The sequence below is a fragment of the Lissotriton helveticus genome, chromosome 5_1, assembly GCF_964261635.1.
Source record: "Lissotriton helveticus chromosome 5_1, aLisHel1.1, whole genome shotgun sequence".
Classification (NCBI taxonomy): domain Eukaryota; kingdom Metazoa; phylum Chordata; class Amphibia; order Caudata; family Salamandridae; genus Lissotriton; species Lissotriton helveticus.
This window is the reverse complement of record NC_136065.1, coordinates 453,303,537-453,364,484: the sequence shown is the minus strand read 5'-3', so window position 1 is coordinate 453,364,484 and position 60,948 is coordinate 453,303,537. Positions and strand designations below refer to the sequence as shown.

Below are 60,948 nucleotides of genomic sequence, written 5' to 3'. Positions count from 1 at the left end.
GCGCAAAACATGTTTTGTGCTGGAAAGTACCCCAAAAGTAGGTAACAGCACCGCAAAGCACTGTTTTGGGATACTTAGCGCAAAGGGGGCATTACATGGGTGGTACATGGGTGTTCCCATGCAACCACTTATGCCTTTTGACACAAAATCCTATTTACAAAGAACTGTAGACAAGGTTTAGCGCCAAAGGTTAACGGCACTTCATAGGAGGCGCTAACAGGAGAAATGTTTTTATTTCTCCTTTCTTTTCTGATGTCGCATGTGTGGTGAACTATGCAACACACATACAAAGTGGCAAAAGCCTCTAAACTTGTCTAGGCATGGTATTTTGTACAGGAAGGGTACCATTCCTGTACAAAACCTATAATCAGGCAGGCACCCTAGAGCTATGGCTCTTAGGTGAGTGCGTGGTGCTCGGCAGCTGAAATCAGCGCAGGCGCTAGGGAGAGGGGAGGAGAGTGTCATATCTCTGTAGCTATGGCGCCCTCCTGCTCCCTCCCTGTCATGCAATACAGTGCAGCCTCGCGGGTACTGTGCTGCGAGAATTTTTTTTAAGTCTGGCCATATGTTGTTTAGCAGTCACACTGCACATTGTATCCTGTTTTGCTCTGCAGCAGTCATTCGGAACAAACCCGCCATGTGGCCTGTTCTGCCATCATCACCCTGCACATCTATAGCATGCACTCTTCTGAGGACATCACTAGGCCGTCACACTGCACGTGCTCATTCAGGAAGACATGCTCCACATCTGTTTCTTGCTAGTTCAGCAGGAACCTCACAATGCATCTGTGTCATGGTTCGAGTTCTGCAGCAAATATCTGCACATTTGTATCAAAAAACGGCTTCCAGTAGCCCGTCTGTTACTCAGAATGTTCAGGCATTCTGCGTGTTTGTATCAAGGACGTACAGTGGAAGTCAAACCCCAAGCCTGTAACATGCTGCCTGTTCTGCAAGTCGCTCTGGGCATTTGTATTAAGACACTGTTTGCTGAAGCTCTACGTCACACACAGCTGTAAGTGAGCCGGGTCCTGCCGGTGCTCAGCACCAGGGGCCTCGTTTATGAGAAATGACGCATCCCTGCGTGAAAGCAGCGATGCGTCGCTTCTCAGTGCGCACTCCTTGCGACATACCTGATGCGTCATATTTAATGTATGACGCATCATGTCGCAAGGAGTTACAGATACTGCGTCACTATTACGAGGCTTTTTGTGGGGGAACGCCCCCTCTGCATACATTATACCTGACGCAGGTATAATGTAGCGCAGGGGGTTTACAAAGTGACGCATCTGCTTAGATGCGTCACTTTGTAAATAGTGCGCAACAGGAGGCATGTTTAACGCCACTGATGCGTCACAAAAAGTGTCGCATCGGAAGCGCAAAACTGACGCAAGTCCTCATAAATGAGGCCCCAGCAGTTTTAAAAAGCAGGTGCAGAGACGGGTCTCTATCGGGCTGTCATTGTTGCCCTCACCCTCAGGGGGAAAAAATCTTAACTCTGCAGCAGTGCCCCCCTTCCCTGCCTTTGAGGTAACGTCACAGAGACTCGTTATAATTCTTGAACAGTCTCATCATTTCAGAACTGAAGCAATTTCAATATTATATACAACAAAGCCATAGCTGTTGCTCATTTATCTTATGCAACTAACAGCCATTGACAAAGCCAATAGTCCTGGCTCGTTGTAGACGTAATGGTGCGTGTTGTATTACATGTCTGGATGCAGTGACAGAAGCAGCAAAATACCAGTCGGGCGGCGCACCATGATAAGCACAGATTTTTAGCTATTGTGTTTTTAAGCCACGCCCTTAATTACATCAACCACGCCCCTTTGAGAGACCCCCCAGTTTTTTCATCCCACTTAAACCCCTGACGCCACATCTGTTTCGTAGTATGTGCCTTCACAGGTGTTCTGCACACCGGCATCAAGCATCGGTCTGTTGTAATGATAACACACGTCTGAACTATGCCGCGTGTTCTGCAGCAGTCACTCTGCACAACTGTATACAGCATGGTCTGCAGCAAACGCACTCCACATCTGTACAATGGTGCTTGCCCGGAAGGTGTCACACTTCATGCGTGCCTCATCCGCGCCCAGGTGCTCACACATTGTCTGCTTAGCAGAGTGGAATGTACATTGTAAAAGTGGTGTGAAAGAAACAATACATTTTATTTAACGTTTAAACCGCCACAGAAAATCTGCTTAGTGCATGGTCATGACTGTCTAAACACTAAAATAACTTTGATAAATATAATTCTTAGAAAGATGTGAAATGTTATTAATTTCTGTACAGATATCTCTGAATGCAAGGGTGCACGTGGAGAGTTACAGGCAGGAGTTCAAGCCACAGCTCTCAGCTATGAGCCTTTAGTGTTCTGGAGGGGTGGTAATGCTCTGCAGTGTCACAACCATGCTAGTTATGGGAAGTCATATGTCGCGATAGATGGTGTCGTTCTTTGAAGTATTCGTGGCATATAGGACATGACAACTTCTCCTCCCGCCTTCTCTTGAACTGCGCCTCCAATGCCGATTCTTTCTTGTGATGAGACCGCATGTGGAAAACCAGATCGGCAGTCATGCGAAAAGAGAGGTTGCATTTTGCGCACCAATTCTGTGCCGACACCCCCAAGGATGTGAAGGTCGGTGGAAGGAGAGTAAGAGAAGAAGAGGTCTGCAGTTGGATCCCGGTTGGCTTGGGCATTTCATCCGGTGTGAACGGAAAAGCTGGATTTCTGCTGAGGCTGCCCTGCAGCATCACCTGAGAATTGCATAGATCATTGCCAAAAAGTGTTGACTTGCAGGGATTACTTGCAAAGTACCTGACGTCCGGCGCGCTGATGAAGCCCAACACATCCCCGAGGCTTTGCCTGGGATCACTCGCAGGATACAAGTTATCCGGAGCTACTCCTTCCACCTCACCCTTAGAGGGTTTACTGAAAGCACTTTTTTCTTCTCCCCTAGCCCTCATGGGCCACACCAAAGAGAAGGCACTGCCCGACGAAGCCCCGGTCAGGCCCAACAAGCCTTGTTCTTGAACGGGCAGCATGGGCGCACTGTCTGATGCGGACTCCTTGCTGCTAGCGAGTTTCAGTCTTTCCTTGGTTTTCTGAACCTCTGTGAAAGCACTATCTTTCTCTTTCCAAGAGAAATGCTTCTTGTAGCTCAAGTTTTTTCTGGAACTGACCTTCAAGGTGGAGCCGCCAAGCATTGTCTCTGGCGCCATGTCCTCTCGGTTTGTAGAACATTGACCTTCGATTTGTTGGTTGGTCTTCTCGAGTAACACAGACTTCCTGCTTTTGTGGATCTCAGGATCCTGGAGTCTAGACCTCTCATCTGAACAATCCTCAGTTTCTTCTTTCTTGCTGGACATTTTCCTTTCAAGATCTCGTGCAAGGTTGTGGAAGTTGGTGGGCTCCTTCATTGTAGTGATTTTCCCAGTTCTTCGGTCCGGAAATCTTTTGTAGAGCAGGTCGTTCTTTTCTTGCACACACAGGAAGCGAACATGGGAAAGGTAGGGATATTCCCTCTCAAATTCCTGGGAGCAGTCTGAGCATCTGTATCCTGGAAAAGCACAATAATGGACATGTTAAGACAGTTTCCTGATTTATCAGACACATACACAACTACATTTCAGTGAAAATTGATTATGCCATTTAGCAAGGTAGCAGTTAATTTTAGTTCAGTTTCGGGGACTTTAGATTAAATCAAATAAATCACACAGGTTTCATTAGTTACTGCTCTAAATTGACATCCATCTACTGTCACTGAGTTTAGTAGGAATCGGTCACTTGAACTGTGACTTGCGTGTTTGGCTTGTGTCTCTTTGCATATCACTGTGAAGTCACCTACTAAACAGGCTGGAAAAATGGGTGCGAAAACACTGTATAATCATGCACTAAGGATCATGTGTAATTAAGTGCCGATGAGCATCACACATTTCTTGCTCCTCTCCATTGTCGGCATCAGTGCATGACTGACAACATGGCCCTAAAATGAGACTGGCTGTTGAGAAGGACTGTCAGAAGTGTTAGTTATCTACAAAATGAGGTAAAACGTATGTTTATAGTGGAGGAATCACCAACCTTGTGAGCATTCTGAATGCTTGCGCATGTGAACAAGTTTTGGCAAAGGCAATAGGTCTCGGCAATGCCCGAGCTATTGCCTTTGTCAATGTGAATGGCTTTTAGCCATGTTGTCTAGCAGCACATCTGCTGTTAAGCATGGCCGAAAGTTACTTAAAGCCCAGAATCACAGGATGTTGAGCCGACGCAGTCTTTTCGCCCCCCCCATGTTGAGTTATTGTCCCGCCTTTCCTAACACAAAAAAACGATATGACGTGGCCTGCGCTGGCCGAATCATAGCACTTCTTTCAGTGATATTCAGTCATGCTGAACAGCAGGTGTGCTGCCAGACAACATGTGTAAAAGGTATGCAGATTGACAAGGCCAATAGCTCGGGATTGCTGAGATCTATTAGCTTTGCCAATGCTTGTTCGGTATTGATGGGGTCTTGCTGAACAAATGAGGAAGTGATAGCGAGGTACAGTTGAGGAGCTCTGAAGTGCAGTGAGGAAGTGGTGTAATGGCCAGAGCTGCCGACAGGGCAACTGGAGAACCAGTTTAGAATCTCGGGGTCAGCTGAACAACTTGTGATTTTGGCCAAATCACTTAGGCTTTCCCCTGCCTGCGGTTCTCAATGTGTCATTGTGTAATGTAGCCAGTGAGCACTGAAAGCACTTTGATACCATCGGCTGATGTTAGAACTATGGTAAGATGGAGGACGGAACAGAGCTCCAATAAAAACAGATCGCGCCAAAAAGAAAGCAGCGACAAGGGAGGTATTGGGGGGACGGGTCCAGTGGCGTAGCAGCGGTCTGCCATGGGTGGCATGAGTTTTGGGGTTGCTCTAATCTGTGGCCGTCGTGCGTCGAGTGCATCAGCAGCGCCTCCCCCCTAACTGCGGCTGGTCTAGCTACACCAATGGACGTGTCAAGCAGGGAAGCTGAGGGAATGAGGAGATGTGCAGGCAACGAAGGGTGGGGGTAAAAAACCTTAATTGAAGCAGGATTAGCAACAAAAATGAATGTGTCATTGTGTAATGTAACTGATGAGCACGCAACGTGCTCCAATACGATTGGCTTGTGTTCCCGCTATGGCAAGACAGATGACGGAACGAGCACTCCAATACCATCAGATTGTACAAAAAAATAAACAAGTGCTGTTCGTGTTTAACAACTTTTTAAGAAATGCATTTGTTTGTGTACAGGCGCATGCGTTTTAGTGGTATGTGTGTATGTGTACAAGGGAGACGACCTGAAATCACCAATAATCCTATGGAGTACTTGAAAAAAAGAAAAATTTAGCTCCACAAACAGGAAGCAGTTTAAGGAGACATGTACTTTGTCCATGCGCTATGGGAGGGCCAAGCACAAGAAAAGGGCATGATGCCTACATGCCATGACTAATGGCATAACAAAAAATTTGAGTGACACTGAAGTTCACCAATGGTAGGAGGTGAACTGCCTGTAGGCCCACAGATAGAACACAAAACGTCTCTTCAAGGCAGTGCATGTGCTGTCTAGCCGAGACCTAAATATGATTATTATTGAGAAAAACCCATGGGCGGCAAGTTAAGGGGACTTACACCTACCATATTGATTGAAAAAACGAATTATTGATTGCATTTCTGTAGCACACACTGGAATAAGGTCTCTTGGCACTGTAGTGCCAAGATGCTGGAATGTGGACGCAGAAAGGCACGGAATCTAGAGACAGTGTGAAAGCCCTGTACATCACTACTTGAAAAGTAATGCATTTAATAACACAAACAAATGGTAATGATTATCCTCTAGCCAGATGTATCCATGATTTATACTAAACAACAAATGCCTACGTTGATTTCTCCAACCGGTCCACAACTTCCCATGTTCCATTACCTTAGTCATTCTGACATTTTCCTATTTTGCTACTCCCAATTAGATACCCAGTAAGTATTTCCTTACCCTTTGTGAATGTTAGGTCTTTCTTTTCCGGAAATCGCAGGAGACGGGAAATTGCGTCATCATACCAGACGAGAAGCTCAGCATTTTTGGGTATTTTTCGAGTAGATCGAAAGAACAACTGACTGTTCTTTAGATAAGCCTCCAAGTTTTGGTCTCTGGAGTCATTTGCGGCTTGTACTAGCCTCATCCACGCTGGACCAGTCGGACCATTTGCTGCACCCAAGGCATCAACCTGCATACAAGAAACACACAATCAAAGTTTAGTATCATTCCATTCCATTGTAAAGGCTTCGTAGGCTTACTGCAGTTATCAACAAGTTCCTCCCTTCCCCTTCTGATTGCTTTCATCCCCACTTATGTTTAATTAGCTCAGCCAGGAGCTATTATCGAGGTGCAGTGTTACAAAATAAGCCATAACCATTCATAACCCTTTAAGTTCTGAATACTCAGTAGTACATGTTAATCTACTGTGTTATGGTTGCAAAAACCTCATTGATCTTAACTGTAAAAATGGAAAATCTAATAAAAATGTTTAAAATCAGAAAAGTCCTTGAATGAGAGCAGATATAACCTGGTCTGATCCCCAAAGTTATGGCCATATATGTGAAGAAACTTATCATTACTGGGTTCAATGCATTTGAGGGGCAATGAAAGGAGATGCCTAGAGTGGCATAGAGTGTCATCGAGTGGAGTGGCTTACAGTGAAGTGGCATAGAGTGAGTGGCGTGGAATGGATTAGAGTGTCATACAGTGGGGTGAACTATGGTAGAGTAGAGTGGCATAGAATGGAGTAGGGTAGTGTGAAGTGGAAGGGAGTACAGTGGCATAGAGTGGAGTAGAATGTCGTGGAGTGGAGTAGAGTGGAATGGTATACATTGAAGTGGTGAAGAGTGGCATATAGTGGAGTGACATGCAGTGGAGTGTTGTAGAGTGCCATAGACGAGAGTGGAGTAAAGTGTCATAGAATTGAGTGGCGTAGAGTGTTGTGGAGTGTCATAGAGTGGGGTATCATATTGTGTCGTAAAGTGCTGTAGAATATTGTAGAGTGTTGTAGAATGAAATAGAATGGAGATGTGTAGAGTCGGGTGGCGTGGAGCGGAGTCCTGTTGTAGAGTGGAGTATTGTATAGCGTCTCAGAGTATCATAGAGTGGAGTTGTGTGGAATGGAGTGGCATAGAGTGGAGTGTCGTAGAGTGGAGTATTGCAGAGTGGAGTAGAGTGAAGTGGCATGGAGGAGAGTTGCAGAGTGGAGTATCATAGAGTGGAGTAGAGTTGAGAAGAGTAGAGTGGAGTAGAGTGACCTAGCGTGGGGAGGCATAAAGTGTAGTGTCATAGAGTGGATTGTCAAACTATGGAACTTCGTGCAGTAGAGGGGAAATGAGTAAAGTGGAGTAAAGGAGCACAAAGTAGAGCAGAGTGAAGTGGAGTGTCGTAGAGTGTAGTGCCGAAGAGTGGAGTGTTGTAGAGTGGAGTGTCGTGGAGTGTCATACAGTATTCTGAAGTAAAGTGGAGTAGAATGGATTAGAGTATCACAGAGTGAAGTGGCGTAGAGTGGAGTATCACAAAGTAGAATGGTGTAGAGTAGGGTGGAGTGTCAGCGAGTGAAATAGAGTATTGTTGAGTGGAATTGCATAGAGTGGAGTGGAATGGAGTAGAGTGGAGTGTCATATAGTGTCACAGAGAGGAGTAGAGTGTCCTAGAGTGAAGTAGAGTGTTGCAGAATGGAGTGGTGTGTAGTGGAGTGGCGTAGACTAAAGTAGCATGGAGTGGTGTAGTGGAATAAAGTTCAGCAGTGTCATAGATTGAAGTGTATTGGAGAGGAATGGGGTAGAGTGCAGTAGAGTGTCATAGAAGTCCAATAGAGTGGAATGGCGTAGGGTGGAGCGGCATAGAATTGAGTCATGTGCATGGAGTGGTGTGGAGTAGACTGTTGTAGACAGGTCTAGAGTAGAGTGGCGAAGAGAATCATGGAGTGGAATGGTGGAGAGTGGAGTAGAGTGGCATGAAGTAGCGTGGAGCAGAGTGTCATAAAGCAGAGTGTCATAGAGCAGAATGACGTGGAGTAGAGTGGAGTGGTGTAGAGTTGAATGGAATGGTATAGAGAGGAGTAGCATGGGGTATAGTAGCATGAGATAGAGTGGTGTGGAGTTCAGTGGTGTGGAGGGGCATAGACTGGAGTGGGGTAGAGTGGAGTGGCATAAAGTGGAGTGGCATAGAGTGGAGTGGCACTGAGTGAAGTGGTATAGAGTGAAGTATCATGGAGTAGAGTGTCATGGAGAAGAGTGATGTGGAGTAGAGTGGCGTAGAGTGGAGTGTCATAGAGTGGAGTGGCATGGAGTAGAGTGCCATGGAGTCGAGTGGCATACAGTGGAGTGGCATAGAGTCTAGTGGCATTATAATGGCGTGGTGTAGAATGGCATGGAGTACCATGTCATAGAGTGTAGAGGCATAGAGTGGCAATGAGTAGAGTACAGTGTAATAAAGCAGAGTGGTCGTAGTCGTGTAGAGTGGCATGGATTCATGTCAAACAGACTGGAGCGGCGCAGAGTGGAGTATGCATGGTGTGGTTGGGTACTGCCATTACAGACAACACATTTGCAATTGAAATTAACTTTACATTTGCACAGACAGACAGTTTTACTGATGAAACTCCACAGAGCACATAAATAATAGGTGGAAATTGCTTTCACCTAGTGTGGCATAGAGTGGAGTAGAGTTGAGTAGCATTAAGTGGCTTAGATTGAAGTAGCATAGATTGTACAGAGTGGATTGGTGTAGAGTGTCATTGAGGTGAGTGGTTTTGAGTGGAGTAGAGTGGAGCAGAGCAGAGGGACGTGGAGTGGTGTACAGTGGAGTGGCATAGAGTGGAGTGGTGTGGAGTAGGGTGTCGTGGAGTAAAGTGACTGGAGTAGAGAGGTGTGGAGAGGATTGGAATAGAGTGGAGGGGCGTAGAGAGGAGAGGCATGGAGTACAGTGGTGTGGAGTAGAGTGGAGTGGAGGGGAGTAGCATAAAGTGGAATGATGTAGAGTGGCATGGAGTCAAGTATCATAGAGTGGGAAGGTGTAGAGTGGCAGAGAATAGAGTAGAGTAGAGCAGAGTGGCATAGAGTGGCATGGATTTGAGTGATGTAGAGGAGAGTGGCATAGAGCGTAGTATGCATGGCTTGGTAGCAAACTGGCATTACAGACAACACATTTTAAAATTGAAATTACCTTTATACTTGCACAGATATACAGTTTTACTGACAAAACTCTACAGTGCACAAACGATAACGTGTGGAAATTGGCATCTCCTAGTATCCTGATTTGCTTTGTTCATATTAAAATATTGTTTTTTACCCCTCTTCAGAATTACAGTAAAGATTAGGAAATATGACAGAAGAATGAGAAGGGAGATATCAGGAAAACATGAAGAAATTGAATTATTTGCACAGAGAACGTAAGGGACGATTACCAATGTGAAGGAGAGGATAACGAAATTAAAGGAATTAAATTGTGTAATAATTTAGAAGGCATCAGCCAGCAAGAATTCAGGGGTTAAACAGGTGTAGAGTGCCCACTGAGCATTACCTCGGTTACAACTGTGGCAAAAAGCTAGAGTACAAAGAAAACATATTAGGAGAGAAGCAAGAAGGCAGCAATGCCTGTGCAGTGTTTATGCATACAGTTGTTGGGAATAGCCCAAGCCCCTGGGAAGTACCTAGCATTGATTTGTTTACCATTATATACAAAAATCTTGCTAAGGACACACCTTGGTTGCCCATGTTCAACAAGGCTATCCAGGTAAAAACAGAGACTCTGAGTTTTAAATAAATTTCTATGAGGTAATTGGAATGACAGTTTTCCCCATAATGGGGCACTGTAAATGGACCAGAAAAAAAACAGTAGCCAGTGTGTGTGTGGAGTGGAATGTTGGTGCATGGTGATGCATGGTTTGTTGGATGTCAGAGAGAGTCAGTTGGAGTATGTAAAGAAGGGAGATGTGGTATACCTGCCGAGCAGCCAGTGTGAGTGTGGAGTGGAATGGTGGTGCATAGCGGTGCATGGATTGTTGGATGTCAGAGAGAGTCAGTTGGAGTATGGGCTAAGCAGGGGGCAGGCTGCTCCTGGTGGGGCTCTTTACTATAGCTCTTGATTTCAACTACTTAATAAACCATCTTACTTAATCTACACCTTGACTACTGGACATCATTTATATTACAACAACCACCAAGGGGCAGGATTACATAGGAGCTGGTGTAGACATTAAGGTGCCGGTGCTGAGCACTGGAAACCACCAGCTCAAATTAAGCACTGCATAGGTAGAGTTAAGAATAATAAACCTTTCTGTACACATATATACCTTCCTTTGAGGTATTATGGTAAGTGATATTCTGGTCAAAACATTTCTGCATGTTGCTATTTTAAACTTGATGCTCTAGTAACATACCAAAGAGGACACAGGAACAAAGAAAGGAATGAAACAGGACAACCTTAAATTACTCAACACTGGAAGAGAAGCTGCAAATGCAACGAGACAGAAGCATAAGGTGTTTGCAAGCTAGATAAGCTAGCTATGTAGAACCACTGCCAAATCATCATACAAGGAGAAAGGCATCTGTTATACCCGGGGACTAAAAGCCTCATTTAAATCACGGTTCAAGCACCTCATTTAGAGGTGGGTGAAGAAGCCAGGTTTCCAGCAGCAGAGACACAGCTGACTGTGCTGTCAGAAACCTTTCACCAATCAACCGTACAACGCTGCTCACATGGTAAGAATACATCATACGGTCTGCTCTGCTTGATGGCCGCCTTCTGACGTACAATGTTCCTGTTGCAGACTGCTAGGAAAATCCTTGAGGTCCCAAACAGGATAAAGAGGAATTAGCCCCAGTCACAGGGAGAAAAGTCCCAGCATATTAGGTACATTGATTATCAATTTTTTTCAACTGAAAATACATGCTTTGGGAGTTTGTTCTTGAAAAACAAAACTGTTTGCAAGCGAATGACAAAAACATGCTATCTGCTCTGCAGAACCACCGCACCAGTGGCTGCACTCAAGGGTTTAGAGATTCAAGCCAGGGTCAGTGTTAAAGATAGGGTGCACTCTTCATGTTTGCGCCATGGCACACCTTAAAGCAGGTGCGCCGGGTTCAAACATGGAAGTGCACCCTATCAGGGAAACATCCTTTACAACGCGGTGTTTACACCGCGGGGCCTTTACGACGCAGCCATCACAACGCAAGTCGTTATTACGACTTGCGCTGGATGGCACTCTTGCTCAAGGAATAGTTTAATTTTCTATTCCAACACCTTCCCTACTGTTATGTGGGCTGGAGTTGGAATAGAAAATTAAAATAATCCACAATCCAGCGCCCTCCAACGCAAGTCGTTGTAACGACTTGCGTTGTGATAACTGCGTTGTAATGGTAGCGCGGTGTAAACACCGCGTTGTAATGACATACATCCCCCTATCATTTAGAATGTGCTGCGGTCAGGGTAGCCGCAAACTTGCACTGCCCCCAGGGCAGCGGATTTAAGATAAATACAGAGCAGCTATGTAAAAGCTGCTCTGTGTTTCTCTGTGCAGGCAGCAGCCTGCCTGTGCTTTTAAAAGGGATTAGAGATTCCCTTGCAGGCGGGTGCAGTGAGTGAGTCCACCTCCTGCAAAAGGATATCTGGGAGTCCATTCCATGGCACCCCCCTTTCATCCCTTTAGAGGGTTGCATTCAGAAGGCACACTGAAAGAGCACCTCCTTTTTGTGGTGCACTTTCATTGCGCCTTCTAAGGCATGTTTGTTTGCCTCTGTGCCCATGTCCGTAATACGGTGTGGGCGCAGAGGCAAAGTGATACCCTCATTTGCCTTGGGCCATGCCCCCATGCAAATGAGGGAATGCCCTCTAATGATAGCGAGAACTGTATTACAAAAGGGGCCGCACAAGCATCTGCACCCCCTCTTTAATACCAAAGTGCCCTGAGGGCGCATAAAATGGGCGCAAAAGCCCGCTGCGCTCCTGGGGCCTCATTTATGAGGCTGTACGTCACTTTTACGCTGCCGGTGCGTCACTTTTTGTGACGCACCAGTGGCATAAAAAATTAACCTTGTTGCACCATATTTATAAAGTGACGCATCTATGTAGATGCGTCACTTTGTAAACCCCTGCGCCACATTATACCTGCACCAGGTATAATGTATGCAAGGGGGGCGTATTGATGCAAGAAAGGATCATGAGATTTCACTGCGCCACTTCTAGGACTCAAATGCGTCAAAAGCTTATGCCTGCCTCACAGCAGACGTAAGACTGACGCAGGCCGTTTCACATGGGGCTTGCCCCATGTGAAAGGACACATTGCTGGAGTTGCGTCACTTTTGTGACACACTCCAGCAATGCGTCACTTTTGCGCCTACAGATGCGTCAGAAATACTGACGTATCTGTAACTTCTTGCGACATGATGCATCATACTATAAATATGACGCATCATTGGTGTCGCAAGGAGGGCGCAACTAAAAGTGACGCATCGCTGTCTTCACGCAGCGATGCGTCACTTTTCATAAATGAGGCCCCTGGGGCGCTCGTGTAATACAGCCCCAGGCAGTAAGGAATCTCTACTTATGGTTGGAGGTCCTTCACCACAGGGGTGCAGGCCAAAGATTCCACTGACTTGGTGAGCCAGCAGGCCGCAAGCCTGGGCCTAAATTTACCATGTAAGGTAGAATCTAACAAAGCAGCGAGGAGAGACATGAGGAAGAACACAGGCAAACCAGGATTTATTGATGGAAGCCAAAAAAGCAAGACTGGCCGACCTCTGGGGAGTCGACTCAACAAAACAGAGAACAAGCACAAGGCTGAGCTCCCGTTCAGTACCACAGACACCAGCTGGTGGTGAAAGGCAGCCTCACAGCTCACTCCCAAACAGGGATGGAGCAGGCTCCAGCACAGAGCAGCTGGTCTCAGCCCAGCACAGCTGAGATTGCTGTTAAGCCCTTCTGCGGTCCACAACTGCAAGGAAAGCATATCCTCTAAATGACAGGATGCAGCAGAGCAGCAAGGCCAAACCCTGGAAAGAAGGGCGGGATGCTGCGGTTCCATATATGACGAAATACAAGGGAAAAATTACAAATAATAAATCAAAGAAACAGGACAAAGCATCTTGAACACCCTCTGCTCTCCCACTCCAGCAGCTAAAGAAGGGTAGGGGGGACACTGGGCTTGATGGGGTGGCAGGCTGCAGCCCAAACACAATGATTGTTTCTTTATGAGGCTCGCCTGACGGCAGCTCTGCAGAGAAACACTCATTAATAGGAAGATAGGGGAAAACCATGGGAGAGCCGATGGGGGAAAGATGAGCAAACCATAGTAATGGAGAGCAAGGAAGAGGGAATATTAAAATGTTGGAAAATGTACAGACTGAGTGAGAAGCAACTAGGATGGGAAAGAGGACGGTAAGATAGAAAATGTAAAGAGGTGAGTTAAGAAAATGGGTAGATAAAGAAAAAGGAGAGAAGGAAGTTAGGAAGCAAGGATGAAAAGAACGGAAGGTATAAGGAAGGAATAAGGTGAAAGGAGGCAGGGAGTAGATGAAGGGTAAAATGAAGGAATGGATGGCGAAAAAAGGATTTGAGGAAGGACAAAAGGATATTCAGATGAAAGAGCGAAAGGAACAATGAATAGATGGAATGTTAAACTGAGGGGTAAAAAGCTGAATGGGTGAAAAAAATGTGTGGGTGAAAGAATTAATGGATGGAACAGTGAAATTGAGGATTAAGGGGTAGAGATAGGCAGATGGATGAGTGAAAGAATTGATGGATCGTGGCTGAACCTTGGATAGAAAGATTAATGGATGAAATTGTAAAAATATAGCTGTATAGGACGATGCAGGGTAGATGATAGAAAGATGAAAGGCAGAGTGAGTTGATGGATAGATGGAATGAAGGGTAAAAAGCTGGATGGAGTGAGTGAGTGAGTGAGTGAGTGAGTGAGTGAGTGAGTGAGTGAGTGAGTGAGTGAGTGAGTGAGTGAGTGAGTGAGTGAGTGAGTGAGTGAGTGAGTGGATGGCACAAGAGAATGGAAAGACGTGTAGATGGATGTATGGATGAGTGAAAGAAAGGGTGAATTAAAGGGTAAGGAGTGGACCGAAGGCTGAAAGGCTGGATGGATAAACAAAAGAGAGAAGAGGAAGGTTGAAAAATGGATGGGTGTACAGGTGGTAGAATGAAAGGAAAGGTATATGGATGGGTAGCTGGATGAATAAATGAATGGAATAGTGAAAGAAAGGGCAAATAGAATAATAAACTAATGGAAGGATGAAATGCTAATATAATAGAATGATGAATGGAAGGAAGGAAGGAAGAGTAAAAACAGATAAACAAATGAAAGGAGGGTTAAATGGTTAGAATATCAATGGATGGAAAAATGAAATGGGGAAAGGATTCATGGATACAAAGATGAAAGGAGGGGTGGATGACGTGGTAAAACAATGGCTGGGTAGAAGTGTAAAACGAGAAACCAATGAATGGATGGTAGGATGGAGGACTAAAAGGATGGACGTACAGATGGATGGGATAAAGGGAGGAATAGTGAAAGCAACTGCTCAAGTCAAGGGAGAGTTTGACTTTTTAATTTTCTGGTTATTCCATTTAAACAGGATCTTCGAGTGTCTACAAAATGCTTAAACTGGTAGCAGGAGGGTGAAATTCTAACAGCAGAACCGAACAACAGTAAAAATATCAGAATAGCAACAGGAGTGTGACAATCAGGATAACAATAACTAAGAAGTAAATATCAAATGAAGAATCAGATGAAGGGCGGGATTTTAAAAACGAAAACCTGGATAATAAGAGTGAGGGTAAGTGGGTAACGCAATTAAAGATGCAGATTTGAGGCTCGGAATAGCAGTGAGAAAAAAGAATGAACAGGTGAAAATCAGAACAACACAGTGGGGTTCTAGAGGTATCCAATATATTGCAACACAATTGAAGAATGGGATGTGCTGGTGAAGTATATACAGCGGAAGCTAATGATTGAAGATCACAATAATAACACAACTGGTACACAAGAGAGTGAAGATCCAGATAGCACAATAGATGAGTAAGATGATGGAAAAAAATATTCAGTCGTTGAAAGTATCAGTGTGAACTGCAGGGGTAGCTGTGTGTTTGGAATGTAAATGATGTAGAGGCCTGGGCCATATTACATGATCTTGGAGAGACGCATGGCAATTTTACACAAACACCCACAAAATCGCACAAACCTTGAGGTTCAAAGACAACATTTGACCTGGAAGCCCAATGTCACAAATGTTGTGTTGGAGCTGTATGCCAGGAGAAATGTTGAGCGAAAATGTTGCTGCACTAGTGCTATATTATATAGGTGGATATGTAAACAAGGTGATTTCATTGTAATTGGCTTTCAGTCAGTGTGCATCCACAACAAAAGCTGCTATTGGTAAGTAGGTATCTGTGTCTGCACCTACTCTCACACTCTATGCAACACTCCATGTGTAGGCACTGCACACCGCACTAAGCTTAGTGCATGTCAACTAACATTTCCCACATGGGACATACATTATACTGCACCATTCCAATCCCACACTTCTGAAATGTAACCCAGAAATTAATAAAGATCATAGAATGTCCCTGCCTCTTTATTGGTCGGAAGTGCTATACAAATGTTTCTCTACAATTTAATAGAATGTGTAATGAATCCATTTAGGCTCAGTCTCAGAAGCCATGGTGGGGAAGTTTACAATTTGGTATTCGCTGGGATTACTCTTACATTTGGAGAAAATTTCCAATTTTGTTGCAATTCATAAAGCGTTCCAGTACCCTTTTCTTTTTCAGGATTACTCGCATAGTTAATATTTAACATTTATGCATGTGGCATTCCACGGGTCAATATGTATGCATACATAAAGGGAACAAAAAACGGGCATTAGCACTTGTAACTTTTTATGTTTCTGTTCAAGTCAAATGTTGGCCCATCTGAAGCCCCTAGGCTACCAATAAATGTTGTGTGTTCTCTTCTCGCTCCCACCTAGGAAGGACACTTCTCCTGCCCTTGATCATATCTACCAGACGTCTGCTGCCAGTGTGAAAAATTATGCCTAGGAGTAATATAATAATGTGGGAGTAATCGGAGTAATATTGATTTTTTGAGTTACTCGAGAGACACAGAATTACCAATAATTAGTGGTGGATGTAGCATAATCATGCAGAATTACCTAAAAAATCCATACATGTATGAGATAAGAGTAATTCTGCATTTAATGCTATTTTCTTAGCTTATACATGCTCCCTCGCATTCAAAATGGACACAATGATGCGTTTTGCACTAAGAAATATCTCGAAATGTAACAGAACTCGCTCAATGTGCACTTGGGGTAGAATTCTCCCCAATTTAGTCCTGATATTTAGCTCTATTTTTGTGTGCAAAATGCACACTACTATCCAAAATGGATGCAAAGATTAACTTTGCACAAAGAAATAGAATTACCAGAATTACTCTGATTACTTTGGCATAATTAAAATTACTCCTAGGTATACAGATAATACCCGATTATGCCCACTTGCATAATTAAGAGTAATTTGGAGGGAAAAATTATATCACAAGAGCATTTTTAACAAGCGCAAGCTGCTCGCGCTGCAGTGTGCTATTTTCTTAGCACATAATGCATCCTTGTCCATTTTGGACGCGAATATGCATTTTGCACTATAAAGCTAGAGCTAAATGCCAGGAGTAAGTTGGGAGAAAACACTACCACAAGTGCACATTTTGCAAGTACAAGCAGCTGATTGCACTGTTATTTGTGTTCTGTTGCGTTTGCCACTATTTCTTAGTGCAAAATGCATCCATGCATGCATTTTGGATGTGAGCTGCATTTCTGCACTAAGAAAATAGCGCTAAATGCAGAATTATCAAGTAATTGTACATATTCTCACAGAATTACGTAATTCTGCATGATTATGCTACGAGGACCACATCAACAAGCACAGAGGTGGAATCACCATCATTCACATAGAGAATTTCCACTGCACCCCCTCCTTAAACGATGCCACTCTGATAACGGAACACCTTAGCTTCCAACTCTGAACCAACAACAAATCCACCATCAGAGGTACCTCACATACAGATCCCCAGGTCCTTGCCCCAGATTCTGTGTTGAAATCCCCAACTTCATCGCTATATCATCCTTGAATACCTCAACTTTAACTTCGACAACTCCAATGATGCCAACACAGCCATCCCATTCGAAAGCATTCGCCTCACCCAACTGGTCACTGATCCCACCCACATGACAGGACACACATTCACCCAATCTTCTCGGCCAGCGACAGAATCAATTACAGCCAGGTCATCGAGCCCACCTGGACGGACCACCCCATTGTCTATTTCCCCATTGCTGGACTCTCCAGCACCATCCCCAAACCACCCAACACCACACATTACAGCTCGAACAAGATCTCAGAGAGCCAATGGACTGATACCCTCAATACCTCCCGTCCACACACTGAAACCAACCTTGAACAGGCAGTCAGGAACTTCTAAACCTGGATCACAGACTGCGCTGACATAGTTGCCACGCACAAACCCACCAGTCCAAAATATCTTCCAAGCAAGCCATCTGGTACACCAATGAGCTAAGAACGTCAAAGTTTACCTGCAAACAATGTGAGAGGAGATGGCGTTTGAAAAGAACCCACGGACCAACCTACTTTCAAAACCACCTCAACATTTTCCACTGATTCCTGGAAAGGACAGAAAGAAGTGCTCCGGCTGACCGAATCAAAGTAAGCTCCAACAACAGAAAGGAACACTTCAACATCATCACAGAGTTCTCCAGCCCATCAACTTCCAAAAACAACATCACCCCCTCACAAGAACTCTACGACTCCTTGGCAGATTTCTTCCACAACAAGATCTACACCTTCTACTAGAAATTTGAACCCAACCCACGACTTCCCCAGCCAGTTCGACCCCATAATTGGAGAACAAATCCACCTACTCACCACCTGGGACCAGCTCATCATGCAAGACACCACCGCCATCATGAACTCCATCCACTCAGAAGCACCCAGGGACCCATGCCCCCACCACATCTTCTGGTTTATAAAAAGGGGGTAACCCTGTGTCCCTCAGAACCTGGGTATATATGATTAACAAACAAAATGGTTCTGTTGGGTAGCAAAGACAATTCCTTTGGTATAGGCTTAGATCAGCTCAAAAGACAAGCAAACAAGCACAAACTCTCTGATAGACAAAGTTTTTATATGTATTAAAAACAGAACATGAGACAATATCCTGGAATTACTTCATTCCGTTACATTGCTAGTAAATGCGTTAACTTCGTGAAAAAGTGACAATAGTGATTACGGTGACAAGTGCAATGTATACAGTGACATTTATATACACAACAAATATTTACAATAAGACCTAATGGGAAATGACAAGGGGCGGTGGGGTTGGGGAGGAAAACGAGGTATTTTTTGTCGTTTATGAGGCCAGTTTTTCACAAGTAGATAATCCAAGGAAAACAAAAATGGTTAATATCCAAGTTCCTGGAGTTTTAACTTGGCCGAGGTAATAGCGTCGACGTTTCGACCCTTGTTGCACCCCAGTTGGTGGTTGCGGCGGGTCTTTATCAAGACAGGGGGAGGGACGGGGATCGGTCAAATGGTGAAAGTTCCAGAAGGTAGCCCCTTGGTCAACCCTCGATGCAGTATTAATCCGCACTTAAACTCCGCGATCTGGATATGAAATGCCAAACCGAGCTGTCCGGGAGGCTCCCGGACAGCTCGGTTTGGCATTTCATATCCAGATCGCGGAGTTTAAGTGCGGATTAATACTGCATCGAGGGTTGACCAAGGGGCTACCTTCTGGAACTTTCACCATTTGACCGATCCCCGTCCCTCCCCCTGTCTTGATAAAGACCCGCCGCAACCACCAACTGGGGTGCAACAAGGGTCGAAACGTCGACGCTATTACCTCGGCCAAGTTAAAACTCCAGGAACTTGGATATTAACCATTTTTGTTTTCCTTGGATTATCTACTTGTGAAAAACTGGCCTCATAAACGACAAAAAATACCTCGTTTTCCTCCCCAACCCCACCGCCCCTTGTCATTTCCCATTAGGTCTTATTGTAAATATTTGTTGTGTATATAAATGTCACTGTATACATTGCACTTGTCACCGTAATCACTATTGTCACTTTTTCACGAAGTTAACGCATTTACTAGCAATGTAACGGAATGAAGTAATTCCAGGATATTGTCTCATGTTCTGTTTTTAATACATATAAAAACTTTGTCTATCAGAGAGTTTGTGCTTGTTTGCTTGTCTTTTGAGCTGATCTAAGCCTATACCAAAGGAATTGTCTTTGCTACCCAACAGAACCATTTTGTTTGTTAATCCCACCACAGCTTCAGCCTAGGGAGTAAGACAATCAGCATTGAGCTCACCACCATCCTCAACGAACTGATCAACATGGCCACTTTCCCCGATGAATAGAAGCATGCAGAAGTCAAGCCCCTACTCAAGAAACCATCTGCCGAACCCAATAAAGTCAAGAACTATCGTCCTACTCTCTGCCCTCCTTCCCCTCAAAGGCCCTTGAGAAATCCATCAACTACCAACTCACAGAACACCTGGAGAATCACCATCTCCTGGACACCTCCCAATCAGGATTTGGCACTAATCACACCACCAAAACTGCTTTACAGGCCACCATGGACGACATCAGAACACTCCTAGACCAAGGGAAAATGAGGCCCTGATTCTCCTCGACCTTTCCGCAGTTTTCGACACAGTATCACACAGAATCCTGATCAATATACAACACAACATCGGAATCAGAGGAAACGCCCTCAAGTGGATCTCCTCCCTCCTGACAGGGAGAACCCAGAGAATACACCATCCACCCTTCACCTTGGAATCTAATAACAATATCTGCGGCGTCCTTCAAGGCTCATCCCTCAGCCCCACCTTGCTCAACACCTACATGACTCCCGTGGCCATCGTCTAAGATCACACAAACTAAACATAATTTTCTTTGCCGACAACACCCAGCCCATTCTCTCACTATCCGAATTCCCCGACACCATGCTAACAACCTTCCGCAGTTGCATGATGAACATTGCTGACTGGATAAGAACCAACTACCTCCAACTCAACACTAATATTCAGAAACACCTCCCCATGGGACAATGCATGGAGACCTCCTGAACAAGGCCCCCACCAACACCGACCAGCTACACCCACAAGCTTGGCATCATCCTGGACAATAAGCTAACCATGACATAATAGATTAACGCAATCTCTTCTTCCTGCTTCCTCACCCTTCGCATTCTCAAAAAGATTTTCAAGTGGCTTCCCTTCGGCACTCGACGCACCATCACACAAGGCCTGATCACCAGCCGACTGGACTACAGCAACACACTATATGCAGATATCACAGTGCCACTCCTCAAGATACTACATGCAATACAGAATTTGGCAGCTAGGCTCACACGTGATCTCTTCAAGTGGACCCACATCACACGCCCACCTCTTGAAGGTCCTCCGGCTCCCCGTGTAGAAGAAATGCCAGTTCAAGATGCTGATTCACATCTTCAAAGCCCTCCACAACCTAGGACCAGAGTACATTAACCACCTACTGAATTTCCACCTCCCATCCAGACACCTGCGCTCTACATCCCTATTCATCGCCTCAACTCCACCATATGTTGCAGAAACAATGGAGGACACTCCTTCACCCACCTTGCTGCGAAAGCATGGAACAACCTCCCATTTCACCTACAGACGTCAGCCACCTTGCTGGAATTTAGAAGAAGACTCAAGACCTGGTTATTCAAATAAGCCTGGCAGTTATCTGGGCCTGCAAACTCTCACGGGTGATTAGCTGCACTCTACAAATCCATCTGGATTGAAATAATGCGATGTATGCCCACCTCTAGTTAATTATGTGCAAAAATATGATTGTTTGGTGTGTTCATCTAATTCTACACGTGGATCCACCCAAGAATGCCTCTAAAGTCATCCCTGTAGCTACATTTGTGAATACAGAAATTTCACTATAATGGTTAAATCCCCACACTTGCAGATGCTGACATGCACGGATGTGTGCAGATTTTGCCACCTGTATGTGACTATTGTAAAGTCATATTACCAGCAATACAGTGCTGCACACATCTCTGTTAACATAACAACATTATGCTTCACCCACAGAAGCTGGTTGTGCTGAAAGTCAGACTAGGTGACTAATACTTAATTTGTACAAGAATAAGTGCTTGGGCACAAAGATTTTGCTCAGAAACTGGCAGCCGGCGCTTTCGAAGGTCGCAATGTCAAATGCCAAATCTGAATTTGCTTTTGTGGATTTCACCTGGAAGCGTCGAACATTTATTTATTTGCTTAGCAATCACTACTTTATATTAAACATGCAACATGCAATTTTAACGTTTTAATTTTTTATAAAAATCTTTTTACATTTTTTAAAATATGTTAAAGGGTTTGAGTTTGTACCTTAAAGACGTAATGGATGTTTCTTGTATCCACACATTTGAGAGCAATAAATCCTATCGTATCGAGGAAGGTGTATGGGAACAAGCAAGGCCCAAAAATCGTTCCCTCAGGAATCTCTTGGGTGGTATAAACCGTTGCAAAGATATCTGGGAAGTGGTTTTGGAGGAATTTGCTGTCGCTTGTCCAGAGAAATTTTGGCAAAGATGTAAGATCCATGATGGCGCACACCTGTAATAGAAGATAGAGTAGTGAGAGCAAGAAGTAAATAAAGACAAAGAAGGACAAATAAAGGGGTAGTAAGGAAGACAGGGCAAGAGATAAAAAAGGGAGGATGAAAGTGAGTTGAATGCAGAAGAGTGGAGAAGTGGAAAGAGATAGTGAAGAATGTGATCATTAAATCAGAGCTATGAAAGAAAAGAAGTTACAAATGAATTCCTTCTTTTTTTGTACATATTGAAAGAAAATTCTGAATAGAGCTTGAAACAGTGAAATACCTTGCTTCTAAGGTATGCTTGAAATGTAAAAACGAGCAGCAACTGTAGAGAAGAACATAAAAAGGAGTCGAACTATTTAATTGTAAAACTCAGTCTCTGCTAAATCAGATCTCTCACACCTGCCCAATCTAGATACACATTTGGATGTCACAGAACAGCCCTTTCCTAAATAACTCCACAACAGAACCACTGATAGCCATAGAATAATGAGACATATCTCATAAAATGTACACCTAGGCGGTAAATGTTAACACAGGTGTAAATTCTGAGGCGGAGAGCGGTTACATGTTGAAATCACCCTGTACCCAGTTGAGTCATGAAAACTCATCCTTGCCCATTGCCATACAGTGCTTATCACGATCACTGGGCTAAAATGGTCTCTGCCAAACAGAGCTGGGTAGTGTGCCATCTTACCTGGGAGAGAGGGTCTTTTAAGCCCCCTTCACTAGGGAAATCAGCGCCACTTCAGTTCCATAGAGTGTTTGTGTCTCTGTAACACAACTGTGCAAGCATAAGGCTGGTTTTAAGTTGAAGTTGAAGTGATTTGTTAAGCGCTCTGTTACCAAGTGGTTTCCTGGCGCTGGGGGGTTGACACAGCGGAGGGGAGACACCGGAGAGTTACTATGATGGCTAGGCTTGAGAAAAGAGGTGGGTTTTTAGGGCTTTACGAAAATCCAAATAAACAGTTATGGACCTGATAGGCAGGGGGAGGGTATTCCAGAAACAGGGGGCCAAAGTGGAAAACCTCATGCCGCCCACCCTGGTCCTCCGAAACCGAGGGACGCTAAGGAGGGCCTGGGTGGAAGAGCGGAGGCTGCGGCTGGGGACATAAGAGGTAATCGTGGAGTTAATATAGACTGGGGCTGTGCCAGCACGGCCATGAAGACCATGCAGCCCATCTTAAATAGGGATCTCTGCAGAATGGGTAGCCAATGAAGTGACTTAAGCAGGGGAGAAGTGCGATGGAACTTGGGAAGCCGGTAGATGAGACGAGCGGCTTGATTCTGTATGGAATGAAGACGCCGCAGCTCATAGGCAGGAATGCCCACGTACAGACAGTTCCCATAGTCCAAACAGGAGGTGATCATGGCCAAGATAATGAATTTGAGGGCTTTGAAGGAAAAAAACGGGAGATCTTACGAATAACTCGTTTTATGTATATATGGTTTTATACTGAGTGCTGTTACTTGTTCCACCAATCGCAGTGTCTTGCAAAAAGATGTTTTACCATCGGCAGTGGAAGGCGGTGCACCTTATGTGCATGGGACAGGCCCTCCCACAAATAAAGTGTGCCTGACCAGGGCCGATTTGGGAACCCAAAGCAGCCCTGGCAATATTGACGGACCAGCCACCCTGCGGTTTTTGTTACTGGGGGCTGATAAAGCAGCACCGCTGCAAATCTGGCCCCCAGTAACAAAACCGGCCTCCACCACTGCAAAATCGGCCCCACCCTTCCAACCTCCAGAGGAAACGCCCGATGCCCACTACAGCGAATCCGGTTTATGCCTGACCTTGTAGCGACCCAACGCAGCAGCATATGACGATGGAGCTATATAATTGTCAGCGGAGCACTCCAGAAAGTTCCGCTCACGTACACGTAACGGGTCACAGCAAGCATGCGCCTAGGCGGTGCCTGCAAATTCTGCTCAGTATCGCCTATTACATGGGCCATCAACTCTACCTTGGATCATGTCCACCGTAGAGCACCTCCAATCCACATCATGGGGTCATCTCAGCTTAACATTCCATGGAACATAGCACATGGGCTGTGCTTTGACGAAGATAGGCTGCTCAAAGACGTAATTTAAGTCTTCCAAGTCTGTATTGGCATCTGTGCAGACCAGCACACCTCTACACTACCCTCTACAAACTACTCCACATCAGCAACAATGAGCCTGATCTCTAAGTTCACCAAGTATTATAGAATTGGGCTGCAACAATCCGAGGCCAAATCTCATAAACTGCAATTGCAATTATTTCTGGTTACAAACTGAATTAAGTATGCTTACCAATCTTTAATGTATATGCAAAATGTAGTGCACACAAATCCATCTAAACCACAAATCTTTCAGCTCAACTTTCTCTGCATTACTTAATGATCAAGGTTTCAGTTGTATCACCATATATGTAAAGGAAGTCTTGGTTATAGCGTTAGTAAATGTGCACTGATTTTCTTGGCAATTCATGTTTTACATGAATTTCCCAGCTAGAACTGCAAGCCAAAATATATATAGGTTAGAAACGTGCATACACTTTTGAAGCTTTTCCAGCAGGGCCATATTAACAGCATTATAGGCCCCAGGGCAAAGTGGTGCACTGGGCCATGCCTACACAACCACTTATAGGAATAAAACTGTTTAACGGAAAATTAATGTTAACCCCTTCACTGTGGGGTGTTTCCCCCCTGCTTTGCAGGGGGAAGGGGGCCGCGCGTGGCGCCGCTGTGCTTGTGACGAGCTCAGCTCGTCATGAGGCACAGTGGAGCTGCACTCATGACGAGCCACACCCGTTTGGAACGTTCAGCACAGCGGGTAATTATCCCCGCGTGTGAACGTACCAACGGCCATGACGAGCTCAGCTCGTCATGAGTGCAGCTCAACCGTGCCTCATGACGAGCTGAGCTCGTCACAAGCACTCAACAAGTTAAATTCTGGTCCTCATTGGGCCCCTATGCTTGTGGAGCCATCAGCAATTTGCCCTGCGTACCCATGTGTTAAAACAGCACTGCTTCCCAGCAGAGCCTACCTGTCCACTTTATCCCTCTCTCAGCTGTACCATGTCTCTTCTATCAGTGCTATATGCTTTCTCCTTCCTGCCAGACCTTTTGAAGTTACTGCCCGCCCTCCCTTTTGCAGTTACTGCCTGACCTCCCTATTGCAATTACTGCCCACCACCCTTCTCTTCATTAGATCTTGTTTTCTTTTTTGGTTGAACTTCAGTTGTATTCCTGCTTGGCGAGAATCATTATGGTCATGAACATCACACACTACAGAACATGCACTAAGCGGATCGATTTAACAAGAACACTGCATACAAATCAGCAGTGCACGGAGAAGATATACAACTGGACAGTGGCAGCTCCTATGCTGAGGCAGAAGAGCGTCGCCCTACTGTTTTTAGCAGTGGAAATGAAGAAAAAATAAAATGATAATAACTTCAATATAATGATAATAACTGGACGTTATTATAATTTTTTTTGTTCCTGCATCTTTGCAGGGTGGGGTGCAGCTGCTCTGCTCTAAGAGCATGGGAAGGAGTGGTGACCCTCTGTAAAGTGCGCATGAATGTTTGACTGGCCAGTCATGCTCACTTTGCATGCTCTCCATGCAGGCTGCTGCATTATAGCCTGCATGGTGAAAATGCCCAGGCCCCCATTCCCCATCTGAGCGCCGAACCACAGCGCTCAGACCAATGTACTTGATCTGGGGAGCCTGTCTGCTTCCTTTGCTGGCTGGAGCAGAGGGATGTGGACGATGAGGAACGACGTGGAGAGATGCGAGGAGGTAAGGTTTCTTTTTTTTTATCTTTGGCCCCGCCCACCCCACCACCCCCGATCTGTGCCAGCATCTACTGCAGCTGGACATTGCCGTGCTCACAATAGTGCACATTTCCAATTGCATGCCACATACACAACATCAAAAAGTGCATTTCAGACAGAACATTGCACTCACATGCAGTACAGTTGTATTATAGACAGGGCCATTGGAGTTATGCAATTCTGGGCTGCAGCAGTTTCCTGCATAATTGTGGATTTTACTCATTTGTCACACAATCCATAATCTGATGCATAATCTGCAAATTTTAATAAAAAGTGTTGTTTTGGGTTTAAATGGTTAAAAGTTACTAAAAGCGTAGCAACACATGCTCCCACGTAGTGGAAGTCCCTTCGGGACTGGTTGACTGATCATCTTTTAATTGCTTATTGCTGTATATGTGTGTCAAACTGGTACTCATAAGGCAAAATCTTTGCCCATACAGTGCAACCATGTGCATGAATGATAAAATAATAAAGCAATATTATCACAAAATGAGTTGAATTACGCTGATTACTTTGCCTTTTCTTGCCCTATAAATTGCACTTCCCATGCCGCATAATTCAAATGGCCCTTACTACAGACATGGACATCATCATACCAACAACTGTGCATTCCACCTGTACACTTCATTCAATATCATAGAAAAGAGCGTTTTAAGATAGAATTTTCTAACATAAATCCAACCTGTATCAAAATGCCTTTAATTGTCTATTATGGCACAAGTTATCACTCCTTACCACCTACTGCCTTACACAACTGCACTTCTGCCTGCCGATGGTTATGCCAACAATTTATGAGGATGTACCAATAGATTTGGTACAGCTCCTCCCAGTCTCACCTACGAAACACCAGGAGCATTAAGTCATAACTCATTCAAGATGACACAATAATTCCGATAGGGTCAAACAAACCCATTCATACACTAAGTACAAATATTCGCACGTTGAATCAGGTTCTGGTCTTCGATGGAAACCTCATAATCGTTTGGAAAGATGTCCTGGACTACTAATTGAGGTGTAATGCCATACAATGGCCTTTTGTGCGCTACGCAAATGTCAATAGCATAAAACAAATGCCCCAGCCTTCTTGATATTTTGCATTCTGTGAGGTGCTCTTGCTAAAATGTGTCGCATTTCTAAAGGGTGAAATCATGTTTGACTAAGATATGATCCAAATCTCTTCCAATTTTATATCATACTTCAAGATTGCAGTATACACCAGTATAAAAAAAATGACTAAATGAGGATGAGTGTTGGAACCAGCAGTGTCTGGTTGCCTGAAGGGGTGCCCCAGCTGGGCAGAACTATTGCTCCCGTCAAGGGCAGGTGATTATACTCGCTGTATAACCCATACGCACCCTTGGTTAGCTTGGCACTGAGCAGTCAGGCTCACTACAGAGGCAATGTGTAAAGCAAAGCCACAGCAGACACTTGTGATAAATGCATCGAGCCTCACAAAAGAGACTGCACACAGGATGCATGTAAAATAATTTATATTAAACACACATATTCAATCATTATAACATGACCATCATGCACTTTTGGTGAAAAAAAGAATCGGAAATATTACTGGCAATACTATGCCCACTTGTATTGTTATGATTTCACTAGCATGCACACTGTGGACAATTCCTAATGTAACTCCCTCAATTGAGAGAGCGCACCCATAAGCCATTACATTCAATGTTTGTGTCATGGCGTGAGCAGTAGCAGGAATGATACCAAGACATCAACACGTTTAAAAATCGAGACGGAAGGAATTAATAACTGAGATAAAGCAGACATGCTGCACTGCAAATACCTTCACCAAAAATATTTGAAAGGAGATGTGAATGATCTGTATGCTCTGTGTCTCAACCGAAAAAAAAGACAAAATAAAACACGGGCAAGAAGAGTCCTGTTACAGGACACTACTAAAATTTCCCTGCAGTTCTGGGTCCTGTAAAGAACCCCAAATCAAAGCTGGTTCAGAATGCGTCTGCAGCTTGATATCTTGGGAGTGTACCTATGTTAAAGAGATTTACAGGCTTACAGGGAATTGTTGGTGGAAAAATTGAATAGTCAGATCCCTGAGTGAGGCCTCAAACTAAAGGAAACAGCTAAGTTGTCACTCATAGGTTATAAGTCAACAAAGTAGGTGCTCAGTTAGGGTATTCCACCTTGTGCTCCTTTGGTTCCTTTCAAATTCAGAACTGATACATTGAATGTGTTTGTGCTATGTGTTTTTGTTGTGTATATTAATTCCCTACTGTCTCAATGTGTTGATGTTTATTTGATGTGGGATTCATAAATTATAACATTGTATATGTGACATGAAGATGTTGTTACTCTGCTATTGACAGTTGTATGACAAATATTATATAAGTGGCATTTCTAAGCGAGTTTTGCCAAAATCCCCTTCACCAATGGAAAGGGGTTGGCACTGCGAATCCATTGATATGAAACATCATGAGGCTGCTCCACTGCAATCCACCATTGAAGTGTGAAGTATTGTCAACCACTTCCCCATATTAACTTATGGGCAAAGCAGGCCTCAACTGTAATGAAAACATGAATAGGTATTCCTCGCTTCCTGGACGGACATGCGCTATTGCGCACCCAGACCTGCGATGGCAGGAGGTACACATAGTTCCCAGCACCAGTGATGCAAGGGCGCCTGCCCGAGTCTGCATAGCAAACTAGACAATGTCTCTGTCTGCATGCATGAACTTTACTGCGTTGACAGATGGCACACACAATCACGTGCACCACAGGTACAGGTATGCACTTACAATGGCCTACATTGACCAGCTGCTCATGAGTTTACCCACAATAGATACCAGTGCGCACCCACTGGTCAGCAATGACCAATCGGCCTGTGTTTCAGAACATGAAATTAGCATAATTTACCAACACGGATAGGAAGGGCGTGCACACTTTCACACTGAAGTTGCGGTGGGAAAGAGCTCAAAGCCCGGAGGCCACATAAGAGAATCAGCAAAACCCAGGTGGAAAAAGCACAAATATTTCATGAACTGCTACATGGCGAGTATCAGGTTCAACAGTGAAGCTTGAGCATCCCCTCAACTGTAAGTACAAAGCTTTACAGCAATGACTCAAAATTGAAGCTGCCATTTGTGAGAAAGTGAACTCTCGAAATATTAATGGGCCAGTTTAAAAGAGACCAGAAGCCAATTAGTAATCCCTTGAGCTTCTGAAACATGGTCCTTTTCATTGAGTGCAAAACGAACAGCACTGCTCTGAGCTTGTTGCATGAATTTGAACATCTGGATGAACAGCACTGAAGGTGTCATCCTAATTATTGGTCTACTAATTAATTGCTACCCAAAAGACCAATACGTTATTCCTCTAGTAAAGAAATGGATTGAGTAGTAAAAGTTTCCCATTTGTATGAAACTATTCAAAACTTTTCTGTTTCAATCACGAAACACGTTTTGTTGAAGAACCATTTGCTGGTCCAGAAAGAAGGTTCCAAACACCCTATTTATGAATGTCATGCTTAAAAAATGAAAACGTTTCTACCACTGCTCCTACCTGTGGGGTCATTATTATGCTGGAGTCCTACAGGTCTCGCAGGTGCCTGGCTACAGACACCACTGCAATGTTTCACCATGTGACCCTATTAGGATGCAGAATAGATGGCCATTGCGGGCACTGGAGTGCACTACAGCACAACATGTGCTTTATGTATCAGTCCTCTTGCCAGAGGCACATTTGTAGAAGAACAGGTGAGAGTTGTACCCACGTCGTCCACAGGCATTGTCTGCCCAAACAAGTAAAACGTGATGCTCCTAAAAAGCATATGATAAATAATAAAACATACATGCTTGAGGGTAACTTCATCAGCAGAAAGCCAAACTGTGTTTTGCAAACCGAACACATATGTCTTCCAAAGTACACCCAGAATATATATAAAGATCACATATTCAAATCTTCAACTCATTAGCAATTTAAAAATGCATCTGTGAAACAGACCCCTATATGTAACTTGAACTAGGCTTGACTCTCATGTCTTGCCCAATAAATCTGGGCATGTTATGCTATGCAGGGGTGGCTCTTCCATTTGGGTGGAGAAGCGTCACCCCACAAGCCCCAGAGTTGAAAAATAAAATGGAACTAAAGTTTATTCATTGCCATTTTATTTTTCAGCAACCCGTCCTGAACGTAGTGTCAGGTCGGGGCAAAGGCAGGGGCAGGGCAGGGTGGTGTGGAGTGCAAAAAAACGATGGATTTAGGCCCAGATCCTTGTACTGGGGTGAATGTATGACATTGTTCTACATTCTGTCCATCAACTGTGTTTTTTGCAATTTCACCCCGAGTGTGCTGGGGATGCTCAGACGTGAGTCCCAGGCTCTCCACACCACTGGAGTCAAGCTATCCAGGCTGATGAAGGCTGATAGCCAGAAACCGGTCCTTGGATGCTTGATTCCGGTCTGGGAAAGACATGGCTTGGTAGTTCGGACTGGACTGTTCCCATGAGGCACAGGGTCAGAGCTGATTTGCATATAGCCAGTGTCTAACCCAGGGTGGTGTGGAGTGCAAAAAAACGATGGATTTAGGCCCAGATCCTTGTACTGGGGTGAATGTATGACATTGTTCTACATTCTGTCCATCAACTGTGTTTTTTGCAATTTCACCCCGAGTGTGCTGGGGATGCTCAGACGTGAGTCCCAGGCTCTCCACACCACTGGAGTCAAGCTATCCAGGCTGATGAAGGCTGATAGCCAGAAACCGGTCCTTGGATGCTTGATTCCGGTCTGGGAAAGACATGGCTTGGTAGTTCGGACTGGACTGTTCCCATGAGGCACAGGGTCAGAGCTGATTTGCATATAGCCAGTGTCTAACCCAGGGTGGTGTGGAGTGCAAAAAAACGATGGATTTAGGCCCAGATCCTTGTACTGGGGTGAATGTATGACATTGTTCTACATTCTGTCCATCAACTGTGTTTTTTGCAAGTGCTGCCGAACGGCATCAGCAGGGAGCTGTGCACTTTAAAATGTGCATGTCTCTTTGGCCGGCCATGTTGGGACAGCCAGCCAGACATGCATATTTTAAAGTTCTGTATCTAGACAGCTAGGTTAGAGAAAGCTCAGGCCTCCAATGCTCTTAGGGGCCCTGAGAGACCCTGCTCTATCCAATCCCGATGCTGCTCTCATGCTGTGAGAGCAGCGTCAGGATTGGGTAGTGCACTTTCCTGCTCTGGAGCTTGCAGGAGGAAAGAAGACACCTAAGGGAGGATAGCTTTGTGTGGTACGTTAGAAGGTGAGTCAATTTATGTTTTTTTTGTGCCCCTGCCTTACCACCTACCACCCTTGGTACAAGTCAGCCGCCACTGATGCTACGCTATGTGCTTCAATACCACACAGTGTCCTAAAGCTAGAACTGATTTAAAAGGGATAAGCTACGCTTGTTGTAAGGGTATTGACATTTGGGGATATAGTCATATTTGAGATGTTTGCAAAATGGGAGCAATGGTCTATCGGCTGTCAGGCAAAGGAGAAAAAAGTTACAACGTCTAGCTATAGTGACTGAGAATGTGCAAGCACAGGAGAATGTAGCCTGGAGCACCTGCAAGCAAACAGTTGCAGTAGTCCCACCTTCTAAGAACAGCAGCCTGGACAACCACTAGACGCGAAGAAGAAGGAAGGTAAAGAAAAATCTTTTGTAGTAAAAGGAAACAGTTGAAGGTCACTTTGTAAGAGAAAGATTATGGTCAATGAAGAAAATAAGATTGAGGACAGTGAGGAAAGGAGTCAGAGGGGTCCTATCGGAGGAGCTAAAAGGTTGACAGACAGGAGATCAGGGGATTTGTGAGCAGGGATGAACATTATGATACGCCACAATGGCAAGGAAGCACATAATAATTAGGGCTCCAAGTTTTTACTGATTTTTACAGATCAATGCCAACAGAAAACTATCTATGTTCCTGTCTGAATTTAATTTTAAATACAGAAAAATAAGGAAAACAGGCCTCCTTTGGATTGTTTTTTCTGCTGTCAATCATGAGTGCTAGGTCAGTAGGTGTACAGAATGAGAGACAGGGGAGATGAGAAAAGACAATAGATTTCCTAATTAAGCTTAATTAACTGCAGATCTACAGTTATTTTTGCAAGTCTACAATGCAAGTGTTTTCAGATAATACTATTGTACTGTATACTGCTGAAACCTTTTGGATATTCGATTGCGAGTATGCATTTATCAGTTAAGTAAACCCCTTACACCTTCATTCATACAGAAAACACAAAATAAAACTGGAAAAGTACAGACAAAATAAGCAAAAAATTAATATAGACAAATACAGACAGTAATTTCTAAAAAATTAATACCATAAATCCGGGAGCCCTAAGTATCATCCAAATAAACCAAAATGCTCATTTGGGCAAATCAAAAAACTAAAAATCAGAAAATTCTATAGTACATAGGTATAAAAAGGATCATGGCTGTGAGTAGACACAAACTGAGAATTATCACTGCATGCTCCTTACTGTGATTTGCACGCTCCTTTTCAAATCAAGAATATTGACAGCACTCTTCATGCAATTTACAAACTAACATCTGCTCCCAATACAGCGATCAAACTACACTTGCCAGGAACCATCATCGGCCCCTTGCCAAGTATGAATTACACCTAAATGCTTCATTTTAACTTGGAGCATGGCAACCCTCTCCATCCCTTTTGTAGTCTTCAAAAATCATCAAGTTTAAATCAAGAGGACCAAAAATAATAAGTAACAGCAAAGTCAACATAGCGAGCACTAAAAATCCATTGCAACAAAAATATCATTTGTATAAAAAAAATTAATATTAGTTAGTCAGCTCAATCTCTTAGTTATACCAATTCATGTAGCAACACAGCCAATTAGCAAAACACGATGCTAGAGGAAGAAACTCCGATTTTAAAATTCATGAAAAGATCACGTGACCAATAATTTCATACAGTCAGTATTCTGGGTAAATGGTCCACTTCATTTAATTTGCATTAGGCCTGACACTGATATTCATTTGACTAATATGTAACTTCGAATGAATGTTCCTTGCTAACCAGTTCCAGAAATCTGGTGACCACATTTCCAAATGCTTGGTTTGATTTAGCAACTTTAACAAACCTCAAACTGATTTTGGAGAAACAAAATAAAAGTATTTTCCGTGATTCCTGGAACGCATAAATTCATAAAAATGTCAGCGGTTTCTAGCTAATTATCCTAAAAATATTTGGAAACTAGGAAAATTGCAATTCATATCCATCTTTGGGAAAGAGAGCAGGGAACCCAACGTTCGCCCCATACTCTGCTGAGAGTAGAAAGAGAGGATTGCGGGGGTGTAATTGACAGTCAACTTTATGCCACAGCAACACTCTTAACAGTTTCACCGACAAAGGGAAGAGCTTCACTAATTAGATATTGTGTAGTAGTTTATTGAAAAAGCCAAGTGATAAAATCTCGACTTTATCAGATACCGTTTGCTCAACTTGAAGAATGTGTCTTATAAGTCGAGTGAAAGAGAATAATGTCCAAATACTATTGGACTGTTTTTAAATTGTATGACCAGCTAAACCTTTACAAGAAAAACACCGGTAAAAATCGTCAAGATTATTCATTTTAAAAACAAAATTAATACGAGTGGGGACAAACCTTTCTCTAAAGATATATATGTATGTTTAATATCCAAAATGTTTGAAGGCTAAGAGTAACCTTGAATTTTAACATTTATCTGACTATCTCATAAAAAACATATGGTCTGACTTATGACAAAATGAATGAATCCAGAGTTTGACTGGCCTATAGGGCAATCAGGCAGTGTTCAATGAGCGGGTATGGTTGGTCAGTGTGACTGCAGGATTTTTGGCTGTTTGTGGGCCTTTTTATGGTCTGTTGGGACGGTTTTTCGGTGCTTGGGGACATTAGGAAAGCTTCCCTGGGAATGTATTCCGCCCATCGTTTACCATTGGCTTTGTGGTTCACAACTCACATATGCTTGCTATTTGCTGGCTTTATTTGTTTTTAGGCTGCCCAGCTTCAGTTCATCTCTTCTGTGGAGCAAAGCCTGTTTATAAGCGCCTCTTGTATTCGTCCTCTAGAGCACCTTCCTGGAAACAGGCTCTTAAATGTTGGTCTTATCTTGACACACTTGCTGTGCCTTCAGAGTCAGAGGTTAAACGTCAGGCTCTGTCTTCTGAGGGAGCTTGGTGTTTGATTTTGTTTTTCCTGACTTCAAAGTTGGAGGATTTATGTGACAATCATCCTGGGTACTGGGGGTGTGCTACAGGAAGGCTGACCGGTGTTTTTTCCTAGCACACAACAAAATTAGAATGTCTGTAATTGAACTGTGCAGATATTTTAGAATGTATCTGAATTCGGAAAGCACAAATGAAGCACATTTTTGGTAACAATTTGGTGGAAACAAATATTTTAATACTATAACAAATCAATACACTAGATGACATTTCCACACATTATAGTTTGTGCACTGTATACTTTTATCAGTAAAACTGTATGTCTGTGCAAATAAATGGTAATTTCATTTGAAAATGTGTTGTCTGTAATGGAAGTGCGTTCCAACACCATGCATACTCTACTTTACGCAACTCCACTCTACTTTGCACCACTCTATGCCAATGCACTCTACTCTGCACCACTTCACTCTACACCACGCCACTCTATACCTCCCTACTTTAAACTACTCTACTTTATGACAATGCAGTCTCCACCACTCTTCTCTACTCTGCACGACTGCACTCTCTACCACTGCACTCTACAACACTCCAGTCTAGGCCACTGCACTCTACTCTACACCATTCCACTCTATGCCAGTTCACTCTATGCCACTCTACTCTGCAACACTGCACTCTATGCCACTGCAATCTCTGCCTATGCATTCTACTCTATACCACTACATGCTATGGTTAATTTGTAAACAAATAAGTGCTGGGACTCTTTTCAGGAGGTAGCTTGCACCAACCCATTTCTCTTATTAGCGCTGCCTAAAACAGAACCAACTACTAACCATGAAAGTGGGGGAGTGGATGCAATGTAATGGCCATAGCTGCCGACTTCAGAGCTGGGGGGTCAAGTTCGAGTGTCAGCATCAGCTCAACATCCTGTGATTCTGGGAAAATCACTTAATTTCCCTGTCTATAAATGTGTCCTTAACTGGCGCTCATAAAAAGCGCTGGTGTTGATTAAGTGCCAGTTCTAAGCACCTAAAACCATGGCTCAAATTAAGCACTGCTCTATGTCAATCCACTGTAATATACTCTGCACCACTGCACTATATGCCATTGCACTCTACCCAACTCTACTCAATGCCAAAGCACTCTATGCCACTGTAGCTACTGCACTCTACCCTGCACCACTCTACTCTCTTCTGCACCACTCCACTCCATGCTACTTCACTCAACTCTGAAACAATCTACTCTACATCACTGCGCTATGCACCACCGAACACAACACCACTCTACTCCTCCACTCTGCACCACTCTACTCTACGTCACTCAAATCTACGCCACTCCACTCTATGCCACTGCAATCTATGGTGCATCACTTTACTCTACTCTGTACTACACTACACCACTGCACACTGTGACACTCTACTCTAACCACTGTGCTCTACGCCAATGCACCCTACACCTCTTTACTGAAAATCAATGTTCTCTCTGCCACTGCCCATTATGCCAATCTACTCAGCTCCACTGCACTCCATGCCACTAAGTTGTACTCTGCAATACTCTATTCCATGCCACTGTACTCTATGCCACTCAACTCTACACTATTTCACTCTATGTCACTGCAGTCTACGCCAATCTTTTCTACTCCACACCACTCTATTCTGCACCACTTCATGCCCCTGCACTCTGCACCATTCTACTCTACACCACTCCCCTCTATCACACTCTACTCTGCAACACTGCACTCTCCATCACTTAACTCTACGCCACTCTACTCTCCACCACTGCACTCTACTCTGCACCACTCTATGCCACTCTACTGCACTCTATGCCAATGCATTGTGCACCACTACACTCTATGCCACTCTACTCTGCATCATTCCTCTCTATGTCACTGCACTCTACACCACTGCACTCTAGGTCAAGCACTCCATGCCACTCTAATCTACTCTGCACCACTGCATCCTAATACACTGCGCCCCATGCCACTCTACTCTATGCCTCTGCACTCTATGCCCCTTTCCTCCCCACCACTGCACTCTACCCTGCACCACTCCACTCTACGCTGCACCTCTCAACTCTATGCCAATTCACTCTACTCTGCGACAATATACTCCATGCCACCACACTCTATGACACAGCAGTCTATGCCACTATACTCCACTCTGCACCACTGCAATCTATGCTGTGCCACTCCACTCTATGCAATTTACTCATCACCACTCTAATCTATGCTACTGAACTCGATGGTACTCTACTCTTCACCACTCTAATCTACACCACTTTACTGCACTCTATAGTAATGCACTCTTCGCCATTTCACTCTATATCACTGCAATATACACCAATCCACTCTACGCCACTCTAATCTACTCTGCACCACTGCATTCTACACTACTGCACTCTATACCCTTGCACTCTACACCACTCTAGACCACTGCACTCTACCCTGTAATTCCACATCCTACTGTGCCCCTCGTCACTCTACCCTGCACCACCCCACATCACTTCATTCTACTCTGAAACAATCTACTCTAAGCAACTGAACTCTACGCCACTCTACTCCACTCCACTCCATTCTACTCTATGCCACTGCCCTCTACGCCTCTGCAGTCTATGCTGCGACACTCTAATCTATTTCACGCTACTCTGCACCACTCTACTCAACACCTCTGCACTCTATGCCACTCTACTCTAAGTCACTGCACTCTATGTCACTGGACTCTGCGCCAAAGCCCTCTACACCACTTTACTCAAAACCAACGCACTCTACATCTGTCTGCTATGCACCACTACACTTTAAGCCACTATTCTGCAACACTCAACGCCACTGCACTCTATGCCACTTCACTTTATGGGACTCTATGACACTCCCCTATATGACAAGCCACTCCACGATACTCCACTCTGACACTTTACTCCATTAAACACTACTCTACTCCACTCCACACTATATCCCATCACTCTATGGCCTCCACTCTAAGCCCCTCTGCTCTACACCTCCCTATTCTCCTCTCCTCCACTTCACTGTACGCTGCTCCACTTTACTCTAGGCCACTCTATGCTAAGCCACTCCACTCTACTCCACTCCTCTCTAACACTTTATTCTTTATGCCACTCTATGCCACTCTACTCTACAACACTCTCCGACACTTTACAACACTGTACAACACTATACTCCACTCTACGATGTTCTATGCAACTCCCCCAATGCCACTCCACTCCACTACTCCACTCTACGTCACCCCACTCTACAACACTCAATGCCACCTCACTCCATGACACTCCACAACACTCTACTCCACTCAATGCCATTCCTCTCCGCTACACTACACCACTTTATTCCATGACAATTTACTCCGCTCTATGCGACTCCCTCTATGGGACTCCATTTTACTTAACACAACTCTATTCCACTCCACTCTGCTATACGCCACTCCACTCTACGGCATTACATCACTCTATGCCACTTCACTCTATGACTAATGCTTTGCTCCATGCACTCTACTCTCCGGCAAGATACTTCATTCTACGCAACTCCCTCTATGCCACTCCAGGTTTCTTTACTCCACTCTATGACACTCCCCCTGCTCTACAACACTATACCACTCCACACTACAACACTCTATACCCCTCTAAGACACTCTACTCCACTCCACTCCACTTTACTCCAGTCTAAACCTTTCCACGTTTTTCTAAGGTGTGCTAAATGAATGATTAGGGCCTATAGTCCACAACACAAAAATGTCCTGAAACAGTCATGAGAGGCACACATAACTGCAAAAAAAAAAGAATCTACACTCATTTAATAAAAATTACTTCTTCTGTCACCGTAAGTGATGACATTTTGGTATATGCAGAGGCCATATTGGGACACCGACACCGCATGAAAGCTGTACTATAATCATTCGCTAAACAATGGAAATTTCAAGACATCTGTAATGGCAAAGCACCAAAAAGAGTAACAGGGATGTGGAGTTTTCTAAAATGAGAAACTGCCGTGGAAGACTCATTGATAATCACCCAACAATAGCCAAACCATTCATCTTCAACACAATGAAATTCAATGCCCCCCACAAATATAGAAAGGTTGATGGCTTCAGTGCAACATAATGACTATGAAGTAATGTACAAATAAGGAATGAATGAATGAATGAATAAATTACTTTTTTATATAGCGCAAACAAATACCTGAAGGCGTCATATGGAGCAATAAACCTTGCCAATCTCAAACTCCAAGGTTACCAGGTACGTAAAGAAAGAAGTGCAATGAGCAAATATACAATACAATACATTTGCAAAGCGCACAGCTGCCTAAAATGGTTTCCTGTGCTAGTGAGAAGAATTTCCACCTTGTCCAAAGGCAGAAGCAAACTTAAGAAAGGGTTATTGCAGTGTCAAAAAGAAGCATTTTAAATATTTTCCTGAAAACCATTTCAGATGAACAGCTTCTCAGAACCAGAGGTAAGGCATTCCACAATCTGGCTGTCAGGTAAGCAAAGAATGGCCCCCCTCTTCTGGATATAACAATGAGAGGGGTTTAAAACAATTTAAGGTTGTTGGAAAATAGGGAATGCACCTGGGAGGCCAGCTTGAACTGGCGCTTAAGAGAGAGGGGTCCTCTTGAGTTACATATCCTAAAAACAAAAGTAAAGGCCTTAAACTGGATCATTCTATTGATCAATAGCCAATGAAGCTGATGCAAGTGACTTGAGATTGAGCCCCAGGGAGGGATTTTACGGATCAGTCGGGCAGCAACATTTTGAATGATCTTGAGACACTAAATAAGAAAAGAAGGAAGCCTGAGATACAGAAATTAGAGTAGTCCAGTATAGAAGTGATCAAGGTGTGTACGATAGATTTTTGCTGTTCTATGGGAATAAATATGTTGTTTTGATACTAACATTTGCGCTTCCAAAAGCCATATTACTCGAAAGGATAAGTGCAATACAACCGGACGCCTGCTTACAAAAGATGGTGAAGCCAAATAACATAACTACTATGATAAATTTGACAAAACACATAGCCCAATGAAATCCATGTACTCATCACACACTTAAAAATCTGCTTAACACAGAATGTATTTATTTTATATTTATTTATTTATTATAAGATTTGTATAGCGCTAGCTGGACCCGAGGGTATCAGAGCACTTCACATCAGGTACAACAATGTGCCTTAACGGCGATGAAAGAATGATAACTGGATAGTTCAAGAGGATAACAAAAAACAAGAAGATACAGATCATAATGACTACAAGGGTTAGGGGAACTATGAGCATCCCCTTACAGTTCAGGTGAACTGTCAGTAACTTTACAAGGGCGTGTGATCAAATACAATATAATAGTGGAAACTGAAAATCATTTGGAAATATAAGTGGACTTAGCCCATGAAGGCCATAAAGCTGTGGGCAAGACCAGAGTGCTGGTGAGGCAAAAGAGCTGGGGCCATATGCATGAACACATTTTCCCATAGACACAGAATGGGCAAAACCCTTTGATGCATCTGGCCCCATTGGTCCCTAGGAATGGACTTCTTGGTGGTAGAAGTAGTAGCTGTGGAAGGTGCCAGTTCACTGCAACATATTTTCCAAGTGCCACAATGATTACACTGCTAAAACAAGGAGGCACTTGGGTGAATGTAAATGCAGATTACTATGACACCCCAGATCGACAACTGCTAGTGGCAATGATGAATGATTACTCCTGATATATTGTTTCGTCTCTGGCTGAGACTTCTTGATAACCATCACCACAACGGCACTAAATCTAGCAACGGACAAAATATTTGAAACAGTGGGAACACCGAACCAAACAAGGCTGACAAGGGATCACCATTTAACAGCCATAGATTTGCTGAGTTTGCTGAAAGGGTTCAAACAGGTTACGGTTCAGACATAGGTACAACCTATCACTCAAATGTCTGCATTTATACTACATCTTCATTTTGAGTAAAGTTAATGTTCAGGGCCCAAATGTCAATTTTTAGTTCCATAAACTGCTGGCAGGAGGATAAACTCTACCATTCATGCCAATGTCTGACCATCTGTTGTCATGGATGGGCACATTGAGCCAGGAATTATCACTACAATACATGGGATCCTACAATCCTTGTATAAATAGCTCTATCTATTGTCCTTATTACAGGTGATGTGTGATACACCCAGGCACCAATGATAAAGAAATTAAGAAGCTGCTCATCTATAACCTATTACAGCTGTGTTGTGCCATGAGGAAAGGCAGGACACAGAGCATAATTAAAGCTGCATTAAAAAGAATTAACATAACATTCTGGCCTTTTCCTTCAGCGCTGTTTTTCTAGGTGAGCAGTGACAAGCAGACAGGAGATATGTATGACAATATGTTGATTTTGTTGCATGCCTTAGGTAAAGTTACTGAAAAGATAGAATCTCTGTGCATGTTTCTAAACATTCTGAGTTTTAGTGGGTTTTTTAAAAATCTGACTTGTATTAACATTGTATGTAATTGTGATATATTTTTACAACAAATATCTACCTGCTTTTTTATATGTTGAATTGTGCACTAGGGATTGTACTCGTATTCTTCTTATTGCAAACATACTATCTCTTTCATATGAAAGATAAACATATCTCGGATTTAAGTGGTTTGTGGGAAAGGATATGTTAATAATTAATTGGAATATGCCAGGACCAGCATGTACAAGATTGGTCATAAAATGACAAATATTGGCACCAAATACGCTATTAATTTCTTCAAATGTCCCCAGGCCAGCACTTTGGCAGGAAAGGTACCATAATGCCTAGCATGTTCCCAAGGATTGGTCTCTTTAATTGTAGTTACTGGCATGAAGGACGAATTGTAAAAAAGAGCATGAAATGTGAAAATTTTATTGTCAAAATGTGCAATTGTTGTTACTTGCAGTGTCCTAATTATTGAGCACGGACAAAGGCTTTATATCCTGTGCCATAGGTCTCAGCATGTACACATTCAAACACACACACACACACACAAGCAGACACACACAGACATCCAAACACTTGTTGGGGACTCAGACAACAAATTATCTATATCACTTGTAAAATTGACCATGAATACCCTAGATAAAGAGAGTACACTGACCTGGACCTACATGAGGAGTTCATTCAAAACCAAATCATCCACATGAGAGGAAACAGCCACTGAATTATCCGATTTAATTCAGATGCTATGGAAGTACTGAACTATAGAAATATGACACATTACCATAACCTAAACTGATTACAATTCTCATCCTAAACTGATAAGCCTTACGGCATTATATGTTGATGACATTTGTTACAATATGGACTGACAACTCTTTTACCTTCATCATTGACTAAGGGCCAAATGTACAACTCTTACATTTTGCGACTCCGAAATTGCATCACTTTACGACTCCCAATTTGCGACTCGCAAAATGCAATTTACAACAGTGTCTCAGACACTGTTAGCGATTCCTACTGGGGGGCGCAAATTTCCTGCCTCATTCATATTCATTAGGCAGGTGTTATTTGTGACCTCATTAGCAATGGCTAGCACTCCCAGGGATGCTGGCCAGCTGGGGCCAGCAGACCACCATGTCTGTGACTGCTTTTTAAATAAAGCAGTTTTTTGTATTTAAATACGGCCCATTTTCCTTGAAGGAAAACGGGGTGCATTTAAAAAAGAAAAATGAAATGTTTCTTTTTCATGTTTTAGGAGTTAGCAGTGGTCCCTGTGAGTGTTTTGGAGCTGCAAATGTGGTCGCAAAACAATGGTACATTCCATTGTGGCTCGCTATCAGGAAGGGAGGCACCTTCCTAATAGCGAGAGTCACAAACTCTGTTTTGCGAGTCACTGACTCGCAGAATAGCATTTGTACATGCCAGGACCTATTTTTGCGGCCGCAAATGGGCTGATTACCCGTTTGGGAGAGCAAAAAACCGTTGTACATCTGGCCCAAAAACTTTCACAACATTATGAACCAATGGTTCTTATGTTAATATAGACTATTAACACATTTCGCCATTGGCTAAAATGTGCATCATATAATACAGTCATCAAACATCAACACTTTAACAACTCTGTGACATAATACAATTTACTATCTTATCACTCTATAGAATATGTGATTCACATCACATAATAGACTTATAACACTTACAACGTCAGGGACTATCAATTTGTAGCATGTTATTGATTGATAACCCTTGGTCATCAAAGAAACATCATAGACTGAAAACCCTTGTGACACCACACACTTAACTACAATATTCAGTAGACTCAGAAACATTATCACATCACAATCCTCTTCATATCACCTATTTGTAATCGGTATCAGTTTATTGCTTGATAACCTTGTTTACCATTGACTGACAACTCTTGTTACACCATAGTGTAATAACCGTTATATATTGAACTGATAAGATGCTTCACTTCATAATTAAATAGTATCTGTCAGATTTAAACTGATAATAACATATTAAACAGTAGATGTGTTTATTTATTTATTTCAGACTTTTCTACAGCACTACACATCATGTAGGTCACTTTAGTGTTCTGAGTAAAGAGAGGAAATAGAATGCAATGAAGTACAAACTCCAGAAAACTTTGGATGGGACACTTAGATCTCCCATTCTTCTTTTGCCCCCAAGGAGAAAACAGGTTCAATAAATAGCCTAACGAGCATGACAAGGCCATATCTGAGCTCCATCCTTTGGCCAGTCTGCCAGAGCGAGAGGATTCTGTGAACGGGCGACAAATAGAAAATTGTTCTTTTGGGCAATGCATTAAATTGAGGGCTGAAATTTAGGTTTGAGCCAAAAAATATTAGCGAGGAGAGCCCAGGTAGGGTGGATGCAGAATCGAAGAGAGGCTGATCTTGCTCCTGGTGTGATTAAAACTTCAGACTTGGATCCATTCAAGCAGTGACAGCCAGAGTCAGACTGGCCTGCAGGTCAATCAGGCAGTGCCTTGTGAGTGGGTCTGATAGATCATTGTCTGGGCCGTTTTTTGGCTGTTTGTGGCCTGCTTTTCCAGATATTAAAACATACATTGCCCTTGGCAAGCTCAAATTCATGCAGTCTTCCATACCTTGTAAAACAATTGTATAGCGTGTCTTTACAAGTTCAAAACTGCCCCAATTTGTAAAGATGGGCCACTTTTTCAGCTACCTAGTTTACTAACGCAGACCCACTCATAGTTTGGAGCCCGGACCTATTTTCTGTCCCAGTCTGACACTGGCGATAGATTTCCTTCAACCAGGAATGTAAGTGATCATGGCATTCTTGGATTTTGTTATGCTTCACCTATAGCGTTCTCTCAGCAGATGTTTATCTGGGTGTCTTCGTACCTCTAGAATTTTACCTGATGATCGAGTAGCTGAGCAAATAGCGCACATCAGGAGATTAAAGAGAAGCAGGGACAATAATAATCCTTGCAAGACTTCACATTGAGAGAGGGAGGATGCATACTACTAATCAAATAGTGAAACATATCATTGGAGACAGAAGACTCATCACAGACTCAGAAACATCATCACATTATTTTTTAGTACTGTAGCTGTCTGCGAACGAACTATGGGCCATGTTATCAAGAAAGGGCGATACGTTATCGCCACTTTTATCGGCAGGAAATTGCCGCTAAAGCGTCGATAATGGGCTTGATAATATGCCCCTGTGAATTCCCATTGAAGCCCAGGTTAACACCAGAACCTGGGCTTCTATAGGAATTCACAAGGGCATATTATCAAGCCCATTATCGCCGCTTTAGCGGCAATTTCCTGCCGATAAAAGCAGCGATAATGTATCGCCCTTTCTTAATAATAATGGCCCTATGAGACTTAAATCAAAGTCAAATGACTTTTAAATTAAGCCTAAAAAACATATCCATCTTTGTTCCTATCACGCTGACAGAGCAATCTTAGCCGAACGCAAGCACACAAGGGCAGTAGGTAATTCATACCAGCCACCTTACCCATCCTCATACCTTGTTTGCACATTCTCTTTGCACTTAAAACTAATTTTCATGGCTCTTAGACTCGGTGAGTGGCTCTTTTTGAAACATCTAGTCCACTGCTGTCACCCAACAGAAGAAACCAAATGCAGGGGCTGTGGCATGTCCGGTGAATCCATGGAGCACGTAGTGTGCATCTGCCCAGTGATGAGGGATTCGTGTAAATCAAGTCTTAGGGCTGAGTGGATCAAACTGGGATTCCGAACCTGTCGACAGAGCATTATAGCAGCACTAAGCCCTGAAAACACAGCACTAAATATCAATTTGATTAAATTTATTAATCTCGCATATAAAAGGTTCAGGCCCTTAGGTGACCAGTCAGGAAGTCCAGTCTGTTAATTTCATGCCCTGCCTTCCTTTCAGAACGGTTTTATACAAACACATTGCTGCTAGCTTTTTGAAGGTTTTTAAATAACCAATTGACAATTTATGCACATATTTATAACCTGATTTAATACTATTTTTAGTTAATTTATAGTATGCTAATTTTTTTCTAGTCGACGACCAAGGACAATTTTTCAGTTCTTTCCCACACTTGTTAAATGCAATCATTATTCTGCTAGTACCTGTAGGCACTTGAAAATTATCTGGTATTGTATGTATTTATTTTTAAAACGTTTTTTTTTATTGCAAAATGCACGTTTTAATATGAATCCCCTGCGTCCACAACTGTAAAGGTTTTAAAATAACCGTATACAGTAAAGATATTATTATTAATTCTTAGTAATTATTATCACGTCATAGTTTAATGACCCTCTTTACATCATTAACTACTTAATATTCTCACAAAAAAAGAATTATATCAAGCTAGGTGATTCTAAAATTCAAACGACCACAGATGGATGGACCCATTTGCAAATCTATCACTTGATTTAATGTTAACTTGTATCAAATATTGATAACCTTTGTCATCTTACAGACTGATAGTAGGCATGTGTAAAAATGATCACATGACCTACTAATAATTGTTACCACATCATAGACTAATGAGCAGCTTCAATCATTATTAGCTTCCTATTATCAAATAATAGAATGAGTACCTTTGCTACATCATACACCATCTGCTAAATGCATCTGATAACTCTTATCACACACTGGCACCATATTACACCAAAATGTGATATGATTAGCCTTATCACATCATAAACTGATAACGTATCAGATTGCCAATTGATAACCTTTATCGCATCTTAGACTGATCAACATCATTTCAGTCATTGGCGTATAGTTCTTTTCCCATAATAAAATGATAACATATCAAGATATTGAGTGCTAAACCTTAAAACACCAAGGATTGATGACTTTTATCACATCATCATCTGGAAATCATTATCACATAGAATGGTGACCTATATCAAATATTGGTAAAGTTTATCATATTATAGACTGATATTCGACATACGCATCACAATTATCAGATAGGGTAGCCGTTATCAGTATCACATCATAAATGAAGCTCCTAGATTTCTGTCTGTATTAAATTTAAACATGAATGCAGATGAGACAATCTGTTTTTCAATACCGAAAAACAGGAACCAGATTTGAGATACACTTGTTGCTGTCAGTCATGACTGTCAAGCCAATGAATGTGTAGAGTAAGTATTAAAAATACAAGATTTCTTAATGAAGCTAAACTAGCTAACAATTACAAGGTTTTCAACTGAGTATTTTTCAATACACTGGCTGCAATGTCATCTTTTCATTTAACACACACTAAATATCAATAAACACCGACAAGAGAAGCAAAGAATAAATATGAATGAATACAGACGAAATTGTAAAGAAAAAATACATAACTTAGCACTTAGTCATAAACAACACCATGCTCAAATCTATCACATCAGCAACGTTTATGCCTTAATAATGTAATTGTATTTCTTAGTTCACGTGGAATAAGGAAAACTATTTTTTATGCAATATTATTCATCAGAACTGAGGTTCTTTATCTGATTTCTTATTGGATCCACTGACTATGTTTCTTGGTGCAACTGTTAAGTCTTCCTAAGTTCTGGTCTTTCACCGCTCCCGGACAAGGCATCAGCTCTACAATGCCACATCTCTTGCTGCTGTGCACTACGCCACACCACATGCTATAACATGACTTGATATTGACTGATCTCCCTGAACTAAGAATTTAATACTGATCATTATGGCTTCATATACTGATTCTTTATCACATCTTCAACTCGTAACCCTTGTCATCTCATAGCTTCAAACCAGTAGTACACAATCAACCCAAAGCCTTATCACATCTATTGACAGATATATTTTTTCACATAATCAAGTGTAATATTTTTACGTATCATTTTTTATATCATTTAAATGAATAGTAAACGGGTATTAAGTTGTTTTTCTCACAATAATAAATAAAAAAATTATTCTCTAGTGTATGTTATGTATGGTTTGATGGGATCTATTCAAAGAAATTAACATGGGATGATGTTGATCATGATGAGGCGATGCTGATGATGACAATAATGAGGATAATGATGATGATGATGACGATGAAGAAGTTTTCTGATATTCCAATGCTTTGTGGAACATGCATACATCAGGAAGCTATTATTTGGGGAATCACTTCAGAGAGCACGCCCTGCACGGATCTGTAAGCATGAAAAAAAATTGATAAGAGAATCCAATTTTGATTTACAATCAGAAACAATATAAATAAAAAATATTGAGAAAATACAGAATTATTGTACTCGTGGATGAAAATATGTTATATCAAGATAATGAAGACCAAGCTCTGAAATGGGTGGAAACGGAAAGCATAGAAAGATAATCCTTCAAATGAATTATGCAAGGGAATTGACGGCATCAAAACCATTGCACATGAACATGAGAATAACACTGCAGCAGTACAAGAAATAAGGAGGATCCAGTTGGATCCCAAATCCAAAAGCTTTTATTGAGCTGGGTCCGGGCTGGACCAAGTGAAATATGCTGAATTTGTTCCAGTGTAATTTGCTGACCCAGCGACATATTCAGCTGCGTACGCATGTTGCCTGAAGGTGGAGAAACATCTTTCTCAAATTTACTTCCAGCTGGGTCCAAAATAAAGGGCTCACTTAAAGGCCATCAACCCTCCTTTTGGTTGAATCACACCCTGGCTGGGAGCATGAGCTCAATGCAATGGAGGAAACAAAGGCACTCAGCTTTTTAGCACTACACAAGCCTCAGCTTAAGAGAAACAATGAGCTGGAAGCAGGTTTTTGACATTGTTCAAATTCTCCAAGTAAGGGACATGCATGCACTGTAAGAATGCCAGCTGTATCTGTCTGTATGAGTAATTACACATCTAGGGGGTAATTAAGATGTCAGTCAGATGTTAGTCCGCCTGACACCAACACAGAACCGTGAAAGACCGACCTCAGGTCTGCGAACCTGACCACCTAAACACGGTGTGACCGAACACTGTTCGGTCGCATACTTCCATTCTCCTATGGGAGCTTGTGTTACAGCCGTAAACAGGCCATAACACAAGCTCCCACAGAGGAATGGGAGTCTGTCTTCATCCCTGCACCGTGTGGCAGACACCTCAGTGTGCCTTCCACATGGTGCAGGGATGAACAGAGGGGCAGCATAGGGGCCCCCTCAGCCCCCAACTGGAGGATGCAGAGGAAAGGGGACCGTGCCAGGGGGCCCATACTCACTCTCTGACAGGCTTTCCATTTCAGAAAGCCCAACATGGAAAGCCTGCCGGAGACCGGGTATTATAATCCCAAGGGCGGAAAGTCTCCCCTTTGGATTACAGGCCGGCCTTCAACTGCCCAACAGGCTCCTTGAGCCTGTCAGAAGGCAGCCGTAATGACCGGCTGGTTTAATTTCGGACCGCCAGCATTGTAATGCTTCGGTCGGAATTTAAACCGTGATGAGGCCCGAAAAGGCTCCAACCGATGGTCGGAGCCTTTACAGGCCGCATCATAATAAGGCCCTTAATGATTTAAAAAGCACTCAATTATTTATTTAATTTAGGTCTTTTACAGTGCTACGCTACTCAATGTAAGGCGTAAACAATCTTTACACACACATGCATACAGTGGCAATAAATGAAATGTGTTTAAATGAATGTTCAGAAAATGCACTGCAGAATGTTTTACTGAGAATCTAAAAAGAGAACAAACACTTGTAAGACCCATTTAATCCTCTGCATAGAATCTAATATGCTAACAAATATGAGTAAAAAATAACTCTGTTAAACAAAGGAGAATATAGAACTATTCGTTGAAATAACGTAAGACTTTCTAAGAGGATTTAGATCCCAAAGTCAGTACAGGAAATTAATACCGCCTTTGTGGGAAGAGGAAAAAGCTTCATGGACACCTTTATTAGAAAGAGCCACAGAATCCACACTTGCTTCCCTGCGGCCAGAATTATTGTAACCCCAGGTCAGCACCCATTTATGCAAGTTTTGTAACATGAAGGAAGGAAAATGGACGTAGGTACACAAAAAATATAGTCCCAAGCAACAAACAGGATGCACTCGTATACAGGGCCAGACTGGGAACAGCAACCAGCCCACGCAGATTTCTGCTTGACCAGCCCTGGGAGGGATGGGGGGGGTAGGGGGTACTAGAAAGAAGCACCACTCCCGCTTTTGTTACAGGGGGTCGATATTGCAGCACTGCTTCAAAATGGCCCCCAGTGACTAAACTGGCCCCCACTGCCGCAAAACTGGCACCCACCCTTCCGGCCTACCGGGGAAACGCCTGGTGCCCGCTACAGCCAGTCCGGCCCTGCTCGCATATGAGGGACAAGTGAGATAAGTAAAAGTGGTCCTGCTCAATCTTGCAGGGGAACATTTTTTGAACTGTCCTCGTTCCAGATCAATGGATGAGAATATTATAGAAAAATAACATCCTTTTCGAAAAGAGATGGAGCATAAATCCTTGATTATTCTAAAAATCCAGAAAAAAAATCAACTCAATCAACCAGCACCGGAACTGAGAGCAATATTTATGCACTAGGAAAATGAAGAACAAGTGTAAAAATAGATAAATTATTGATCCATTAACAAAAGTCATTAAGAAAACAGTTTTTCTCCTCAGAGTCACTACTTGGACAGCTGAACATTTGAAAAATAGGGTAAAGGGGAGAAAAAGGACAAGCTAATTTATGTTCCCAAACCTTACAAAAGAAACACCTGAGTTTCTCGGGGAGAATGCAGAACTGGACAACTGTGACAAAAGATACATAAAATGTATATACTGGACTATAGCTAAGTGTGGAACTGTAAGTTACATATCCTATGTATGATTTCTACTTAAAGAGAAGCAGGCACAATCCAAAAGGAAACTTCAATGCAAACAATTACTTAGAGACAAAGCAACACCCAATTATTCCTGAAGAAGTACAGGGTGCTTTCAAGGGATTGACATGGAAGACAAAATTAAGAAAAGTGTAAAAATGGCATTACTAAGGCAAAATATCTTGATAAGGATATACAATTTTAGGATAACACCAGAGTAAGCTTCGTATGAAAATGTAAGCAAAGACGAACCGGATCTTGTTTGAAGAAAAAGAGGCCATCTAATCAGACAGGGTGGCTAAGATATTATTTATATTATTTTCAAGTCCCCTAATATAGTTGTAGATCATCTGAGAGTACTAGTACCACCAGAGCATCAGATTGGCACATCACTTATTTTAAAATTAGGGCCTTAGGAAAGTGAGAATGAAATATTTTTTGAAACAGGAGGACACAGAAGCTTTGATCCTCGATCAAATCCGAATCAAGAGGAGAAGCCAAAAATACTAACATGAGTTCCAGAAGAGGAAAGGAATCTGTCCTGCATAGTTTAGTGTTAAAAAAGCAGAACTTTCCATCATCCAGTAATGAGTATCCAGTATCATTAAAAAAAGGAATGAATTTCTGCTGCCTAATTGGTGCTCATTTAAAGAAGGTGCTTTAGGCAGTTTTGTTGATGATTATGAAAAATGGGGTATTATTTGTGCATTAAACTCCCACCAAAAAACCCTAAAGTTATGACTGCCTGAAAAGTGGAACTGAGATCCAATTATGCAAAAACCTCGGCACAACACACTGCAAATAAGCTTTTAGGCTCCTAAAATACAACACTGATCTGCGTGTAACCTATGCTGTATCGTGTTTTTTTAATTCTATGCGGTGGTCAAGAATTTTCTTAAAGTGTAATTACGACCCTGTTAATTGATCATATTTTATAATTTTAGCTTCAATTGTATTTTAATTACTGGTGGCTTTTATCCTTGTTTTAAATTTTTAAACCAGTTTAATAATGTTTGTATCATATGTGGTCATTCTTTTATGGTGCACTTACACCGGAATAAAGAATCAATTAATGGAAATGGAAATGGAAGCGAGATTCATTGGTGGGCTATACTCAGGTGGAGCGGAGAGGACAAAGAGATTAAAAGTAAATGGCTGAAGATGCAAAATCAGAAAGCATTGGATGGGTCTGACTGCAGGATGCTAAAGGCAACGTAATTTGGTTAGTTCCTGGACACAGTAAACATACAGTGGCAAAGTAATAAGGTCTGGTAATGGTAAGCGTGTAATAGTAAACGAGCAATGACAAAGTCTATAGGTCTGATGATGGCAAGTGTGCATTTTTTTTGCGAGCATTTGTAAAAGTAAGAAGATAAATAAATATATATAATTAAAGAAGAGATTGGCACAATCGACCTGGCACTGAAGTACATTTATTTTAGGTGGATGTGTGTCTGAGCAGGACATTTGCAGTAGATTATAGTGCAAGAGAGTCAATAGCTAAAATGAGATACACCATTTCACCATGGTGCACGCAGTGATGGGTGGAAGCAAAATGTGAATATTGCTTTAACTGACCAATGGGTGAAGCGGGCTGACTCAAAGCCAATTCATGTATGTATATAGGTATATATTTTTATTGATGGTTTTTTTCAACGATACTTGGAACTGGCGCACAGCTACAGGTATCTCCAGAGCAGACCTAAAAAGTATGCACAATTTACCTAAGGAGCACCCCCTCTAACTTGGCATGACACAAATTCTACATCCTGACTCCTAGTCCCTGATAATGAGTTTTGATGATTAGTGTGCATGAAAGACATGCACAATAATTTGAAAACCAGAGAAGAACAAACAATGATTTTAAAAAACGTAGGAGTGAGTATAAAGCTCTGATTGGCAGAAAAATACGAGAATCCCTGGTGAGCAAATAGCTGGGCTTCAGTAAAGCAAGTGAAAAGTGTCTGATCAGAATAATGTGAACAGAACATTTTGAAGGCAATCTCTCCCCATAGGAATTATGACCCATAATTTATGAGCACACCTGAAGATAGACAATTAAGAGAACATAGAGGAGAAATTTCAAAGCAGTTCTCAACAAAACAGAGTAAAGGAGCCCTCAATAATCTTAAAAATAAGAAAATGCTGTATCCACCCATGTCTGAAATTAATTCTTCAGATTACTGAAGAATTCTGCCTGCTGTGCTTGACTGAATATTGTGTGATTCTCAATAAATCACTTAATCTCCTTGTGCCTAGAAATGTAATGTGTGTAACATGTATTTTAGTAATCCCCAGTTGATGTACGCAATCTTTAAGATCATCTGTCAACCCCTTGCTTCATTGATAGGTTTGGGTACATACATACATACATATTACTAGAATGGTGCTTATCTGTTAATAAAAAACTCTTTCACCTCAGCGAATAATAGTGAATGGTTCCAGAGGCCAGGAAAAATAGTGTTTCCCATTCTTTTTACAAGAACCGGAAAACTGAACATACAAAATTTAATGGACAAGAAGCCAGTGAGATGTAAAGGGCAATATCTTTAAAAAATAATCCTGAGAAAATATTAATAATCCTCAGCATCATCCAAAACAGATTGGATGACAAATGTTTCTTATCCCCATATGATAGAGTTTTAAGTTAGGCATCTGTAAACAAAAATGTGCCTCACGGATAAAGGAAACGCTGGCCCACTCACAGATAGACAGGCTCTGTGGCAAAAACTCAAGCAATCTCAATCTACCCATATTTACCCATTCACAGGTGGAGTGTCGATAGATCATCTTCTGATAGGTGGAGGAAATGCTGCATCCAAAGATGAATCCACCAGGGGAATTTACTCCTTCATTCTAATTTCTTGGGTGGAGAAGATGTTGCCTCATATTAAGGTGAGATTTGGCTTTTCCTTCAGAACTGGAGGATGATCCCTAACAAGCCATAAATTACCAAAACTAAAATGGGCATGCTGAAATAAGCAGGACAAGAGTTGTTTACCTCCAAAATGGCAATGAGTGGGTCCAGCCCACTTGCTCATGAATTCACAACTGTGAAACCCAACGCGTACTACCAGATATTCAACAAGAAGCTAAACAAGGGCAACCGAAAATAATGTAAACTTCAAGGCAGAGATGCCTATATTTGTCTCCGAGACTTCAATCCCTCAAATTGAATTGCAACTTTTACAATTTTTGCCTTTACCTTTACCACTTCTAAGTCACGAAACATACACTTGACCGCTCAAGAGCAAAAGTAGAGACAGCCGGAAAAGACATGACAAATTTCCCACAGGATTCAGAGCCACTTGCAAGCCTACTTTCTGTCAATAGTGGATTCATTCTATGGCACCTGCTGAGTCTAATTGTGGGAAACTCTGGACAAAAATCACAAATTAGTCTAAAGTAAAGAAAATTCTGGTGAGGATTTCATATCGCCTTCAGATCACCCAAACTGTGCTGCTTGAGGAAGACTATTCCTACTCCCCACGGGTGGTCAAATAGTGCAAAACAGTGATTCATAATGTAGGGGCATAACAAAGGTGCAGTAGGTCATAATACAAGAAAGAAAATTAGTCCCCCAACCCCTTGATTTATAGTAAAAAACAGACACTAATGTGGGGGAAGTAGGTCTCTCGCAACTCTGGGGCCCAGTGTCACTTTACCAGAAGCACTATTGATAGCTACACCCCTCTTATAATGGAGCAAAGAGAAACTCCTTTCAAATTAATCACTTTCTCAACCAATGCTGTTAGGAATACACAGGTACCAAAACGAAATGTATCTTGAGCACAAAAATGGAGAGTTGGAATTAGGCCTGAGCGAAATTGTATTTACGTCAAAGTAATCGGAGTGATTTCAGTAAATTCGTGTTGCTTTTGTGACACAAAAATCACAGAAAATTATTAATTACACCAGTTTGTGAAATGTTGCATAATTTTGGCATAAGTGCTCAAGAGCACAGCAACAGATCGCAAGCACCTGCTGACTGCTGCTGTTTTGTTGCATTTAGAAACATTAGCGTAAAAAATCCCTCTTCAAGTCCTGTTTGGACAACAGGGTGCATTTTTGGGCCAAGAAAATTCTCAATGCAGGATTACCGTGCTCGAATTATTCCGCTTAATTTTGCTGTAATTTCATTTCACCTAATTACGCTTTGGCGAATTGCGTAAGTCATGGTCAACTCTGGTGGCAATGGGTCTAAAAATCGTAAAGTATGTATTCCTGTCTATTTTAAACATCCAAAAACAAACTTGTACTATTAACTTTATATTGAATGTACGGAACCAACTGTGCATAGGGTTTGAGAAAGAAACATGAGCTGCAGCTAAATTATTGCTTTATGTAATTACTCTCCGTAGAGCAGAAGACCATAGAGTGTTTTATTCTGGCAAGAGCGACTCCTGTCAATAGACGCTCAGGGCAGGCCTAACCTAGGAGCATCCAAATGATTAAACCAACTTGAGACGGTGACAGCAAGATACGAACACAGATATTAGTGACAGGAGAGAGACCACCATGATGTAGTCCTTTTTTTATTTTCGTGAAATGTCCTGGTTTTTGGTTTTAAAATTCTGATCAACAAAAGACGTCTACCTTACACCCAAGGCACAGGGGTACTTGCCATTAACTAACATCACTCTCGGGCCTGGTTTCGAGCAGGAAAGAATAGAGGGCGGTGCAAGCACCCTGGCGACCGAAAAAAAATCCTCCATGCGCAACATTTGGCAGTAAGCAGCACAATGTGGGTGTCAGTCGTGCCCGCCTCCTCTCTCCTCTCCTCTGGGGAACAATAGTGTTTTCCCCTCTTTCCACTCCCTGCGCTAAGCACTTTCTTTTCACTGCCATCCCCGTGCCCCCTTCACCCCGGCTTGTAACAGCACATGTGTCAAAGGCCACGGCCTGCTGAGAAAGCTGGGGAAAAGGCGACGGCCCACTCGAAGAGACAAAACCCGTGCGCAATAAAACCCCGAGCGTCGCCTTCCTGTGTTCACTCCTTGCCGCCCCCGTCCCCCCCCCCTCGGCCTCCCCCCAAGTCAATGCCCCACCACACTTGCATATTTACTGCCCGCTATTATTCCTAGTGCGCCATGCGCCAACAGCTCAGAGACAGAATACTTAAAATAAGTATTGCTAAAAAACAGTTTATAGTGCATTAATATTCCAGGGAATGAGAAGCCGCATGGGGCGGGGGGGGGGGGGGGGGGACAACTAGATGAGGTGAACGATAGGGTGCCTGGGGGGGGCGATGGGGATAGTGAGTAATCCAGAGTGAGGGAAAGAAATAGCTGAAGGAAAGAGGTGCGTGGGACAAGAAGGAGGTGTGAGTGAACACAGGTGCGCGAGAACTCTGGGGAGGGCCGTGAAGAAGGGAGAGGGAGAGAACGAAGATCAGCCGACTGACCGGACAGTGCGGGGTGTGAGGGGGCGAGGGGGAGACGAAAGGCGAATAAGGATTATAGCAATAAACGTGAAGATGGGGGCAGCAGGAGTCCGGGGGGCATGGGGGTGATGTGGAGGAGTAAAGGAGGCAGTAGTACAGTGAGGGGGTTCAGAAAGGAGCGTGAGGGGTTTCCGTCAGGATAGTGGGGGGGGGGGGGGCGGGGGGGAGAAGAGATGCGCCTGGAAAGAAGCAGGCGGCCGAGAGGAGCGTTTATATGGGGGTCTGAGGGGAGAAACCAAAGAAGAGGACATTAGTGGGGAAGGCTGAAGAGCGGCTTTAAAACACCTTCCAAAAAAGGACATTTAAAAGACTGGGGCAGTTTGTAGACAGGACACCTAGGCAGAGGGGTGATAGTGAGATGATAACACCTGGTAGACACTGTTCAAAGACTAGACGGCGAGACTGCGGCAGGACCCATCGGAGACCTCGGTTGTCAGGACAATAAGACTGCCAGCATCACTGCGATGGAGGGTGTGAGGGTCCAACAGAACAGACCAGACAAAGGTGTTCACCGGAAGTGCAGCGAGACTGCCCAAAACATGCTGCAGACATGCTACCCAGAGATTCTGAGAGACTGACGAGCGCAACCTTCAGTGGCTGCCCACAGAGAGGACAGTGGCACTGACTACAACAGCCCAGCCCACTGACAGCACCCACATGGAGGACAGCTAGGCTACAACCGCCAAACCTTCCGACACCTCCCTACACGGAGGACATCGGAAAGCCTCGGCTCAAATTAAGCACTGAGACCCCAACAATACGTACCCCAGTCTCAGCCCACAGAAAGTTAAATGCGACTGCCACAAAGCGGCATGAAGTCTGACACACAACGAAAGACCAACGAGGCTTCCGCAGAGGAGGCTGGAAACGGTTAACCTTGGGGACCGCAGGCGGGGAGTGACGTTCTGTCAGAGGGCCACCTGCACACAGCTGTCAACAAAGAGACTGGTCTACGGGCAAAATTGATCCCGTACACAAATGACTACATATGTCTCCTGACAGCCGAGCACGCGGAGGACAGTGACACTGCCACAGATCAGCCTCCTGACAGTCCAGCACGCGGAGGACAGGGAGACTGCCACAGATCAGCCTCCTGAGTTGACAGCCGAGCACGCGGAGGACAGTGAGACTGCCACAGACCAGCCTCCTGAAAGCCGAGCACGCGGGGGACAGTGAGACTGCCACAGAGCAGCCTCCTGACAGTCGAGCCAGCGTAGGACAGTGAGACTGCCACAGAGCAGCCTGCTGATAGCCTAACACAGTAAAGACGATGCGCACCCGTAACACAGCTGACACTTGATATACCACTGAGAGTACATCTGCCACCCTGCCCCTGGCACCAGTCTGCCCTCCAGAAAGACAGATTGCCAGGGCACACCCATAGAAATGAGTCATAAAATCATCCAAAGCGATGTTTATGGGTTTAAGCGACGGGTTTATCATTGCAAATAACAAAAAAACAAAAAAACAGAAAGCAAACACACAGATTAAGCACATTAGGCACGCCTCCGCCACCCACACACTTCCCTCTCAATAAACTGAGCCTCCTTCACAATGACCCACGCACAACTGTGCTTTCACACAAAACGGCACGCGTGGTCCAGGCACAGCTGGTTTCCCTTCGCGCACCCAGTACCTCCACTTCATCACTAGCAGCAGCACAAACATGCTCATTAGCATCCATCCCTTTTGCAGCAGCACCTAATAATCGCCAACAAAAATCTCGCTACTCTTTCCAAATCCCCTCACGCACAGCCTTTTGTCGACCCTCGTCGCCTCCACACTTCCTTAACACCAATTCTCTCCCCCGCGCACACCCAACAACAACACACGCCTCACAGACACAGCCCTCTCTAACACCCAGAGAACCCCTCGCCCGAAAAGGAGCGGGACCCCTCCAGAGTTCGGGCGGACGCCGCGCTGCGCTGGATAATATACTGATAGTAAATGTCGGCGGTGCTTACCAGGGCTGCGGTTGCTGGAGAGAGAGAGAAGACAGGGCCAGGGACATCAGCAGCTCATCGCTGTCCGCGCGACAGGGCAGGAGTGACACAGGAAGTTAAGCATGAGACGGGGAGATGTGCAGAGGCGCGGAGGGAGGGGTGTGCGCAAGGGGGGAGCGGGGAGAGGGGCTGAATGCGAGGAGCAGGAGCGAGCAGTGAGAGATGGGTGTGATAGAGGGTGGAATAAGAAGATGGGAGACCGCGAGGAGATGGAGGGATATGTGTGAGGGAATACAAGGAAGAGGCAAGCGAGAGAATAAAAATAGAATGACGAGACGGCACGGGGAAAAGGATGAAATACTACAGAGCGAGAAAAAAAAGAAAGGGGGCGTGCTGGAAGAGAGAACAGGGTCGAAAAGACAGTAAGAGAGAGATGAGAGGTGGTGGCGTGCTGGAATAGTGTTATGGAGAGAGTGAGAGATTGGGGAGAGTGGAAAGGAAATAGAGGCAGGGAGAAAGGAAACGACAGGCGAAGAGGATTGGAAGCAGTTTGAAGAGAGAAAGAGAAAAGGAAAGGAAAGACGTGCAAAAGAGGAGGGTGAGAATGGACCGATGTCAGGAAGGAGTAAAGGTAGAGGGCAGAGGGTAGAGAATGATGAATAGTAAGAGGGAGCAAACAGGAAGAAGAGGCTACAGAAGACAAGAGTAGACAAAATAGATAAAACGAAAGAGTGGGAAGGTAAAAGGAAGAGAAGAAAAGCGAAAAGTGGCAAACGACGAGAGAAAATGCAGGGCTAGAGTGAAAGTTGAACGAGGAAACAGAGGACAGAGGGAGGCATGGCACACACAGTCCCAGAAGCAGTAGAGCAAATGCGAGAGCGGATAGAAAGAAGAGCGTTTGGCAGCGAGGCAAGCACATGTGACCTCAGGCGGGGAAAGCCAAAGCAACAGGTGGGGAGGCGGAGCAACGGGGAAATCATAACGGGGCGGTTCCTGAATCGCGCGCGCCCCTTCAGGGATTCATCCCTTGCTGTGGTAGGCACAAGTGGGTGCAGAAACGACCTGTCCTGATAGCCATCTCATGTCAAAGTGGGTGGGTGGGAGTGGACGACGGATGAACAGACAAGGCCAATGGAATTATGCGACAGGGGAGGACCAAATTATGCCTCACAATTGACTAAATTAGGCGTCAAATTATGCAGTTTAACGAGGCACATTTTGTGATAGCATTATTCATTTCTCTTTTACAGACATTAAGATGGTGTGGGCGAAGGTTTCAGTTCATTACACACATTTAAGCACTCAAGCCAACACACATCTGAAAGGGGACGTGTCAACCTTTGGTAAAGGGCTTCCACTGATTGACAACGTATTGTTGAGTTTTTAGTACATTTTGATGTGTTTGAGTAATAACCATTTTTTTGCTAACAGCTGCAAATGACGTAGTAGGCGATTGATTAAGTGGCAAATAGTGCAAATCAATATTTTTTTAGAAAAAGTTACAACTGCAGAATTGCTTAATTCAAGTATACAGTACCACTTGGAGGTGTATGTGGGCACATCTGGGGCGGCTTAAGTGCTTATGTTCTTTTTTAAGAGTTAGCCCAGAGCCGGAGTGCCAACAGCTTATCTCCGAAATGTGGACCCCTCTTCTTTTCGGTGTGTCCTTGGTGTTTTACAGGCACAATTAATACCCGGTTGTGCCTTTATATACATTTCTAGCCTGGGATTGCTAGTTTTAAATAATATCTATTGGTGAGCTATAGGTGGCGTCTTACTGTTCAAAGATTCACATTCTGTGATGTTTCCAGGTTTTGTGGAGGTTCTCATTTGAAATGTATGTTTTGGTTTAGAATGTGGCAAGTTTCTTATTCACGCTGCATTTGTATGACATGCCCTGTTTTGCGAAGATCATAGTTTTGGGGAACAGTATTTGAAGGTCAGTTTTCGGGATGCCCTTGCTTTTATGGGACAGAATTTAAAAGAGGGCAGCATTAAATATCATCATTATTATGAAACATTTATAGAGCGCATGGCTACCAGAAGGCATTCCAGGGCTAGCAGTGTCACACACAGAACACATTAAATGGCTTATATTCTGGAACAAAGAAAAACCAAAGGTGATGATGGACGGAGCGTTGACAATACAAACACTCACCCCCAGTCAACTGATCTGGGTTTAATCCATCACCGTTCTTTAGCTCACTCCGCCACCCCAGTTCAGACATGGCCATATGCAAATCAGTCTGACCCTGTGCCTCATGGGAACAGTCCAGCCCGAATTGCCAAGCCATGTCTTCCCTGGACCGGAATCAAGCTTCCCAGGACCGGTTTCTGGCATTACAGCCGTCTTCAGCCAGGCTTGCTTGACTCCAGTGGCAAAGTGAGCAAGGCACTCACGTCTGAGCATACCCTGCCAACTTAGGGAGATCAAAGAAAAACCAAAGGTGATGATGGACGGAGCGTTGACAATACAAACACTCACCCCCAGTCAACTGATCTGGGTTTAATCCATCACCGTTCTTTAGCTCAATCCGCCACCCCAGTTCAGACATGGCCATATGCAAATCAGTCTGACCCTGTGCCTCATGGGAACAGTCCAGCCCGAATTGCCAAGCCATGTCTTCCCTGGACCGGAATCAAGCTTCCCAGGACCGGTTTCTGGCATTACAGCCGTCTTTAGCCAGGCTTGCTTGACTCCAGTGGCAAAGTGAGCAAGGCACTCACGTCTGAGCATACCCTGCCAACTTAGGGAGATCAAAGAAAAACCAAAGGTGATGATGGACGGAGCGTTGACAATACAAACACTCACCCCCAGTCAACTGATCTGGGTTTAATCCATCACCGTTCTTTAGCTCACTCCGCCACCCCAGTTCAGACATGGCCATATGCAAATCAGTCTGACCCTGTGCCTCATGGGAACAGTCCAGCCCAAATTGCCAAGCCATGTCTTCCCTGGACCGGAATCAAGCTTCCCAGGACCGATATCTGGCATTACAGCCGTCTTCAGCCAGGCTTGCTTGACTCCAGTGGCAAAGTGAGCAAGGGACTCACGTCTGAGCATACCCTGCCAACTTAGGAAGAACAAAGAAAAACCAAAGGTGATGATGGACGGAGTGTTGACAATACAAACACTCACCCCCAGTCAACTGATCTGGGTTTAATCCATCACCGTTCTTTAGCTCACTCCGCCACCCCAGTTCAGACATGGCCATATGCAAATCAGTCTGACCCTGTGCCTCATGGGAACAGTCCAGCCCGAATTGCCAAGCCATGTCTTCCCTGGACCGGAATCAAGCTTCCCAGGACCGGTATTGGTTTTATCCACACTATGTGTGGGAGGGTATACTCAGACGTGAGTCCCTTGCTCATTGCACCATCAGGATTCAAGCAAACCGGGCCGAAGAAGGCTGTGATGCCAGAAACCAGTCCCCGGGAGCTTGTTTCCTTCCCAGTATAAGAATTGGCTTGGTAGTTTGGTTTGCCCTGTTCCCATCATGCACTGGGACAGGAACAGACTAATTTGCATATAGCCAGGTTCTGAGCTGGGATGGTGCAGTGAGCTAAAAAACGGTGATGGATTAAAACCATGATCTCTTGACTTGGTAAGAGTATTCTGCATCATTCAGAAACTCTGTCCATCACCACCCCCCTTTTCCAAAATTATATTCTGGAACAGCCAGGTTTTAAGTAGCTTCCATAAGGGAAGGTGTTGTGTCACTGAGTGAAGATGGAGAGGAAGGGCATTCCAGAGCTTGGCGGCATTATATGAAAAAGAACGGCCTCCATATCTTTCCCTTTTTATTCGGGGTACTAAGGCTAAATATAAGTTGGCTGATCGTAGGCTTTTTCTATGAAGATAAAAGGAGATGAGAGAATGATTGGGGGACCTTTACCCCAAAGTGTCTTGTGAGCTATACATGGGGATTTTAACTTTATTCAAACGGTGAGCGGCAGCCAATGTAGGGTATTCAGTGCTTGGTTGGCAGACTGGGTTTTGGGACTATTAAGCAGCATCCGATCTGCACAATTTTGTATTATTTGTAGTTTCCTTGTGGTCGTTTTTGGGACCCTTAAGTAGAGGGAATTTCCGTAGTCCAGATGGGAAAGAACCAGAGTCTGGACCATCAGTCTCCTAGCAGTAACAGGAAGCAGAGGAATAATTTTAAAAAGCATTCTAAGCATGCTATAGCAAGTAGTTGCCAACCTTACCACTTGATGGTCAAATTTAAAGGATTTATCAAGGCACATACCAAGACTTTTATTCATCGGCTTAGGAGCAGGAGCAGAACTGAGGCAGTATGGCCACGCCATGCTACACTCTGAGATAAGGCTATTGCCCAAGAGCATTAGCTCTATTTTATCTCCGTTAAGCTTACGACAGGAGTATTCCATCCAGTTTGCCACTTTTTTCTACGCATGAATGAAAGGAGGATAAACAGTTCTGAGAATGATTGAAAGAGAGAACCAGTTGAGTATCATCCGCATATGTGACCCTATTAATCCTGTAAGGTAAAACAATATCCGCAAGAAGCCTCATGTATCTGTTGAGCATTGTGGGGCTCAAAGACGAACCCTGCGGCACTCTGCATCTAAGCGGCAAGCTGTCGGAGACGCTAACCCCTTCAAAAA

General features: G+C 43.5%; 1 protein-coding gene across 3 annotated transcripts; it reads right to left on the bottom strand.

The window, feature by feature from the left end:
* Positions 1–2,146: 2,146 nt before the first annotated feature.
* On the bottom strand, positions 2,147–56,797 carry ZNF488 (zinc finger protein 488). 3 transcript variants are annotated; one of them, XM_078640969.1, is made up of 4 exons: positions 56,338–56,797; positions 21,498–21,725; positions 5,998–6,229; positions 2,147–3,557 (listed from the first exon to the last, which is right to left on the bottom strand). In XM_078640969.1, exons 2-4 carry the CDS (start codon positions 21,711–21,713, stop codon positions 2,410–2,412), a joined length of 1,596 nt encoding a protein of 531 aa, XP_078497095.1. In that variant the 5' UTR covers positions 21,714–21,725; positions 56,338–56,797; the 3' UTR covers positions 2,147–2,409. The 3 variants fall into 3 exon arrangements, with proteins under 3 accessions (XP_078497095.1, XP_078497097.1, XP_078497096.1); XM_078640971.1 differs by lacking the exon at positions 56,338–56,797 and adding an exon at positions 21,992–22,704; XM_078640970.1 differs by lacking the exon at positions 56,338–56,797 and having other exon boundaries at positions 21,498–21,968.
* Between the last annotated feature and the right edge of the window lie 4,151 nt (positions 56,798–60,948).

Bases quoted from the DNA above. Each gene is read 5' to 3' on its own strand.
- ZNF488 (XM_078640969.1), bottom strand. From the start codon at position 21,713: ATGGATCTTACATCTTTGCCAAAATTTCTCTGGACAAGCGACAGCAAA. The intron at 6,230-21,497 runs GTACAAACTCAA...TCTTGTATGCAG, and splicing joins ACATCCATTACGTCTTTAAG to GTTGATGCCTTGGGTGCAGC. The intron at 3,558-5,997 runs GTAAGGAAATAC...GTGCTTTTCCAG, and splicing joins AGACCTAACATTCACAAAGG to GATACAGATGCTCAGACTGC.